This window comes from Myotis yumanensis, unplaced genomic scaffold (genome assembly GCF_028538775.1).
Source record: "Myotis yumanensis isolate MYYU_CA2020_CCGP unplaced genomic scaffold, mMyoYum1.0.hap1 SCAF_37, whole genome shotgun sequence".
Lineage (NCBI taxonomy): Eukaryota > Metazoa > Chordata > Mammalia > Chiroptera > Vespertilionidae > Myotis > Myotis yumanensis.
The window spans coordinates 411,182-477,388 of NW_027223788.1; the positions used below are offsets into that span (position 1 = coordinate 411,182).

The 66,207-nt window shown below is 54.5% G+C and overlaps 4 protein-coding genes across 4 annotated transcripts; 2 read left to right on the plus strand and 2 right to left on the minus strand.

Annotated features, from left to right (window-relative positions):
* The first annotated feature begins 1,670 nt into the window (after positions 1-1,670).
* On the plus strand, positions 1,671-8,332 carry GPR15LG (G protein-coupled receptor 15 ligand). Its single transcript, XM_070402845.1, has 3 exons — positions 1,671-1,886; positions 3,457-3,546; positions 8,057-8,332. The coding sequence occupies exons 1-3, from the start codon at positions 1,817-1,819 to the stop codon at positions 8,140-8,142; spliced, it is 246 nt and encodes an 81-aa protein (XP_070258946.1). The 5' UTR covers positions 1,671-1,816; the 3' UTR covers positions 8,143-8,332.
* A 10,380-nt stretch (positions 8,333-18,712) lies between these two features.
* Positions 18,713-39,797, plus strand: CDHR1 (cadherin related family member 1). Its single transcript, XM_070402846.1, has 17 exons — positions 18,713-18,755; positions 19,123-19,200; positions 20,003-20,148; positions 20,839-20,889; positions 22,001-22,090; positions 23,786-23,872; positions 24,902-25,018; positions 26,331-26,474; positions 27,953-28,031; positions 29,915-30,015; positions 32,467-32,670; positions 33,137-33,289; positions 35,714-35,878; positions 36,326-36,393; positions 36,854-37,082; positions 38,348-38,605; positions 39,264-39,797. Exons 1-17 carry the CDS (start codon positions 18,713-18,715, stop codon positions 39,795-39,797), a joined length of 2,547 nt encoding a protein of 848 aa, XP_070258947.1.
* An 18,319-nt stretch (positions 39,798-58,116) lies between these two features.
* Positions 58,117-58,972, minus strand: LRIT2 (leucine rich repeat, Ig-like and transmembrane domains 2). The gene is given in 8 exon segments (XM_070402847.1): positions 58,117-58,277; positions 58,280-58,342; positions 58,345-58,377; positions 58,380-58,418; positions 58,421-58,543; positions 58,546-58,760; positions 58,762-58,867; positions 58,870-58,972. Coding segments are annotated over 8 exon segments (843 nt in total).
* Positions 58,973-65,179: 6,207 nt separating this feature from the next.
* LRIT1 (leucine rich repeat, Ig-like and transmembrane domains 1) lies at positions 65,180-66,090 on the minus strand (the record flags this gene model as incomplete). The annotated part of the gene is made up of 1 exon (XM_070402848.1): positions 65,180-66,090. A coding segment is annotated over one exon (911 nt), but the record flags the coding sequence as incomplete, so codon positions are not given.
* Positions 66,091-66,207: the final 117 nt, after the last annotated feature.

Sequence of the window (66,207 nt, forward strand, 5' to 3'; positions counted from 1 at the left end):
TCTCTGCCGTGCAAAGCAATTAGAGTTCAAGTCTGAGTTGGACTGCATTGCCGCCCTGGGCCAGGGTGGGCTTCCTCCCCTCTGACGCTGGTTTGCCAGTACAGAGAGTAGCTGTTTCAGCAGGCAATGGGCAAGTGCAGCCAAAGGTATGCCATCTCCCAGAGGACTTGGTGGTGGCACCCAAGTCACCCAATAAAAGTAAATAAAACAGTGGCAATAGTTCTTGATAGGAACCATGGCCCCCCGCCCAGGTCTTCCTGGCCACACCCTCGCTGAGGCCATGCCCACTCTGCATGGCCATCAAGGCTGGAAATCACTTGGAAAGGAAACCAGACGGGCTGGGTGACCATCAGCGGGACATCGGACCTCAAGCCAGTAGCCCTTTTTTGTGGATGGTGAAAGGGTGAGGGCTATGCCCTCCAACTTGCCCCGTATCCTCCATGTTGGGGTAGGAGCCATGTGCTCAGACCCCCTTCTTCCCGGAAGCCCAGGCCTCTGCTGGCCACGCCTGGAATTTCTTTAAACTAACCAATGACAGTCGAGAGATGTGTGCGCCGTAAGAATTACCGCATCCTATGTAACAAGACCCGGCTTGCGCCTGGCCAATGGGCAGGGCCCACAGTCCCCTCACTCCACCCCCTATTAAAACCCTGGTTTTTCTCACTGCGGTCTCTCTCCCCCCTTCTTGCCGTTGGGTCAGAGGGGGCTGGGAGCCAGACCCTGGTCTGTACTACTAATAATGAAGGACTCTCTGCTTTTGCATCGAACATGGCTGGCTCCCTGTTGGCCTGTGGGGATCTTGAAATCTGGGCATAACAGATGGTTTAAAAATATTTTAAACACAAAAGCTTACAGGCTGACTGTCATGACATCCCCTGGGCCTTGACGGGCTCACTGAGCCGACTGACACTCTTGTCTAAATTGTCCCCTGAGCTCCAGGCGGGAGGCTGCGGAGGGCGCGGCCGCCAGTCCCAGGCAGTGTGAGCATCTGGATGGGCTGCTGGGAGCAGCGGACCTGGAGGCTTGAACCAGATGCCGCCGTGTCCCACGCGCCTGTGGGCCGAGCAGAGCCTGCTCTTGGTTAGAAGGGCACACAGGAGGGCGGAGAGAAGGACATGCGAGCACAAGGGGAAGCACTCTGTGGATCTGCACAGCGGCCCCACTAAGAAAGTCCGAGGCCAGCAGGCGCCTTCCGCGCCCCCGGGGCCAAGCACTCAGCCTGGCGCGGGGAGGGGGCCACGAGTCTCGAGTCTCGGACGCCCCGCAGCAGACCCTCCTCACACCCGGTTCCTCACTGGATTGCGAGGAAGGCAGCCCTGTGCCCTCTGCCGCAGGGACGCAGTCAGCACAGGCTCCGCGGCTGCGTGTGGCAGAGCAGAACCCACCCGGCTCTCTGGCTCCCACATTCCCCCAGGGCTCGGCCTCCCAGGCTTTGCCCAGGGCGTTAACGGCCTCCTCGGGCCACAGCTCAACAAAGAGCAGGAAGAGCTGTGCAGATGAAATGATCACGGACACTAAAAGTTAATGTTCAACCCAGGGAAGAGGCTCTTCCTGGCGGTTTCCTGCTCTGGCCACTGAGGCCCCGCTGGGCGCTCCCTGGGCTGGGCCACAGCTCTGCTTCCAGCTCACCAGGCTCTCACCTTCTTGAAAAGCTGGTTTCTTCCTTTTGGGAGGGGCTGGCTCTGCTCTTTATGAGAATTTCAAGGTTGCTGCGGCCCTGCCCATTTGGGAACGCGTCTCCCGGGACTCGGTGTCCTTGGGGAGGATTTCCGGGGCTCAGCTGCCTCCAGGGACAGACAGGAGACCCGGCCGCACCATGCGGGCTCTGGTCCTCTGCAGCCTGCTCTGCACACTGCTCCTCTGCTTCTCCGTCTTCTCCGTGGAAGGTAGGACCGTCCCGGGTGCTGGGCCTGACGGGATGGGATGTCAGCACCGGGAAGGGAAGGCTGGAATCAGGAAACGTTGGAGGGCAGGCCCCTGGCAGGCAGTCCTGGGCCCAAAAGACGGTCTTCCTCCTGAGTCTGTGCAGCCCTTCTACCCGCAGTGTCACACCAAGGCGGCGGGGCACTTTCGCCATCATCTCCTCACAGCTCCGAGCACACACAGGCGGAGGGAGGGCAGGCTCCCCGCAGACTAGACAGGGGCTCCCCGCCAGATCGCTCTGCACCGAGGTCCTGCCTCGCTAGAATTCAAGGGCCACTGTGCTGCCCTGTGTCACGCTCGAAGCACAGTAAATGTTTGTTGAGTGAATGAATAAATTAATTAATAGGTTATCTGAGTCTGAACATCTCCCAGACTCATGCACAGTAGACATTGTGGCAGAAGGCATGAGAGGGCACATGCGCGGGTTTAGAAGTGGGGGCGATTCTGTGCCTCTGTGGATATGAGTATCTATCTCTCCTGCCTCCTTCCATCAGATAGCTGAGTATTTTGAGCTTTTTTTCTTGCCTAACTTCTCTAGAAACTGCTACTTTTACTCTTGTTTCAGTGGTTGCGGTTATTTAACATTTATTGGGGTTGGGGATAAAGAAATATGTATAGGGGTGAAAACACCCATCATTTCATGCTGCAAGAATAGCCATGTTCAACATTTTGATGATTTCTTTTCAGTATTGCATACCAGCATTTTTTGTAGTTGATAAATCCCTGCATGTTTGATGTTGTATCTTTATCTATCCCTGCATGATTACGCTCACCAAACATAGTTATGATTGGAACCCTGGGAGCATTTACACCAAAATGTCAGCAGCAGTGATCTCTGAGCAAGAAGGTGATAGGAAGCATTTGTTTTCTAAAGTGCCTGCAGGGACAGTGCGTGTCTATGACGTGGAGCCAGGGCCTGGAACCCGCATGCACAGGGCCTGGCAGTGCGGACAGACCTCCGTTCGCCATGTGGAGGCTGCCACTGCACCTTCAGGAGGATTTAATGAAGACGAAGCTCTTTCCCCATAGTTTCCCGTCTGTTTAGAAATATCTCTGGCAGATTCTCCAAAGCAGTGCTATTTAACTGCTATGTTTTAGGTATAACTTGCCATCAAGTGAATGTGCATGATGAATTTACATGCTTAGACATTGAGATGGTTGACAACTTTGCACTATTTTAGGTATGTGGCAAAGGCATATGTGTACATAAAACAATTCCTATATTTAGGGCTACTGTCTTAGGCTCAATTGCCATGGTGAGAGCCATGGTGTCAAAAGGCAGAGACACTTTGGAGTGAATGTTTCTCAGACAAGAACATGAGAAACAGATTCTGGGGGCAGAGAATCCCTCCATATCTACTTCATATTCCTAAAAAGTAAATCCCCTCCAGGCCCCTCCTTTACGTGGTCCTCCCAGAGCCCATCCTGAGCTTTCTCAAGCAGCGTGTCTGAGCCCTGAGCCATGAGAACTAAAGCTCATGCCAGTCATTCCTGCACAGACCAAGCCCAGTGCCCCCCTGTGTCCGCCCGCAGGAAGAAGGCACCCCCGGCCTCCTGCCAAGCCCTGGAAAGGCAAGCTCTGCTGTTCCCAAGTTCCGGATCCTGCCCTGAGGACCCAGAAAGGTGAGCACCGCACCCCATGGGGCAGCATCAGCCCCGCCTGAGCCTGGGGTCGACCTGGTATGGAGGGGCCATAGACAGATAGGGTCGCTGCCTCGTGGGGCTTCCCGTCTGTGGGGAAAACTGACCACCCCAGCCCCAAAGTCAGTAAATGAATCATTTTGAACTCAGTATGTTCTGTCAAAAGAAAGAACAGGATACAATTATGAAATGGGGAACAGAGGATGGAGAGAGAGGGTGCAAGCTGGGGGTCTGTGATGTGCAAGAGAAAGGCATGGAGGACAGAGGGAGGGTTGAGAGGTGCTCATGGAAGCTACCAACCAAGGCAGGGCTGGTCTTGGAGCTGGCGCAGAGGTCAGGCGGATGAGGCTGCAGGTCAAGAGTCCGGGAAGTACAGGCAGGCAGAAGGCCTGGGCAATGCTGGGTGGCAGGAGGCGTGCAGTGAGGAAGGCTGCAGGCACCCAGGTCCCAGCCACGCCAGGGGCAGACTGACGCATGGGCGTGGGCTGGCGCAGGTGAGAGGTAGGAGTGCTGGGCCTCTGCTGACCTGTGGTAGGCGGGTCCTAGAGCCTGGGACAAGCACAGTCCTTCAGGGGAAGTTGCAGAGCCTGCCATCAGCCAGGCATGACCAGCTCCAAGAGCCTGTGCACCAGAGGGAGCTGAGTGGCTCAGCCTCAGGCCACTCCTCTGAGGAAGGGCACCGCCTCCCGCAGGGGCCAGTAGAAGTACCAGACCTCACACCCTGAGCCCAGGGCGCCCAGCACCCAGGCCAGGTGGAGAGTGAGCTGCTGACGGGCTGCCTGCAGCTCAGCTCCCACCTGAGGCCCAACCAGGCGCAGGAGCCGTGTTTCATGAAAGAAATAAGGCAGAAATCTAGGGAAGAGAAGCAGCATCTACCCCATGCGGAGAGAAGGGCGTGCTCAGACCCTCCCCAGGATGCGCCTGCTTGGAGGCAGGAGGGGAGTTAAGGACGTATGCATAGCACACGCTAGCACACGGCTCCCTCGAAACAGCCAGCTCGTGTTGGACGGGATTCCTTTCAGTGTGTATATTTTTTAAATTCCATTGCAGAAATTTGCAAACAACTTAGAACAAGAAGAGCAAAACAAACATTTCTATTGTGTCCTTATGCAATCTTAGTTAAACCCTGGGAACAACGGGGAAGCATTGTCACTGCTTTACAGATTGGGAAACTGAGCCTGAGGCAGAGCGAGGAGTCCGGTGTGTCCACTCTTCCCACTGCAGCCATGCTTCCCCCAGAGCCGGCTCCCCGCAGCGCATTTATGAAGCCACTTACCCCCAGGGGACCGCGGACTCACCTTCTCAGTCAGCCACCTGCTCCCCCTGCTGGCCACCTCGCTCCTCGCTGGGGTCGGTGTAACAGTTGAAGCGGCCTCACCAGCCACTGCCACGGTGGAGCCAAGGGGACGGCCTGGAGTGCCCTCCACGTGCCTGCTGTTTCTTGGGAGGAAGTGTGAGCGGGCCCAGGACGGCGAGGTCAGGAGGAGCGAGGTGCACGCTGAGAGCAAAAGCCATGTGTTCTCGGCCAGGCATGGGGGTTCGTGCTGTGTGGCCAGCAGCGGGCTGGGTGTGCTGGCTCTGCTCTCTGTACTGACGAAAGAGTGTCCATGCGCCTATCTTTGGAGAGAGAACATAACCAGGTGGCCTGGAGGCGGTCCCTGCACCCAGCGGGCTGTGGCCCATGCATGGACATCAGCTGCTCCTCAGCCTCCAGGCTCTCCTGACCTCTGTTTCCCTGCAGGTGAAACAGATGTTGTATCTTTATCTATCCCTGCATGATTACGCTCACCAAACATAGTTATGATTGGAACCCTGGGAGCATTTACACCAAAATGTCAGCAGCAGTGATCTCTGAGCAAGAAGGTGATAAGAAGCATTTGTTTTCTAAAGTGCCTGCAGGGACAGCGCGTGTCTATGACGTGGAGCCAGGGCCTGGAACCCGCATGCATGGGGCCTGGCAGTGCGGACAGACCTCCGTTTGCCATGTGGAGGCTGCCACTGCGCCTTCAGGAGGATTTAATGAAGATGATGCTCAGGGGAGTAGGGACAGGGACAGGAAGTGCCAGGCATAGGACTCTGGGTCAATCCAACAAAATCATCTTCAAAAATCAATGTGCCAAGTGGCCGATTGCTGGAGTACACTTACCAATTTACTAAAACAGTCTTTTTCTCAAGTGTTAGAAACAGGCAGCAACCTGTACAGCTGCACTGCCATAGCGCAGTTTTTAAAGCAGTGTTCCACCTGCTGGCCGTGAGCAGTGCCGGGGTCAGATGGCAGCTGTTTAAGCCCCACCAGCGGGAAGGCCTCCTTCCCTTCCCCCCGGCACCCGGAGGCCGTCAGTGAGGAAGCTCCTGGGGGCCTCCCTGCGAAGGCCCTCGAGGCTGAGGGCTGGGAGCTCGGGGCCACCGCACTGCTCACAGCCCAGCAAAACCATCACCCTCGGTGGCGCTGGGGTGAAGGGGCACAGAGGAGCTCCTCCCACCATGGGATGGGCCCTGTTTTCAGGGAGGGGCCCAGACTGCCGACACAAAGGGCCATGAGTGTGACAACTTGCAGATTTCGGCAGCTTTGGGTGGTACCGTGGGTATAGGAGGGCTCGGTGCAATGGTCCCTGGAGGGGGAGGTGGAGAGGGTGGCCAGCCCATGCTGCCCAATTAGAGGGTTTGGATTAGTGGCCTTATTCCCTGTGGTTATGTCCATTCGCCAAAGCAACATAGCAAACACTCCCCACTTTGGTGGTCAAACCAGTGTTTACTATTTTCTGTGAGTCCCAGGTCAGCTGGCAGCTCTGCTGTGCTCGCTGTGCTCAGTCACTGCTGATCTTGGCTGGGCTCTCGGTTCTGGGCTCAGAGGTCTCGGATGGTCTCACTCAGGTAACTAGACCTTCCACACAGTCCCTCTCCCTCCAGCAGGCCAGCCCATATGGGGCTGCAGGTCTCACCTCTGTGAGTAGAAGCACTTAAGCCTCTTGAGGCCTCAGAACTGGCCCAGCTTCCTCTCCACGTCATCACTTCATGGTTAGCCGAAGCCCTGCACCAGCACTCAGCCTCAAGGAGCAGGGAAGCAGACCCCATGTCTTGATGGGAAGCTGCACAGCCACATTGCAAAGAAGGGGTGGAGACTTGTGATCATATTGGCAATCAATCAACCACAGCATCTGCTGTGGGAGCCAGAGAAGAGAGTGTAGGGGTTGCAGCGTGGGGATCGGGGGAGGGGAGCAGTGCTCAACCACGGGCCCCCAACAGAAATGCTGGGGGTTCTCACAATGTGAGTCAGCATAGACCTCACCTGTGTGTGGCTGTGATGATCACTGGGAAGACAAGGGCATCTTCACATAGGAACAGATATAGAAGCCATTAGCGCTATTTGTGATTGAGACAGGAGGCGTGGATAAACTATGATAGCTAAATTTACTTTCTATATAGCTAGTAGTCATATAGCAATTGCTGTGCAGCACTTACATCTGCTAACTCATTTAGGTTGGGGTCAGATGCAGCTGTTTAGGCCCCACCTCCTAATAATCCTAAGAGTTAGGTACTATTACTATGGCCATCTTTACACATGAGGAACCAAAGCACAGAGAGGTTAAGTAACTTGTTGAAGGTCACACAGCTAGTAAGTGGTAAAGCTGGCTCTGCCAAATGACCTGGCTCTAGATTCTATGTTCTTAACCCTCTCACTGCCTTGCATAGTAATAGCCTGGAAACAGAAGGAGAAAAAAAAGAATAATCCCATTACCATAACTTAATAACCCTCTCATTCGTGTTTCCTTTGTTTTGTCATGCAAAATGTTTGTCTGGTTTTATTTTTTATTGTATATCATTCTTTAATTTTTAAAATTCACATTACATCATAATCATTTTTTTCATATTACAACATAGTCTTCATAATCATAGTGCTTATTACTATTAAATTTGTCCACTATTGGAAACAAAACTCTGAAGAATACCTTAGTGCATGCAGTTTTTTCTTTTTGTGGATTATTCATCCCATAAATGCGACCCAGCTCTGACACACACTTTGCTGGAAGATGGTCTGAGGGGCGAGGGCCTGCATGTGGGCAGGGCCTCCACCCGGGCCCTCAGCCTCCATGGACTCTGCTCTTGACAGAGCCAACCGAGCAGCTAAGCCACCTTCTCTCCATCTGCTGTGAGGAAATTGGATTTTTCTCTGTGCCTCGGGGAGGAGGGTAGAGTTTGATTCATGCTTTTTTTTTTTTTTAAAATGTCTTTATTGGTTAAGGTATTGCAAATGTGTCCTCATCCCCCCCCATTAACCCCCATCCTCCCCCCTCCATGTGCCCTTGGCCAGAATCGAACCCCAGACCACTCAGTCCTCAGGCTGACGCTCTATCCATTGAGCCAAACCAGCCAGGGCTTGATTCATGCTTTGATTGTTTTTAAAATTGTGTCTAGAAGTGAATCTTAATTGTGTTTCCCCTCTCTCCACCCCTGGCTCTGCCTGCTGTGTCTGCCTATTGCTCCTTCCCAGGACACCGTGTGAGGATCTGCAAACCATGCAAGTTCAAGCCAGAGTCCCCCTTCTGGGTGGTGCCCGGGGCGCTCCCACAGATTTAGTGTCCCCCAGCAAGGCTCAGTTCCTGAGGCACCCCCGGGTCCCCTCTGGAGCTGGGACTGAGGCACAGACCCTGGGAGCCTCTGCCCCCAGCCACTGGTCTCCTTAAAGACACAGCATTCCCCGCGCCACGTTGGATTGTTCTTGTCCTGCCTTTCGGAAAAGCAACAATAAAGAAAGAAGAGCTTGGAATGCTTGTCTTTCTGAGTGTCCTTGGACAAATAACCTAGCACTTCAGGACTCACATCCGCATCAGAGATATAAAAGCTGGTGAGGAAAGCACAAGGCCAGGAAGGCCCCTCATCGCTGTTCTGAAGGCCTCCATTCACCTGCTTCAGCCTTCACTGCTGTGAGCTGGGTGTTGGAAAGCTTCCTCTTGAGCAGCAAGGGCCCTGGAGAAGTTCCAGAATTTCAGATCTTGGTCCCATTGTGCCACCAACCATCAGAGTCACTGTGAACCAGGCTCAGCCCACCCGGCCTCAGCCCCGCTCCGGCCCCTGCAGCGCAGACAGGATTCCCCGAACACATGCAGTGGTGAATCCAGAGCCGTCAGAGCCTGCAGGGTGCAGGGAGCAGGCTCCCCAGGGCAGCTGACTGGCTGCAGAGGCCCCCCATTCCACAGCGTCCAGCCCCTCCATTTGTATCCAAAGGCCTCTGAGGGGTCCTTTCCTATCTTCCCCATGAGAGTCGGCAGGAATCCTATCTAATAATAGAGAAACATGGTAATTAGCCATACCTCTGCTACCCTTCCCATTGGCTAATCAGGGTGATATGCAAATTAACTGCCAACCAAGATGGCGGCCAGCAGCCAGGCAGCTTGAAGCGAACATGAGGCTTGCTTGCTTCAGTGATGGAGGAAGCCAACATTCCCCGCCTGCGGCTGCCGGCCTCTGAGCTTGCAGTTTGAAACATTGTTACAAATATAAAAGCTAAACAAAACCCCGGAAACCTGCTTTCAGCCGTCAGTGAGCAGGACCGCAACAACGTTACAATTATAGAACCCAAACAAACCAGATACCTGCTTTCAGCAGCCGAGGCCTCAGAGTTGGAGCCAAGCCTCAGAGCTAAAGCTGGCCCAGAATAAAAAAAAAGAAAAAAAGGACAGGTTGGGAGCTTCAGTCACCCGCCAGCCTGAAAACAGCCCTGAGGCCCCTCACCCAGACTGGCCAGGCACCCCAGTGGGGACCCCCACCCTGAAGGGGGTGTGACCAGCTGCAAACAGCCATCATCCCCTCACCCAGTCAGGCCAGGCACCCCAGTGGGGACCCCCACCCTGAAGGGGATGTGACCAGCTGCAAAAAGCCATCATCCCCTCACCCAGGCTGGCCAGTCACCCAAGTGGGACCCCCCCACCCTGATCCAGGACACCCTTCAGGGCAAACCAGCCTGCCCCCAGGCCTCTATCCTATATAGTAAAAGGGTAATATGCCTCCCAGCACTAGGATCAGCAGAGCTGCGAGGCCTCCTGGCCTGGGATCAGTGGAGCCACAAGGCCTCCTGGCACTGGGATCAGCGGAGCCATGAGGCCTCCCGGCCTGGGATCAGCGGAGCCACAAGGCCTCCGGAATCTGGGATCAGCAGAGCTGCGAGGCCTCCAGGCACTGGGATCAGTGGAGCCACAAGGCCTCCTGGCACTGGGATCAGCGGAGCCGTGAGGCCTCCCAGCCTGGGATCAGCGGAGCCACAAGGCCTCCGGAATCTGGGATCAGCGGAGCCGCGAGGCCTCACTGCCCCTGTGTCAAGCGGAGCCGCGAGGCCTCCTGGCCCCTGGAGCAGACTGACAGGGGGCAGCACCCAAACCCCCTGATCGCCCTGTGGCTCTGTGTGTGACAGGGGGCAGGTCCACAACCTCCCTATCAGCCCTGCGCTGTTCGTGAAAGGGGAAGGCGCCCCAACCCCCTGATCGGCCCTGTTCTGTGCCTGATAGGGGGGAGCTCCCCAACCCCCTGATCAGCCCTGCTCTGTGTGTGACAGGGTGCGGTACCCCAACCTCCCCATGGGCCCTGCTCTGTGTGTGACGGGGTGGAGCCACAACCTCCCCATCGGCCCTGCCCTGAGTGTGACAGAGGAGAGTGCCCCAACCCCCTGATCGGCCCTGCTCTGTGGGTGACAGGGGGCGGCACCCTAACCTTCCCATCGACCCTGCCTTGAGTGTGACAGGGGGAGGCGCCCCAACCCCCCAATTGGCCCTACCCTGAGCGTGACTGAGGGTGGCATTGCAACCTCCTGATCGTCCCTGCTCTATGCATGACAGGGGGGAGCTCCCCAACCCCCTGATCAGCCCTGCTCTGTGTGTGACAGGGTACAGACCCCCAACCCCCCTGATGGGCCCTGCTCTGTTCGTGACAGGGGGCAGCGCTCCAACCCCCTGATCAGCCAGCTCTGTATGTGACAGGGGTGGCACCACAACCTCCCCATCGACCCTGCCTTGAGTGTGACAGGGGAGGCACCCCAACCCCCCAATCAGCCCTACCCTGAGTGTGACTGAGGGTGGCATCACAACCTCCTGATCCACCCTGCTCTGTGCATGACAGGGTGCGGCGCCCCAACTCCCCAATCAGCCCTGCTCTGAGCTCGACCAAGAGCTGCAGGGCAGGCACCTAGGGATTGGGCCTGCCTTCTACCACCCGGGAGTGGGCCTAAGCCAGCAGATCGTTATCTCCCGAGGGATCCCAGACTGTGAGAGGGCACAAATTTTTGTGCACCGGGCCTCTAGTCTATAATAATAAAAACGTAATATGCTAATTAGATCGGACAGCCGGACAGCCTTCCGGACAACCTTCCGGACAAAGGCTGGGCTGCAAGGGCCGAGCCCCTTGCATGAATTTCATGCATTGGTCCTCTAGTAAATAATAATCAGACAAATAAATAAGCAAAATGCATGGCGCATCCTTGTTTGGGCAAGTCTGTCAGAGGATGTGAGCCTCAAGGTCTGCTGAAGAAAAGCCCTTCATCACAGCACACCCAATGCGGAGCGGGGAGAATGAGAACTAGCGACAGCAGCAAGGCCTTCACCAACACCCCAGGATTCAAGTCCCAGTCCTGCCTAGGATTCCTCTTTTCTGTGAAATGAAGAGCACCAGGACCTACTTAGAGGGCGGACAGGAGGCTCCAACTAGTAGAGGATGTAAAGTGCCCACAAACAAAGGGTTGGCTCGAGGGGGTAGGGATAGGGTGGGGGGGCTTGGTTCAGGGAAGTCGCTGCCTCCCTGCCCCCACCTGGGGGAGTGTTTGTGTCCACTGTGAATGCAGAGCTGCAGGGCTACGGCTCAGAGGGACAGATGGCCCGGGTCTGAGAAGCTCATCTCTCAGTAAAGCTCCCTTTAATCGGATTCTCCCCACAAGGTGAGCCCCACAGACATGTCAGCCTGCCAGGCCGCCAGGTGCAGGGCTGATGGGAAGAGGTGCTCTGCACAGCCTCGGGGACATGGTCCCAGGGCAGCCAGCAGTCCTTGCCTTGCTTTCCAAGCTTCACTCACAGGCGCATGCCTCACGCACTCACTCTCACCCCTCCCGGTCAGCACTGGTCAGACTGGGAGGCTCTGTGGCTGGGGTGCACCACGAGGCTGAGGGCTGAGGAGCCATCACAGTTCCACAGAACTGGGAGCACCACGGGGCGGGGCCGGCGTGGGAGGTTGGGGAAAGGAGGAGCTGGTGCCTGAGCTGAGTTCTGGGGAAGCTCCAGCTGGGAGAGAAGGTGTCTATCTGTCTGTCTGTCTGTCTGTTTGAGGTGAAGTAGGGGTGCAGCAAAGGCCAGGCAGGAAAACTTGAGTATTTGAGGAAAATTCAACTGGACAGCAACACCAAGGGACAAAGAGAAAGGGGGGATTCACTCTGGGGCCCTATGAGCCCCTAGATATGTAGAGTTTATTCTGAGATGAGAAGAGCCAGAGACACTGTGAGCAGAGGAGAATGCAGGCAGGGAGAGGGGCCTGCTGGGACGAAGGCAGGACAGTGGGCCAGGCAGACGGGAGGGGAGACATGGCAGCTTGTGGGCTGTGTGGGCAGGGACCATTCCTGGGCGTGCAGGGCTCCCACTGAGAGCTTCCTCAGCAAGGGGACCCTCACCTTCCAGCAATGCCAAGATCCAGCCCTGCTCCCTCTATTCCCCACTCCTCACACCCTCCAAAACAGGAAAAGAAAAAAATCTCACACAAAATTAAACACTTGTACTCAAGACTCAACCAGGAGGAACAATTCAAAGGCCACGTGCCCGACCACTGAGCCAAGTCCTTCTTTACTCTCAGAAAGCCCCGGGCCTGAGGCCAGCCCTCCGAGGGCGCTGGGAAGGGAAGGTCAGACATTAAATGCACAAATAAAAGTGTAACGGGACAACCAAGCGTCCGCTGACTGTCAGTACTTGAGCCAATTCAGCAGAGACCAGGTTGAATCATATGAGCGTTTAGTTCAGTCCTGCTGGCAGCTGTGTGAGCAGCAGGTCATCCACGAAAATCTGCTCTGCCTGCCCCCACCTCCCCCGCCGCCGCATAAGCCACTGTGTATAGAGGTAGAAGGACAAAGGAAAGTAGGCAAAGGGCAAATGGGCAGTTTACAGACAGGCCAAGGTCTGGGTCCTCAAAGGGCTGAGTGATATGCAAGGGCTGGGGCTACCTGGGGAACAGCCAAAGGGAGTGCCAGCTCCCACACAAACAGGTGCCTGCGGAGCTGCAGGAGCTGGAGCACCCCTCCCCTTCCTCGCCACATGGGTTTTAATTGGTGAGTCTGCGGGCAAACGTGTGCGTAGGGCTTTCAAGGCTCTCAGGGACCCTTTGAGATGACAAGGAAACCCCAAACATCTGAAAGTGACTTTTAGTTAGAAAACTGGACTTCTCAGCACCCTGATTCCTTGAAGAACTCAGCCATGTTTGCAGTGGTGCCATTAGAGAAAGTGTGCCGTCTCCATAGCAACTGAAGGGGCCCACACTCCCTGACTGTGTGGGACCCTGTACTGCTGACAGCTTCAAGCTTCCCAGACAGAGTTGGGTTCAAATGATGGCTCACGTCATGTGCCCACTGTGACGTCAGGGGGCCTCAGGTTCCTGTCTCTGCAGAGAGTAAATCAGATGAGAAATGCCTGGTTCCGCCATAGAAGCCGAATGGTCACAGATCTGCTTCCACCAAACAGGGTCGCCCGCTCCCCCCAGGACCAGGCTTCCTGGAGCAGTTCCATTCCCACCGCTTCAGGGCCTCCTGTTGGCGCCGCACATGTTACAGCCCCATGTGCCCACCCTCTGCTGACTCATCTCCCAGCTTATCTCTGGGCAAACTGTTGAGGGTGCCCTTCCTGGGGCCAGAGAGGCCACGTCTGGTTTGGTCAGTGCTCCGAGGCCCTGCTGTGGCCCCGGGGACCCTGCAGCACTTCCCTGCCCTGAGAACAGTAGGAAACTCCTGGGACCAGGTGAGCCAGGCTTCCGTTCAGTCAGGGGCTGGCCCTGTGCTTACTAACAGCCTGGTAGCCTGCGCCAGCTCCAGAGGCAACTGGGAGGCTTGCTATCAGCGGCTCCATCCCTGGAAAAGGTCACTGGCTCATCTGCTGTTTAACGTGTCAAGCCACACTGCCCCCTTCGGACCTGCAGAGTGTGAACCAGAGGTGGGAGGTGTCAGGTTATAAGATGCCAGAACTGAAAATGTCCTTTTCTACATCAAAATGCACCTTTCTGCTCAATTCAGTGATTAAATATGCTGTGGATCTGAACAGAGGTCGTGAGCAGGGGTCTCCACCCCTTGCTATTGGGTGGAGTCAGAGAGACATGCCCTAGACCTGTGGGTCATGAACAATGAAAATACATCCTGCAGATCAGATATTTACATTACGATTCATAACAGTAGCAAAATTACAGTTATGAAGTACCAACGAAAATAATTTTATGGTTGGGGGTCACCAAAACATGAGGATCTGTATTAAAGGGTCATGGCATTAGGAAGGTTGAGAACCACTGCACTAGAGGGACCTGTCAAGGGGGGCCTGTCCTAGAGGGACCTGTCAAGGGGGGCCTGTCCTAGAGGGGCCTGTTCTAGAGGGACCTGCCCTAGAGGGACCTGTTCTAGAGGGACCTGCCCTAGAGGGACCTGCCCTAGAGGGACCTGTTCTAGAGGGACCTGTTCCAAAGGGACCTGCCCTAGAGGGACCTGTTCTAGAGGGACCTGCTCTAGAGGGACCTGTCCTAGAGGGACCTACTCTAGAGGGACCTGCTCTAGAGGGACCTGTCCTAGAGGGACCTGCTCTAGAGGGACCTGTCCTAGAGGGACCTGCCCTAGAGGGACCTGTTCTAGAGGGACCTGCTCTAGAGGGACCTGTTCCAGAGGGACCTGCCCTAGAGGGACCTGTTCTAGAGGGACCTGCCCTAGAGGGACCTGCTCTAGAGGGACCTGCTCTAGAGGGACCTGTCCTAGAGGGACCTGCTCTAGAGGAACCTGCTCTAGAGGGACCTGCCCTAGAGGGACCTGTTCTAGAGGGACCTGTTCTAGAGGGACCTGTTCCAGAGGGACCTGCCCTAGAGGGACCTGTTCTAGAGGGACCTGTTCCAAAGGGACCTGCCCTAGAGGGACCTGTTCTAGAGGGACCTGCCCTAGAGGGACCTGCTCTAGAGGGACCTGCTCTAGAGGGACCTGTCCTAGAGGGACCTGCTCTAGAGGGACCTGCTCTAGAGGGCCCTGCCCTAGAGGGACCTGTTCTAGAGGGACCTGTTCTAGACGGACCTGTTCCAGAGGGACCTGCCCTAGAGGGACCTGTTCTAGAGGGACCTGCCCTAGAGGGACCTGCTCTAGAGGGACCTGCTCTAGAGGGACCTGTCCTAGAGGGACCTGCTCTAGAGGGACCTGCCCTAGAGAAACCTGTTCTAGAGGGACCTGTTCTAGACGGACCTGTTCCAGAGGGACCTGCCCTAGAGGGACCTGTTCCAAAGGGACCTGCCCTAGAGGGACCTGTTCTAGAGGGACCTGCCCTAGAGGGACCTGCTCTAGAGGGACCTGCCCTAGAGAAACCTGTTCTAGAGGGACCTGTTCTAGACGGACCTGTTCCAGAGGGACCTGCCCTAGAGGGACCTGTTCTAGAGGGACCTGTTCCAAAGGGACCTGCCCTAGAGGGACCTGTCCTAGAGGGCCCTGCTCTAGAGGGACCTGTCCTAGAGGGACCAGCTCTGAGGGACCTGTCCTAGAGGGACTAGCTCTGAGGGACCTGTTCTAGAGAGACCTGACCTAGAGGGACCTGCCCTAGAGGGACCTGCTCTAGAGGGACCTGCCCTAGAGGGACCTGCTCTAGAGGGACCTGCCCTAGAGGGACCTGTCCTAGAGGGACCAGCTCTGAGGGACCTGCCCTAGAGGGACTAGCTCTGAGGGACCTGTTCTAGAGAGACCTGCCCTAGAGGGACCTGCCCTAGAGGGACCTGCTCTAGAGGGGCCTGTTCTAGAGGGACCAGCTCTGAGGGACCTGTTCTAGAGGGACCTGTCCTAGAGGGACCTGCCCTAGAGGGACCTGCTCTAGAGGGACCTGTCCTAGAGGGACCTGCTCTAGAGGGACCTGCTCTAGAGGGACCTGCCCTAGAGGGACCTGCTCTAGAGGGACCTGCCTTAGAGGGACCTGCTCTAGAGGGGCCTGTTCTAGAGGGACCAGCTCTGAGGGACCTGTTCTAGAGGGACCTGTCCTAGAGGGACCTGCCCTAGAGGGACCTGCTCTAGAGGGACCTGTCCTAGAGGGACCTGCTCTAGAGGGACCAGCTCTGAGGGACCTGCCCTAGAGGGACTAGCTCTGAGGGACCTGTTCTAGAGAGACCTGCCCTAGAGGGACCTGCCCTAGAGGGACCTGCTCTAGAGGGGCCTGTTCTAGAGGGACCTGTCCTAGAGGGACCAGCTCTGAGGGACCTGTTCTAGAGGGACCTGCCCTAGAGGGACCTGCCCTAGAGGGACCTGCTCTAGAGGGACCTGCCCTAGAGGGACCTGCCCTAGAGGGACCTGTCCTAGAGGGCCCTGCTCTAGAGGGACCTGTCCTAGAGGGACCAGCTCTGAGGGACCTGCCCTAGAGGGACCTGCCCTAGAAGGACCTGCCCCTGAGGGACCTGCCCTAGAGGGACCTGTTCTAGAGGGACCTGCCCTAGAGGGACCTGTCCTAGAGGGACCAGCTCTGAGGGACCTGCCCTAGAGGGACCAGCTCTGAGGGACCTGCCCTAGAGGGACCTGCTCTAGAGGGGCCTGTTCTAGAGGGACCAGCTCTGAGGGACCTGTTCTAGAGGGGCCTGTTCTAGAGGGACCTGTCCTAGAGGTACCTGTCCTAGAGGGACCAGCTCTGAAGGACCTGTTCTAGAGGGACCTGTTCTAGAGGGACCAGCTCTGAGGGACCTGTTCTAGAGGGACCTGTCCTAGAGGGACCAGCTCTGAGGGACCTGTTCTAGAGGGACCTGCCCTAGAGGGACCAGCTCTGAGGGACCTGTTCTAGAGGGACCTGTCCTAGAGGGACCAGCTCTGAGGGACCTGTCCTAGAGGGACCTGTCCTAGAGGGATCTGCTCTAGAGGGACCTGCTCTAGAGGGGCCTGTTCTAGAGGGACCTGCCCTAGAGGGACCAGCTCTGAGGGACCTGTTCTAGAGGGACCTGTCCTAGAGGGATCTGCTCTAGAGGGGCCTGTTCTAGAGGGACCTGTTCTAGAGGGACCAGCTCTGAGGGACCTGCTCTAGAGGGGCCTGTTCTAGAGGGACCTGTCCTAGAGGTACCTGTCCTAGAGGGACCAGCTCTGAAGGACCTGTTCTAGAGGGACCTGTCCTAGAGGGACCAGCTCTGAGGGACCTGTTCTAGAGAGACCTGTCCTAGAGGGATCTGCTCTAGAGGGGCCTGTTCTAGAGGGACCTGTTCTAGAGGGACCAGCTCTGAGGGACCTGCTCTAGAGGGACCTGCCCTAGAGGGACCTGCTCTAGAGGGACCTGCCCTAGAGGGACCTGTTCTAGAGGGACCTGCCCTAGAGGGACCTGCTGATTGGCCTTTCACCACAGGTCGAGGTGGGAGACTCAAGGAGAGGGAGCTCGAGTTGTGCACGTTGGTCAGCCTGGGGGACCGGTTACCTGGAGACTGAGCAGGGTCTGTCCGGTGGGCCAAGCTCAGGTCCCACAGCACGGAGTCCTTCCTTCCAGCTATGACAGAGCCAGCTCTCAGGCCCTCCTTCCTGTATGGCCAGAATCAGGCCGTGGTGAGGCCTCCACGAAGAGCTGTTTCCCAGGCTCTCGGGGCCTGAGGATGACTGCTCTGTCCGTCCTCCCCAGACCTCTCTGGTTGTGGCATTGAAGGTCCCACATCCTAAAACACCCTCAGTCCCAGGCAAGCTTGGATGGCTAGTCACTCTAGCAGATGTGAGCCTGTGCGATCAAGGGTGCGATCTCTGTAAGAAGACAATATAAACTGCAAATATAAAACTAGTGCTATGGAAGGGATGTGTGAGCTAGGGGCTCAGCTGAAAACTCAGCAGCTTCACAGTCATCTTCTGCCGTGGGAAGAGCTTCAGCTGTTTTTGAACCCGGCTCTGCGCCTCACTGGCTGTGTGAGCCACGGCAAGTGACTTACCCTCTCTGTGCTTTAACTTCTCCCTTTCTACAGCAGGGACAGGCATACCAGGAGAGGCTGTGCTGGTCACATGAGATGATAGAGTGATAGTGACAGGCTGGGCGGGCCCCTTCTCTATCCCTCTCCAGTGCAAGTCTGTTGATTGAATGGATGGAGGGGAGAGAAGCCACTTGGTGAGGGGATGGGCCAGGACACGGAGTGGGCTCTTCTCGCCCCACTGACAGGGCACTTGCCCAGGAGATTCTGGCCCTGCTTCCAGGCACTGGGGGCCTGCAGAAGGCGGCAGTCCTCATCCGGAGACACGAAGCTGCAGCATGTCTGTGCAATTTAAAGTGCACGTTCGGGCCCAGGGGGCTCATGAGGAGTGAGGATGAGTATGAAACTGCCAAGCTCTCTGGGACCCGATGCACCTTCCCGGGCCCCAATCCCGAGCTCTCAGACGGAAGGGCTGGAGTGGCTGCTTCTCCCAGGTGCTGAGAGGACTGGTGGTGAAGCCTCAGGAGAGCGGGCCTAGCTGGGGGGGGGCCGCAGGGCGGGCAGGAGGGGAGCCCCCAGAGGCAGCCCACAGCCCCCACCCTCTGCTCTTCCCCAACACACACCGCACACCCTCCTCTGGGTCTTTAGATCTCACCCGCAGCCCCGGGGACAATCCCCGGGACCCACACGCCTGGCCTGGCTCTCCTGCCTCCTCTGGGGAGGGAGCCGGGAAGGCTGGGCTCCGAGCGCCCCCCTCCTGGCGGCCAGGAAGCTCTGAGAGGGGCCTCCTGCGCCGGGGCGTGGGGACTGAGAGCCAGTTTTCCGCGGCTCCTCAGGCCCCGCAGCGCGCGTCTGTCCCCCAGGAGGCCGGCGGGCTCGGACCGAGCGCAGTCTTCGTCCCCCCACCCCCACCCCCGGCCCCCCTCCCCGCCGCTGCGGCCCCTCGCTAATCGGCCTCCCAGCCGATCACCCGCGCAGCACCCCCGCCCATCCCGCCCGCACCTCTGCTCGTCGCGGGGACACGCGGGGCGCTCGGTGCTGCCGCGGGGACATGCGGGCCGCCCTGGCCCTGGCGCTGCTGCGCCTCTGCCTCGGTGAGCGGGCGGGGTGGGGCCGGGCCGGGGCGGGGAGGGGTGGGGGCGACCCTGCTGCCCGCCTCCAGGACCCTGGGGGGAGGGGTGTTAGGCGGCTGCTCTGCGGGGCGGGGGTGGGGGGTGGAGAGGGGGCAGAGGGCGCCAGGCCCCTTCTGGCTCGGGCTTCCATGGCCCATTGGGGGGTTTTATTTGGCCGCTGCTTGAATTCGAAGCGCCCCAGAGAATGTGTCCCTGACAAGCAGACAGGGGGTGGGGCGAAGAGACCCCCCCAGCGGGTCCCACGGTGCCAGGGGTGGGCCAGACCCCGAGAGCTGGGCGAAGGTGCCCCTCACGCCTGGGAGCCACCTGCTCTGTGTTTTCTTCCCAGCTAAGGTCAACTTCGCCCCCCACTTCTTCGACAACGGAAACCTGGGCCTGTTCAGCCTCCCGGAGGACACCCCTGTCGGTGAGGAGCCCCAGGCCACGGGGCCTCAGGAGGGGTGGCTCTCCTTCCCCGGACATGGCACCCACCAGGAGCCAGTCCTCCAAGCCTGTGGGGACAGGTGCCAGCTGCCCGGCTCCGGTGCTGATTGTGCCCTGAGTTCCCAGGGCTCTTGCTGAGCTCAAGGCTGCCCTGGGGGCCAGAGCCGGGGTCCGGGAGAAGACGGGCACAGACAGACTGGCCCCGGAGGCACTGCTGGGCCCAGCTGTCCAGGGCCCACTGGCGTGACCTTGAGCACCTGTGCTGACTCCCAGATCTTTAGGTCGCAGATCTTTAGGCTTTAAAATGGACCAAGAACACCCACCTGCCTGGGCTACACAGAGAGGAGAGGAGGAGGGAGCCCGGCAGGTCCTCCCTCCATCTGGGCTGGGAAGCCTGAGCAAAAGGACAGCAGAGTGCAAGCCGCCTGCTCGCAGGCCCCGAGGAGCTGACCTGGGCCTGGGGGCTCCGCTGCTGAGAGCCACTCCTCCTGCCTGAATGGTGCACCACCCCCACCCACCCCCAGTCTGGGTTCTTGTCTCAAGAGCGAGGCAAGGGGCCTGCCCGGAGCCCCTCAGCCATCTAGATAGTAGAATGGCTGGTGCTCCACCTTCTTCCTCACATCACAGTGGGAAGCAGCCACGGGGAGGCCGCAGCCCTGCGCCCAGGCTGGGCCTTTGCTCTGAATCGCATATTCACTGTGTAAACGGGGATCCTTGTTCTGAGCTGCTGCCACTGTTAAGAAAAGTTGGGCTCTAGATTCCAGGCCTCCTGTGTCGCCTTCCAGGCTCTCACGTGTACACGCTGAATGGGACAGACCCTGAGGGTGAGCCTGTCTCCTACCACATCAGCTTTGACCCCAGCACTAGAAGCGTCTTTTCTGTTGACCCCAATTTTGGAAACATCACCCTGATCGAAGAGCTGGACCGAGAGGTACGGGAGGTGTGAGGGTGCAGCCTGTTGGCATGGAGACCAGCATCTGTGGGTGAAAGGCCCCCCGAGATGGTCCTTGGAGAGGTCCTATAAGCCACAAAAACTCGGGCTGACCAGGGCTGGTTGCATGGTCTAGGGGTGGGTCTGAGTTTGGTAGAACTCTACCCTCTGCACCCTCGAACCTGCAGTGACAGGGCAGGGCCTCCACACCAGCTAGTGGGCCTGGCTGTCCACAGAACAGGACCTGTCCGTGGGCTCCTGCCAGCTCGGGTCTGATGCAGCCACCACCAGCCCTGGGCCAAGGAGAGAGAGGAAATCTCAACACCCTTCCCCCCTGAAGTCCCACTGAGTCTTGGGGAGTGTGAGACACCACAGACCTGGCCCTCTGCAGCCTGTGGGCTCGGGAGAGGCTCGGGGGAGGCCAGTGGAGTGAAAGGAAAGGGAGAAAGGAATAAAACCTTCTTCCTGGGACCCGGCACTGCGTCTCAGCGCTCTAGCTGGGGGACGTTTTCTGCTGGCTCCTCGGCAGTCCCTCTGGGTTAGGAGAACCCGTATGCAGAGCCCTGAAAGAAAGTATGGCCAGAGGCACCCTGCCCTGCTCCAGCCTCTCTCAGGGGAGCAGGGAGGGTCCCCCCAGTCTCGGTCTCTAGGGTGTGTCTCTCCTGGACACTCAGTCCTTGTGCTTCACAGAGGGAGGACGAGATCGAAGCCATCATCAGCATTTCTGACGGCCTGAACCTGGTGAGCAGACACCGGGGCCAGCCCCTGGCAGCCCGCAGCCTGGGCCTGAGCAGTTTCCCCCTCCCACCTCCCTGAGGGGGGACTCCCTGCAGTCCTGCCCCATGTGCCCCCAGGAGTGGCTGTAGGAGAGGCTGCAGGGAGGGAGGCCGGTGGGAAGGGGCAGGGAGGGAGAGAGCCAGGCTCTTCAGTGTCTCCTGGAGTCTTTCCCATCTGCCTCCTCCACCTGTTCTTGGCTCTGCCACCTGTCACCCATGCAGAATTCCTGGGCCCCCGAGCCTGCTTCTCCCTTCCTCCTTCCCCACAGCCACACTGTCCCAGCCCCCACCACGCTGCTTCCCCCAATCGCAGGGACTTCCTGCCTGCAGGCTCCCAGATGCCCCCCTAGATCCCAGGCCTGGCCAGGACCTGCTCAAGAGCACTAGCAGCTGCCCCCACCCCCAGGAGAAAGCCCAAGCTGCAGCCTGGCGTTCAGGGCCTCCCCGTTGGGCACCCTTGGCCTTGTCCCCCCTTCCACATTCTCCCCATCAACATCAGCCACATCTACTGTGTTCTCTGAGCTCACCAGGTCCCTCCTCCTGCATTGGCATGTGGTGTTCCTTCCCTCTCATCCTCTCACCTGACACACTGCTCCCACTCCGCTGCGAGGCGCCCTGCTGCCCACCCCCAGGCTGGTTAGATGCCTCTCTGGGCCCCTGACCACAGCCTCCTGCACTGTGCACCCGGCCCTCAGGAGGCACTGACCTGGGCAAGGTGAGCGTGGTGTCCGGGGTCAGGCCTGCACTCGGGCAGCACCCGGCATGCCACTGCCATCACCGAGTTTATCACCACCTTCTTTTACATGCTGACCTTTGCCCTGCCATCTCATTTTGCAAAATACACACCATCAGAGTGTATCTTCTGCCTCTGGGACGGAACACAGTGCTTGGCACCAAGTAGTTGCTTAATAATAATGTTGCATGAATGAATAAAAGAAGGAAGGAAGAAGGGAGGGGGAATAGAGGGAGGGAGGGAGATGGGTAGAGACATATACCTGGGGCACTAGGGGCCACTGTCCCTTTATCACCCAGAAGGCCTCACTGCCCCAATTCCTGTCCCATTTGCCCCTCCCTAGGTGTCAGAGAAAGTCGTGATCCTGGTGACTGATGTCAATGACGAGGCACCCAGGTTTCTCCAGGAGCCGTACACGGTCCAGATTCCTGAGGTGAACTTGGGCCCAAGGCAGGGCCCATGCATTCCTGCGCCAGACCCTGCCTGCCCTTTGGGGCTGCCGTGGCCTGGCCCAGGGGCCCTGGCACTGAGTCAGGGGCCTCCCATCACTCACTGCCTCTGGGGCCTCCCTCGCACTCCCCCCGCCCCCACTGCCATTCCTCACACATGCATTCCCCACAAAGGATTGTTCGCTTACCATTTTCCAAATCATAATGTATGTTTATTGTGGAAATGTGAAATATGTAGAAAAGTAAAGAGAAAAAAGTTTCCATTAACACTAGCCAGAAAATAGACACAATGCATTTGTTTTGGTGGGCTAAGAAAAAATGAACTGTAAGTTTCATCGAATCTGAATAAATATTCACTTATGGGATGTTCCAGATGACTTCTCAACCATTCCTACTGGCAAGGTGGCAAGGCATTTCCTTAGACTTTGTTCTTACACGTTTTTACAAAATTCAGAATCAGTTTTTGATCATTCTACATTTAGATATTTTTATCTTTAGAAAGTTTTGTTAGATAATACAAAATTGCTATTCCCACTCTTAAAAAAAAAGAAAAAGTTTCCAGACCAACCCAAACCTCTCCAGGTTGAGACTGCATTGTTAAATTTCAGTGTATTTCTTTCCAGCTGTTTTTGTGATTATTGGATTTATTTTCTGTGTGTTTTAGGTAATTGGGACTACACTAAGCATGCTTTCTGTATACTTTTTTTCCATTTAATTCATAAGCATTCCCCCCCCCCCTTACTTTTAAAGTTTGCATAATTACCATTTTACTAGTGTCTGTTAAGTGAACATTGCACCATTTATGGAACTGTTCCTTTATGTTTAGACTAGAGGCCTGGTGCACGAAATTCGTGCACTGGGGGGGAGGGCGGTCAGTTTGGCCTGCGCCCTCTTGCAATCCGGGAGCCCTCGGGGGATGTCCAACTGCCCTGGAGGTGGGAGAGGCTCCCGCCACCGCCCGGTTTCTGGTGCACTGACCACCAGGGGGCAGCTTCTGCATTGAGCGTCTGCCCCCTGGTGGTCAGTGGGCATCACAGTGACTGGTCATTCTGCCATTCGGTCTATTTGCATATTAGCCTTTTATTATATAGGATATTTAAGATACTTTAAATTTTTGCTGTAAGAAACATCAAATTCTGAACATAACAGTTCTTTTTCTCTAATTAGAATTATTTCCTAAAGATACAGACCAAGATTTGGAATTGTTAGGTTGGAGAGTGAATGCCTGAGGGTTGTTGCTTCTCCAGGGTGCTTTCCTGATGGGGGTGATGTGGGTGAGGTGTCTCCCTAGCCCTGCCACACTCAGATTTTCACATATTTAAGTGTTCGCTTCACTGGGAGGAAGATATTTTATTTTGGTTTTCGATTGTATGGATTTATTCCTGGTTGTGTTGACTATGTCCGTGTTTATCAGCCCTTTTCTCAGTTCATATTGGAGTCTTAGTTTTCCTCTTTCTCAGAGGCTGTGCTGGGGGCTGGAGGGGGATCTGCTTGCTCCTCCTTCTCTCCGCCCCCCACCCCCCCTGATGTGCCGCTGCCCAGGGCTCCTGGGTTCATCACCCCCTTCCCACCTCTTCTTAGCCCTTCACTCTCCTGACCCACTTTTCCATGACCCTCCGCACCCCAGCTCCCTGGCATCCTGCCCCTGTCCCAGGCCTAACCCCTGTGGCACCCCTCAGGACACACCTGCTGGGAGCAGTATCTTTGAGGTCCGTGCTGTGGACGAGGACATGGGCTCTGGAGGAAGTGTCACCTACTCCCTGCAGGTGAGCAGGGCACATGCATGTATGTACCAGGGGCTGGGCTGGCGGGAACCAATGGCTGACCCTCCATCACCAGGCCTTAGGTCAGTGCCTCTACTAGTCCCCAAATTGTCAGAAATGATACATCAGATCCTATGGATTCAGTAAACGCAGAGGGAGAACAGACAGGTGAGCACATGAGGGGCTGGGCGGAGGCTGTCTGCCCCGACTCCCCCCTCCCACCTTACTCTGAGTTGGTTGATCTCCAGGACTCGTCGTTCTCCCCCAAAACCCTTCCCCAGGAGAAGCCTGGGCACTTAATACCCCCTCACCCTGCCCCCCCGGGAGAAAGGGCAGAGGGCAGCTCTCGGCTGTGAACCCCAACCTGTCCGTCCGTCCATCCATCCATCCATCTCTCTACGTTGACTCACTTTCAATTTTCCAGGCAACACAGCTTGGTGGTTAAACACAGGTTAGAGGAAATCTCTTGGGATCAGCAGGTGCTGGAGAAATCTAACCACTTCCCACTCGCGGGTCTTCCAACATCCCCGATGTTCCCAGCTCACCCCTCGCGTGTGAGGTGGGGAGATGGAAGCACCCTCACTGGCTGCTGCTTTATCCTCATAAAGTCCCACAACAGCTCCTGACACGGAGGCCCCTCTCTCAGATGGGATCCTCGCCCACTCCAGGCGCTGCCTGGGACTGGCCCACACGCTCAGCTGGTCGGGTTTGAAGATCCCACCTCTCTAGGGGGGGCTCTGTGCTGACACCCCACCTGCTGGGACCTGCAGGCCAGGTGCACCAGAGCTGGACCCAGCTCTTTCCCAGTTGAGCTAAGGCCTCTGGAAGGGACCCTCTTGGTTCTGACTGAGGGAGGACCAGGGGGAACCCAGAGCCCTAACAAGGGGGACCTGGAGGCCAGAAAGGCTGAACTCCAAGCCGAGGCTGGAGTCTCTGGGACCTAGGACAGTGCAGGTCCCCTTCCTGAAGCAGAACCGGCATCCTAGGCCCGCCGGTCCCTCCCCAAGACCAAGTTGACCCTCACCCCTTCAGAACACGCTGGCCACCCAGTTCACTGTGGACCGCCACAGCGGGGTGCTGTACCTCGGAGCAGGGTCCACCCTGGACTACGAGACGGCCCAGGCCCACTTCGTCACGGTGGTTGCCCAGGTACCAGGGAGGAAGGGGGGCATGCAGCCCTTCCCCAGCCTTTGCCAGGGAAGCTGCACTCGATGGCAGCGGGGTTCATCCTGCAGCAGACAGGGCAATTTGGAGAGCAGGTGACTGGGTTGGGATGGGGGCCGGGCGTAGCTGCAATGTCTGTTGAGTGGACTCCACGCAGACATGGACGTATGCTCCAGGGCTGCTGGAGGCTGTGGGCTGTAGTGCTGTCCCCTCTAGGGGACAGACATGCCAGGTCCCCTCCATAGGCCTGGAGACTCACATCCCAGCACAACCTCAGCCCTGGCCTTTGCTCACCCCCCAGGCCTGCACCCCCCTCCAGGTCCGCACAAACCCCAGGCCCACTCAACTCCCAGGCCCTCACACCTTCCAGGCTCACCCCCCTGGCCATTCACCCCCTAGGCCGGCACACCCTCCAGGCCTGCTTCCCCCCCTCCCAGGCCTGCACCCCCTCAGGCGTTCTCACCCCCCAGGCTGACCCCCCCCAGGCCCACTCACCCCCCAGGCTCATTCCCCCAGGCTCACCTCCCAGGCTCACCTCCCAGGCCCACTCACCCCGCCATGCCACAGCCCCGCCCCCCCCCCAGGCCTGCTCACCCCCCAGTCTCATCCCCCGAGGCCCACTCACCTCCTAGGCCTGCTCACCTCCAAGCCCTCATATCCCCCAGGCCCACTTACCCACCAGGCCACACACCTCCCAGGTGCACTCACCCCCGCCCACCCAGGCTCAGCCCCAGGCCTGCTCACCTGGCCTTCCTCTGTGTGACCAGTTACCTCTTGGGGCCTCGGTGTCCTTGTCAGCCTGTCCCTGAGGCTTCAGTCCTCATGTTCCAATGTGTGGTGTGGGGCCTTCAGCTCCGCAGGTGCTCAGAGCAGCTGCTTTTCCCCAGAGACGACTGGCCTCCCAGGCCCTGCGCTCAGGTCCTCAGGAAGGCCCCCCGCCCGCCTGTGCCGGGGTACGAGAGCAGGCCACTCCGTCAGCTGGGCTCTCCACCCAGCAGGGCCCAGTCAGACTCTAGTGGGTCCAGGAGGGGCTGAGGTTGGTTCCTGGCTGGAGGGGGTGTATGACTCCCTCCTTTGCCACTTGTCCAATGTGACCTCCCTGGAGAGAGAACTCTTTTGAGAGCCAGACACAGCCAGGCCTCAGGCATCGTCTCATCCCCCAGCGCTCTCCGAGAGGGGAACTATCTTGGGGGTGGAGGGTGGGGGCAGGAGCAAACAGCACTCAGAGGGCAGCTCCCCGATGCCACGGAGCCTGTCAGCCCGGAACCCAGCCTCTCTGCTCCCGGTTCCTCCCCAGGACTGCGGCGGGCGGCTGAGGGGTGCAGCTGTGGTGTTCTCAGCCACCACCACGGTCACGGTCAGCGTGGAGGACGTGCAGGATGTGGGCCCTGTGTTTGTGGGCACTCCCTTCCGTGGCTGCGTGTACGAGGACACCATTCCAGTGGGTGACTGCCCCCGCACCCCCCTCCCCCCCCCCCGCCGCTCTGCTCCTGAGGCCCTGGGTCCTGCGGAGGCACTGAGCTCCCCACAGGACTCGCAGGCTCAGGGCAACAGGTGTGTTTGCCTCTGGAAGCCGAAGGGGAGGAAGCAGGGGCTCCTGTGCAGGCACCACGGGGTGCAAGACTGTGCCAGGCATTCTTCCCTCCCTCACACGCAACTCAGACCCGCCCAGAGGTCGGCCCTGCGAGGCCTGCCAGGAGGCTGGGAGGGAGGTGACAGCCTTGGCTGCGTCTCTCCTGCACCTGTGTAGGAGGTGAGGTGCTCCTGTGCCCCCACAGCCCCAGGCCTGGAGCCTGGGCCCCTCAGTTTGCTGCCAAAGCACATGACCCTTGTTGGACATCACACAGGCTCAGCTCCAAGGCCCACCCCAGGCGTCTCCCCACGTGCAGCTCTGACCTCAGTGTTTGGGCTCCTTCTGCCTCTCAGGGGAGGCACCCAAACCCCAGCCTCACAACCGCCCTCCCCAGCCATCACCATCTCTCCCCCCCCCCCCCCCCCCTTGCCCAGCACTGCCTTATCCCTCTGCCTGAAACATGCCCTCGGTCTAAGGCCCTTGCCCCACTCATATCTGGGTTGAGGGGGGAGCCCCCCTCCCTGCTCCCACGCTATGCACCCCATCATGGACATGCCCTCCTTCCAGGGTATGCACCACAGGGTCCCCCAGACCACAGCTCCAGACTTCCAGGGCCGGGCTCGAGGCCTCCTGTGGGATCGAGCTGCATGCCCCATCTTCACTTCCCCAGTTTTGGATGATTCTTGACCTTGTAGAGCAACGGAAACCCTTACTGAGGACCATTCCCATGCCAGGCCCAAGTGAAAATGCCCCCCTCTGGGATGGGCGCTGGCAGGAGGGAGGGAGGGAGGGAGGGGGGGTAGGGAGGAGGGAGGGAGAGGTGCCAGCCTCCTCCCCACTCCTCCCCGCTGGGACTGGCAGGTGTGGGGGCGTCCTCTGTGTTGCTGAGGAGAAAGCACAGAAGGGGTGTCAGGTCAAGGTCAACAGGGCTTGTCTAGCTGTGTGCCCGGGCCACACCCTCAAACAGCACCCCGGGGCCCAGGTAAAAGCCTGATCCTGCCCTTTACTTGGGACCCCTCTGTGCTGGCCGCTCCCACCAGCCTCCTGCCTCCCCTCTGATACCTCCAAAGGCAAAGCATGGGTGAGAAGAGGGGTGAAGCTGGAGGTGGGGACAGGGCTGAGGGCTGAGTGGGGGATGTGAGGAAGGAGGCAAAGTAAGAGACGTGTGGCTGAGAGTCCCTGCAAGGCCAGTGGTCCTGTGAGCTCCCCAGAGAAGAAGGGCCCACGGAGGCCAGAGGCCGGCTCTATTGCTGGGTGAGGCCAGCACCTCCACTGCTTGACGGGGCAACGACTGGGGTGGGGCCCTAGCACCACCCTAGCCTCCAGTCACTGCTCCTGTTCCCAAGGGCTCTGAGGTGCTGACAGTGGTCGCCATGGATGGAGACAGGGGCAAACCCAACCGCCTTCTCTACAGCCTCGTGAATGGTGAGTCGGGGCACCTTTGGGGACGCCACCTCGGCAGCAGCTCTGACCCTGGGCAGCCAGAGCACGTTCCCAGCTCCTGGCTTCCAGTCGCCGCGGGCAGAGCCCACTGCGGAGGGCAGGCCGGCCTCAGTGGGCAGCAGCCCTTGCGCGTGGCCTCGGCCCGCCTGGCATTAGGGCCAGTCGCAGGGAGAGAAGCTTTTGGGTGGGGAACTGAGAACAAAGGGTGGGCAGATTCATGTTCCTTTTGTTCCCAGAAAGGGGCCTGGCCCTGAGCAGTCTGCCTGGGGTCAGCCGGCCGGTAGCATGTGGGTTCTTGACTTCATGCAGGAAAGATTTCACAACACGAGCCCAGGTGACTGTGAGGCAATGTTTATTAAAGCCGGGACGGAAAACAAGAAAGGGTTTCGCATAGAAGCAGCAACAGGAGCGCCCGGCTGGGCCACTAGCTCTCTGGGGAGTCAGAGAAAAGGGGGTCTTGGGGTCAGGTGGAGGGGACTAGCCTGGGAGGAGCTGCCACTGCCCATTGCTCCCCAGGTTGCAAGCCTCGTGGGGTCCCTTAGAGCAGGACTGCTTGGCTGTGGGGAAGGAGAAGGGGCAGCAATGACGGCGGCTCCTGGGGGAGAGCGCTGGGTCCTTTGTCTTGGGGGTTATTTCTCTCGCAGGCGGGAATCTGAGGGGTGGCCTGGGGAGGGTTCCAGCAGAACAGTCACCAGTTTCCAGGTGGGCTCCTCCAGGGCCGTGGTGGCCACCGATGGGTCAGTGCCAGGGCAGGGGTGTCAGGCATCACAGCTGGTCCTGGTGCCGCCCACCTGGTTTTGTGGCTTTTCTGGACCTGGAGCTGAAATACAGCCAAGGTGTCATCTGTGGGACATGTTCTCTGTGGGAGGGGCCTGCTGGGACTGCTCTGCCGGGGGCTCAGCCAGGGCCTCGGCGCCCTGCCCCCCGCCTGGCTGCGGGCCTGCCTCACCCTCACCCTGAGCATACGCTCGACAGAGGGGTGGCGACATTCCTTACACTCTTTCAATGCTGTGTTTTTCTAATACTCTAACAATTTTGGCCTAGAACATATACTTGGATTAATGAGTTAAATGCATGATGACATGGCGTTTTCCTAGTACTAGCCCTGTATATGGATGGGGAAGCTGAGCTCAGAGAGCTAAACAGGCATCCCAAGTTCCCACCAGGTTTGAACCTGAGTCTGTGCTCCTTCTTCAGCGGGGCAGCAGCTGAGCAGGTGGGACAGCTCTGGGGGCCACTGAGCCCTCAGGGGCCGGTCCCAGTGGGCAGCCCTCCGTCGGGTCACCACACCTAAGCCTGAGCCCAGCGGCCACGTCCGCAGCTCTCACTCACCTGCTCCTCCAGCCCCTCCCCAGGATGTATGTGCCCGGACGCACATGCCCCCTCAGGCCCTTCCCAGGCCCACAGGCACGCGACTGCCCACTTCACACCTGCACAACGTGCCATGCTCCCCTCTTTCCTCTCTTCTTGACTCCCTCTCTCTCCCCCCCTCCAGTCTCTTTTCTTTTGTTCTCTCCTCTTTTTCTCCCCTCCCCCTTCTCTCCTACTCTTTATCCCCTCTGAATCTGTCTTTCGATTTCCATTGCACATGCGTGCTCATGCGCACACGCGCAGTGCGCGTACACACATGCAGACACACACGAGTGCACACAAACAGACACGCACATACACACTGTCCCTGAGACAGGCAGAGTGCAAGGCCCTGGGCGCCCAATAGAAGTGAGTTCCAGTCCCCACGGCCCCTGAGACAGCCCCACTCTGTGGAGGAGACTCTGAGCTTGGCCTGAGGAGCACATGGGACCCCGCCTGGCAAGACTCCCGGGCACCGTGCGTGGCCAGCACTGCAGGGGCGTCTCCTCCCACAGGGAGTGACGGTGCCTTTGACATTAACGTGACGTCTGGAGCCATCGTGGTCACCCAGAGCCCTGCCCAGCTCCGGAGAGAGGTGTATGAGCTGCACGTCCAGGTACTGGCCTTCCTTGCTCTCTGGCCCCGGAAGGCACCTGAGACCACCAGCCTGCCTGGGCTGGGAGGGATGCGGAGGAGGAACAGGGAGGCAGAGCCAGCAGCCGGGCCGATGCAGAAGGCCGGCTGGACTGGCAGAAGTGAACCAAGTGCAAACAGGAAGGAGGAGAGTCCACAGAGCATGCGAGGCCCTGGCTGTGAGTGTGGGAGAGGAGAGGAGAGGATGGTGACACCGGGCATGGCCAGCCGGGAGGGGGAGGCCCGACCAGGACAGGCACGAGGAGTTTGCTGCGCAGGGAAAGCCAAGTTGAAACATCCCAACCTGCAGGCAGGTTTAGGATTTAAGGAGCTTGCACAGGAACGGTGGCTGTGAGAGGGAGGGCAGAGATCGCCAGAGGATGGCCTGGGAGGAGCCATGGGTGCAGACACAGCTGAGGGGCACCCCGAGCTCAGAGTGAGGAGGGAGCAAGCGAAGGAGCTGCCAGAGGATGGAGGGGACTGCAGAGCAGGACCTTCAGAGAGGGTGTGGTGGGGGGGGGGGGGGCACAGAGCTTTCCGGAATGGGAGAGTGCGGAGCGCCTCGGCAGTGTGGGGGCAGCGAGTGTCAGGCTGGGATGGTGAGTGGGAGCAGGACATGGAGAGGTGCAGGCGCCGGAGAGAGGAGAGGTAGGAAGTTGCAGGTGGACAGAAGGGTCCCAGGAGGGAAATGTTCGATGGCTAAGACCAGAGCTCATGGAACTAGGGGAAGAGGCTTGAAGGGGCTCACGCGGTGTTTGCCACGCGGTTCACGAGGCGCCTGTGGCCTCAGCCCCGCTTGCAGCCTGTACTAGTATCTACTAGTGCTTCTCCCCTCCCCCAGCAGCTCCCCCTGGCCCAGGGACCCAGGACAGAGCGTGGCAGAGCTGGGGTTCGAACCCTCTGGCTGCAAAGGGGGATTCGTGCAGTGAGGTCGCGAGAACACTGAGGGCAGAGTCCGACACACCTGCTCCTCAGTCGTTGTGACTCCAGGCGCTGCCCCCTCCCCACCCCCACCCCACCTGGTCAGTGGCTTCGTCACAGCACCGTGTGGTGTCTCCTGTGGCCGTTATAATAGAGCAAACATATCAAACTCAAAGGCTAACATGGGCCAAATAAACAAGGTTTAAGTTTATGTGGCCGCAAAAAAAAAGCTTCAATTTTCATAGAACCGTAGGTTTATTTTGACAGAGACAGGCTGAAATACTAGTAAATGAGTAATTGTTAACATAAAATAACAGAACATTTTAATAAAAATTAATATTTTTTCTTGAACATTAACTTGCCAGACACTGAATAAGTGCACAAATTAATAAGCATAACGCAAATAAACCTATTTTTCTTGTTCTCCAAAAGCGAAATATTTCCTGTTGCTCACACCCAACAAGTCAGTCCAAGGCTAATGATGTGACCATCAGCTGCTAAAATATTCGCTGCTAGTGTTAGTGGTGAGAAATAGTGCGCCTTAGCATAAGGCACATAAAGGAAATGAATGCAACACAATTATAGTAATCAGTCATTAGCGAGGGTTGTAGTTTGTTATTAATAATTGTGTATAACAGGATATTGTAAAAATTAAGTTATGAAAATTTTTTAAAAATATATTTTATTGATTTTTTACAGAGAGGAAAGGAGAAGGATAGAGGGTTAGAAACATCGATGAGAGAGAAACATCGATCAGCTGCCTCCTGCACACCCCACACGGGGGATGTGCCCACAACCAAGGTACATGCCCTTGACCGGAATTGAACCTGGGACCCTTCAGTCCCCAGGCCAACACCCTATCCAGTGAGCCAAACCAGTTAGGGCTGAAATTTTTATTAAAATGTTTCTTACATACCGTTATTTTGGCTGGGCTGCAAAAATATTTGTTGTGGGCCGCGTGCAGCTCGCGGGCCACGAGTTTGACATGCTTGGTGTAGATGATCACAAACCTAGAAGCTTTGAAAAACACATACTCCTTGCTCAAAGCTTCTGTGGGTCAGGAGTCCAGGCTCAGCTTAGTGGGTCCTCAACTCCAGGCCTCCTGGGCCGCCATCTAATTGCCAGCCCGGACTTGCTCTCACTGGAGGCTCAGCGAGGAGGGCCCCCTGGGGCTCACATGGCTCTGGGTCGGATTTCCTTCCTTGTGGGTTGATGGGCTCAGAGATTTGCTGCTTTCTAGCTGTTGGCAGAAGTCACCCTTAGTTCCTGAGACACAGGCTTCTCCGTCGTAGCTGCCTGCTGCCCCGAAGCAGCTGGGAGAGTCTGCCAGCAGACGCTGTTATAACCTCTTGTGATCTAGTCACTGAGTGGTATCTCCTCACCCCCGTCACACCCTATCAGCTGGTGAGTCGCTAGCTAAGGAGAGAGTGAGGGATGACCACCGCGAGGTGGGGCCATGCAGCCACCTTGGGGTCAGCCTGTCCCAGCACCAGAACACCTGTCCCCATCCCAGGTGACTGAGGTCAGCGCTGCAGGGAGCCCCGCTGCCCAGGCCACGGTCCCCGTCACCATCAGGCTCGTGGACCTCAACAACCACCCACCTACATTCTATGGAGAGAGTGGACCCCAGACCAGGTTCGAGCTGTCCCTGTCCGAGCACCCGCCCCCGGGGGAGATCCTGCGAGGCCTCAAGGTCACTGTCAAAGACTTGGACCAGGTATGTGGCTCTGCCCTCCACCCTGTCTTCCTGAGAATCGCATGGGGCCAGCGCCCCAAACAGAGTCTGCATCAGCCTTCACTGCTTGTCACAGGGCTTATGGCCACCGTGGGAATGGAACAGGAGAGGGTAACCGAGAGAGCGGTGGGAGAATGGCTAATGAAGACTGATTGGCTAGACATTCATGATCAGTTAAAAAGTTAAAGTCAAACAGAAGCACCGCCTGTCTGCCTGGCTGGGCGGGGTCTGTGAACGTGGCCTGTGGCCTCCTGTGCCAGTGTGGGGTGCGGCCTCGGACCCTTGGGGTACTCACAGCCCTTGACCCTCCAGACAGGTCGCCTCCCCTTCAGGAAGAAGGAAATCTTGCCTCCAAGGCTGAGGGCGGGAGGCTCCCTGGCCCAGGGCTGCTGCGTGTGAGTTCTGTTCTCATTCACCTTCCTTGTTTCCTCTCCAAACCTCCGCCCAGGGCACCAATGCCAAGTTCGCCCTGCGGCTGGTGGGGCTGGAGGACGCCTTCCGTGTGGTCCCGCAGACAGCCCTGAAGGAAGCCCAAGTCACAGTCCTCGCAGAGAACTCAGCCGCCATTGACTTTGAGAAGTTCAGAGTGTTAACCTTCCAGGTATGGGAGGCTCTGCGCCATCCCCACGGAGCAGGCAGCCCTGGGTGCATTTCTGAGGCCCCTGTGGCCCCTGCCCCTCCTCGTCCTACTCTCTCTCTCAGTCCCTCTGCCTGGGCTGCTGACTTGGGAGGGAGAAGAAGGTGACATGAGAGCCTCCTCCTGTGGCCACACAGCTTCTCCGAGTCTCAGGCCTGCACAGAGGGCCAAGGGGAGACTGCAGTGGGATGTGCATGTTACTAGGTGGAGAGCCCCGCTGATGTGGCTCAGTGGATAGAGCATCAGCCTGGGGACTGGAGGATGGTTTGATTCTGGTGGAGAGCACATGCCTGGGTTGCGGGCTCGATCCCCAGTAGGGGGCATGCAGGAGGCAGCCAATCAATGATTCTCTCACACCATTGATATTTTTATCTTTCTATCCCTCTCCCTTCCTCTCTGAAATCAATAAAAATACATTTAAAAAAATAGGTGGAGAAAGAAACACTACTTGTCACAATACATCTTCTTCTCATATACATTTGATATCTGTCATCTATTCTGATAAAACTTTAGCAAAACATAAAACATACTCCTTTGTATTTACAATTATTTAAAACTATAATCATAAACACCTATTATACATAAACACGTAAATAATATATATTAATAAAAATAAAAATACTTTGTTGATATTATTTAAATTATTATAATTACTTATAATTATACATACACATTCAGAGCCGGCATCATTCTTTTTTAAAATATATTTTTATTGATTTCAGAGAGGAAGGAAGAAGGAGAGAGAGATAGAAACATTAATGATGAGTGAGATTCATTGATTGGCTGCCTCCTGCACACCCCACACTGAGGATCAAGTCCACAATTTGGGCATGTGCCCTGACTGGGAATCGAACCATGACCTCCTGGTTCATAAGCCAAGGCTCAACCACTGAGCCATGCCGGCCGGGCGAGCCAGCATCATTCTTAAAAGTGGAATTCTAAAAGCATTCTATGAAGCCAGAAACAAAACATGGATGCCTGCTATAACCACTGTTATTTAATACTATTCCTGGAATAACATTATTCCTGGATAAAGAAGGGAAATAAGAGGTATAAACATTAGAAAGGAAAAGATAATTTTATCATTTTTTAGGTGATATGATTATTTGCTTAGAAAAACATAAGAGGAATTGAAAAATAGTCAGAAACACAGCAAAGCTGTTAACATGATTGGCTACAAAGTTAACACACAAAATTCAATAGTTTTCCTACATACAAAAACTAGCAATGGAAACAATAGAATAAAGGTTTTTCTTTCACAAAAACAACTAGCAGAAAAATTTTCTAGGAATTCCTATAACACGAAATAGGGTACGTCTAAATGACAAAAAAATGCAAAAATTTAACAAACAGATGTAGAAAACCCTGTTAAAAATGCCAATTCTCCTTAATAAAGAATCCAATGCCACCTCAATTAAGTCTTATCTAGAATTTCCTTCAGAGAGGTGGTGAGGGGACTTGACACCATCTGGAGAAATAAATATATAAACACTAGGGGCCCAGTGCACGAATTCGTGCACTTTGAAAGGAACTGTGGGCCTTGGTGGGCACAGGGGCGGGTTTCAGCCCATTCTCCATGGCCCTGCCCAGCCCCAATTGCCCCTCAGGAGCAGGGGGAGGTGGAGAAGCCCTCAGGGGTGATCAGGGCTGGCAGACGCCACTCACACCCACTGATGCTGCCGAGTGATTGGGACCAGTGCTGGGTGCAGGCAGTGGGTGCGAGTGCGAGCTGGGCCGCACCAGCAGCAGGTGCAAGCATTGGGTGGGACCGTGGTGTGTGGGAGCAAAGAATTTTCAGTGACCACTAGAGGCTTGCCCCGATGACAGTGACCAGTGACCCCGCCTTGGTCTGGCGCCCCTGCTCATCTGCTCCACCATCCTGCCTCAGCTGACGCCTGCCATGTTCCGCACTCTGCTGCCTGCTGCTGATGCCCACCATGTTCAGCACATGCCCACCATGTTCCACAAGTGCCCCCTGGTGGTCAGCACATGTCATAGTGACTGGTTGTTCGGTTGTTCCACAGTTCGGTCTCTTTGCATATTAGGGTTTTATATATATAGATAGGTGGGAAAACTCAGAAAGAAAGAATGAGGCAGGAATTTGCTCTAACAAATATTACAACATAAAGCACAATAAATTTTAAAATTGGAACTAAAAAGGGATATGCAAATTAGAGGAACAAAAGAAACTGGCAGAAATACCAGTGGGAACTATAAGAAAGCTGGTGGTGCAAGTTGGTGGAGGAGTGATGGAAGCCTTACAGGTGCCTCCTGCACGTGGTGGCAGGAATAGCGGCCGAGAGTCAGAACTGAGAAGAGGCAGGTGGGCCTGGGCCAGGCTGAGAAGAGGATCAGCACTGACAATCCCTCCCTCCCTCCCCTCCCCAGCTCCTGGCGACTGAGGTGGATACGGCCGAGAAGTTCAGCGCCACCGCGGATGTGGTGGTCCAGCTGCTGGACTCCAACGACAATGCTCCCCAGTTCACCTCTCCCCACTACGTCGCCAGGGTTCCCGAGGACGCCCCAGGGGGCTCCACCGTGGTGGCCGTCAGGGTGGGTTGGGGAATAGTCCCAGGATGGGATCTAGGTGGGACTCCTGGAAGGAGACCTTATGAAGTCCGACAGGCCCAGGCTGCAGCCTGAGTTGCCGTTCTCAAGAGCCTGCCCTTGGACAGGCCTCCGGCCCTCAGGGAGCCTCCAGGTTTCCTTCTTCATGATGGGCTATAGTCCCAGGACTACAAGAGGACATGAGTGTGAGCCCCAAGCTCAGGCACAGGACCCGCCCCCTCCCCTCTCACTGACGAAGAGGGGGAGGGTACACACCTTGCAGATCTATGCCCTTCGGGACCTCACACTGGAGACCCCCTGGGCTCTGGGCAGCCTCTGTCAGTTTCCACCCGAGCCGGGCAAACCTCACCCCCTGCTTTGCCCTTGAAACAACTCAGAGCTGCCAATGTGCCCACACAAAGGGCAGATGCCATGGGGTGCTCTCTCTTCCAGGCTGTGGATCTGGACACAGGCCCCTGGGGGGCAGTCACGTATTCCATCTACGGGCCCGGGGCAGACCTGTACGTAGACCCAACCTCAGGCAGGGCCTTGGGCAGGGCCTGGGAGGCTGAGGGCGGACAGGTCTGTGCCACAGTCAGGAGTGAGTGGGGGAGGACAAGACCTGGTTTCGGAGGTGAGCACACAGCAAGGTTTGGAGGGAAGCAGAGACCTGAGGCAAGGTGTGGAGCCAAAGAGGGGAGGTGCCCTGATGGCCAGGAGCTGAGGCCCTGACCTCAGGAGCCTCCAAGTAACTGACCGGGAAGCTGACAGTGGCAGGAGGGGCATGTCTGCAACTTGGTCCTTCAGTTGGATGTTGGTGGTGGCATAGTGGGTAGACCTGCCTCCCTCAGTGACACTGCAGGGATGGGGAGCCTTAGAGGAGCTGCATGGCCACAGGCACACATGTCCGTGTGTGTGTCCATGTGCCCATGTGTGTGGGCATGTCCTGTGCACACCCTGCCTGTTCTCTGTGCATGGCAGCTTTCAGGTCCACTCCTCCACGGGGGTCATCTGCACGCAGCCCTGGGCCAGCCTGGATGCCGAGGCCACCGCCAGGTACAGCTTCCATGTAAGAGCAGAAGACACAGGGGGCAGGCATGGCCTGGCCAAGGTGACCGTCTTGCTGCTGGATGTCAATGACCACCCCCCCCAGTTTGGACAGAGCATCCAGGAGAAGACGATGGTGCTGGGGACCCCTGTGAGAATCAAGGTGGGCTTCAGGCAGCTCAGTGCCCCTAAAGCCTTGTTTAGCAGCTGCAAGAGACATTGTGGCTAAGAATCTATTTTAAAACTAGAGGCCCAGTGCGTGAAATTCATGCGGGGGGGGGGGGGGGGCGGGGGGTACCTCAGCCCAGCCTGTACCCTCTACAATCCGGGACCCTTCGGGGGATATCCAACTGCCTCTGGCAATCAGGGACCACTGGCTCCTAACCACTCGCCTGCCTATCTGCCTGATCACCCCTAACCCCTCTGCTGCCTGCCTGATAACCCCTAACCACCTCTGCCTGCCTGATTACCCCTAACTGCTCCCCTGCTGGCCTGATCGCCCCTAACTACCTCTGCCTGCCCTGCACCTGGGACCCACCCAGGATTCCCTCCTCCAGCTGGTCTCAGGCACCCGGGACCCGGGCTTCCCTCCCTCTGGCTGGCCACAGGCACCCAGGACCCAGGCCAGCTTCTCCTGGGATGGCTGCAGCCTCAGGTGCCCAGGACCGCGGGGTGGGCTGCTTGTCCCTCTCCTGGGCCGCAGCCTGGCTGGTCCCCATTCCTCTCTCATGAGCTCATTTGTGCCTGGCTGATCCCTATTCCTCTCTCCCCAGTGTTGAGTGTCTGAGCAGTTACAGTGTGATAGTGTGAGGGCGTGATGATGTGAGGGTGTGACGACCATTTGCATATTAGCTCTTTATTATATCGGGTACCATATACTGAGTTCTCGCTCTGGGTGAGGGTTTTTAAAGTACCTGCTAGGTCCCTACCCCCACCTCAACCCGGAAATACCCCCGGGAAACAGATGTTATTGCGGCTCCACCAAAGAAAGGGTGGAGTCTAAAAACAAACAAACAAAGGCTCCTCCAGGGGCTGTGCTGGTGGGGCTGGTCCCACGGCAGGTCTCAAAGCCATGCTTTGCCCCCTGTACAGGCTTCCCCTGAGGAGAAGTGTGGCCTCTGACCCCAAGCCCCGCCTTCAGCTCCCGCCCTCACCGTTCGTCCTCAGACCCGCCACCTTGTATCCCAGCTTTTGTTTTTCAACAGCACCTGCTTCCAATAGCTCTGAGCATGATATGGCAGGCGCAGGTGGGGGCCCTGGCAGGGCACTGGCTCACAGTGGGGCATACACTCAATTTCTCTCCTGGCTCCAGGCCACTCAGTGGGTCAGGACCTGTCCCATCAGCTCAGCAAGCCCCGTGTGACCGGGCAGCTCAGACGGGACACAGCATTGTCCTGGAAGCCCAGCTGCCCCTCTCCCTGTGCTCAGGCCACAGACCTGGATGCAGAGGCGCCCAACAACCTGGTGGACTACTCCATCACGCACGCGGAGCCGGCCAGCGTGTTTGACATTGATGCACGCACGGGAGAAATCCGGCTCAAGAGCTCCATCCGCTCCCTGGACGCCCTGCGCAGCATCACACACAACGGGGACTGCACGTGGGCCCTGGAGGTGCAGGCCAAGGACCGTGGCTCCCCATCCTTCAGCACCATGGCCGTCCTCAGGATTGACATCACAGACGCCGAGGTGGGTGTGAAGCTCGGGTGGGGAAGGCTTTGAGGGCCTCTCAGGCCTTGCTGCAACATGACCCAGGGAGAGACCATCTACAGCTTCTTCCAAAAGACTCAATGCTGAGCCGGCTTCTTTGCCATCAAATACACCGGCTTTGGATCAGGTTGAAGTCCTAGTTTCCAGACTCACTAATGGTGTGACTCTGGACTTTGCCAGGCCTCCACTTCCTTTTCTGTAAAATGGGAATAATGCCTCCTTGTCATGGGTGTTGAAAGCAGAAGTGAAATCATTATGTGTAGTTCTCAGGTCAGTGTCAGAAAAAAGTCATTATTTTAGGCGCTCCTGTCACATTTAGGCAGGTGTGGCCCCCATAATCAAAGGTAAATTATATCCTACTCTCTGGGGAACAGAGTCCAGATAATGAGAAGGTCTAGGTCTGAGAGAGGGTGTTGGCATCATGCTTCCTCTGGGTGCATTTCCTGGTGAGTTGCATGCTTTGTGTGTTGTTCTTTGGGTGCATTTTTCTGGGACGAAACCCACAGTGCTCACCAGACTCTCAAGGGAGACCTGGTGTCAGTGAATTCAAAACCATTGGACTTCCAGGAGCTCGTGACCCCACTCTGTCCTCCAGGGACCAGCCGGGGCCACTGAGTGAGGCGGCTCTCTCTTTCAGACGCTTCCCCGGAGCCCCATCGACGCCTTCCTGATGCAGACCAGAGATGACCCTGCAAAGGCTGTTGGCGTGCTGGCTGGTGCCATGGCCATTACTGTGGCCATCACTGCCCTTGTGTCCACTGCCACCTTCTGGCGCAACAAGAAGTCCAATAAGGTCCTGCCAGTGCGGCGTGTGCTTCGCAGGCGGCCCCGCCCTGCCCCCCGCACTGCCCACATCAAGTGGCTGAAGTGCAATAGGACCAAGGCTGCAGCCAAGTTCGTTCTCAAAGAGGATCCCCCCAGTGAGAACTGCAATGGCAGCCTGGGGAGCCCCCCAACCCCCAGAGCCCCAGTGCCCCCTCCTCTACCCAGGGTGGCACCTGGCCCGGGGGCAGCACCCTGGACTGTGCCCACAGTGTCTGGCTCACTCACCTCTCTGCAACCTCAAGGGTCACCCAAACCCAGCGCCTTGGGAAGCCCCATCCAGTCAGCTCTGGTCTCTGAGCTCAGGCAGCAGTTTGAGAAGCGTAGAGCTGACAAGGTGCACTTTTAGAGTGCGGCCCGGAGCCCCTCTCCCCACCTCCTCTCCCCGCTGCTCCTTAGGGTCACCCAGTTTTGTACGATGGTATAACCCCCATATTCAGGGCTCTGGATAATACCACGGGCAAGGGATTTCCCTGGTTCTGGATGCGATGGGGCAGTACTTCCCATTGCCCTGGCGCTTGGCAGCTGCTCTCCATTCGGCAGAGGCCGGGAATCGACAAGGAGTCGGCTCCCTGTCTCCTACTCACCAGTCCCAGACCCCACAGTCCGTGGTTCTCCTAGGGCCTCTGCATTGTCAGGCGAGGAGCAGGGCCTGGCCACCTGTGACAAGGCCGTCCGGAACCTGATCCTGAAGCTCCAGCTGAGAGCAGGGCAGACACAGGAGGTCCAGTGCTGGCTGAGGGAGAGCAAATGTGTGGGAAAGGGCAGAGATGCACTGGGAGCACAGTCAGCTGACTGCGAGGCCGTGCTGGGGCCACTGGGAAGGTGAGGGAGGGAGGGGCGAAGGTGTTTGGGCAGAGACTGCGGGGCCCTCCTGTGCCCACGGGAACCAGGGACACAGGTGTAAAAAGGGCCTTGCAAGAGGGAGAGTGGGTGCCCAGCCAGGGCTTCCCTGGACCCAGAGTGTTCAAGCCGGAGCCCGAGGGGGTGGGGGGTCCTAGTGGCCGCAGGAAAAGCTTCACGTCCCTCATGAAGGAGCTGCCCCCCAGAAGCCGTGAAGGGAGCAGGCAGGTGTCAGGGCTGAGATCTGGGGAGACCTCGCTTCCAGCCGGCTCTTCTCTTCCCCAGTGTAACCGTCTGGAAGCTCAGCCTCTTCCTCGTTTGTGAAATGAAGACAGTGAGTCCCATGGACCTCACTCAGGTCCAGGGTGAGCATGAAATGAGCAGTGGGGACAGGGCTTCACCAAGTGCAAGCGGCATCCATGGGTTCTCCGCAGGCAGTTCTCGGGGTACAGCTCTTCCAGGAAGTGTCAGGGACCCTTGGCTGCTCTGCCAAGCACCCCAGGAAGAGCTGTGCTGGGCGAGAGTGTTGCCACTGACCCGGCAGCCAGAGCAGGACAGTGGCATTGCCAGATTCCTGCCGCCCATCACCTCCCGGGGCTGCGGCCCAGCCACCACACGGTGCCCCGTGGCAGCACAATCAGTCCAAGCCTCCATCTGCGGCGGTGAGAGGCTGCCGGCTCCAGGTCTCCATGGCGGGAACGAAGAGGCGGTCGGCCCTTTAGAAAGGGGACAGGACTTTGCATGTTGCCCCTCATTAACAACCTCGAGAATCTGCCCGGGATCTTATTCAAGCAGGTGATGTGCACGTGTGGGGTCCTGAGTTCTGAGGAGTTTGGGGCGCTCCTCAGACAGGCCCCTGGCCGGGCTCCTGCAGCCCCTGCTCCCGGAGTAGTGACAGGTGGGCTCTGGGGAGCCAGGGCCCTGACGGACTGACGGTCCTCTGCTGAGTGTCAGGAGGCAGTGGGCCCAGGTTGTCTCCCAGGGAGCACAGCAGCCTCCCAGCTCCCTGTAGCCACCCTCTTTGTGAAGGTAAATACCAGGTACCGGCAGCCACGCCTCTGGCTCCTGCTGAGGCTCCTGCTAGTTACTCCAGAGACCACTTCCCGGTCCACAGCTGAGCGCCTCTGGCCTCCTGCCTCCTCTGGTGGATGGATCCATCCTTCACCCCAGGTCTGACTCTGTGAGTAGCTGCAAAGTTTTGTCCATATTGCCATGCGAACTCCTCAGACAGCAGCACGCCTGCAGGGAGGAATGGAATCTAATTATCCTCAGCCGAGCCCAGCAGGCAGGAGCCAGGAGACCTGGCATGGGCGTGGGAACCTGAGGGCGCTGCTGGCCCTGGGACAGTGGTCATGAAGGCCTCTGGGCTGCGAACTCTGGGAGAGACAGCTCAGAAACTCTTTTACAAAATATATTTTTATTGATTTCAGAGAGGAAGGGACAGGGAGAGAGATAGAATCATCAATGATGAGAGAATCATCTATCAGCTGCCTCCTGCACGCCTCACACTGGGGATCAAGCCCACAACCCGGGCATGTGCCCTGACCGGGAATCGAACTGTGACCTCCTGGTTCATACGTCGACGTTCAACCCCTGAGCCACGTCGGCGGGGCCAGTCCAGAAATGTGAACCAAGGCAGAGCCAGTCTTGAAAACTGGGCATGGTAGCAGCTCTTGCCCTGGGGAGAAGGGAAGTGCCCAATTGCCAGCATGCGCCACCCTGACAAAGAGAAGGATGGCACCAAGCACTGGGCACACAGTGTGTGGAGGAGACCGGCCTGTGAGAGGCAGGCCAGGCTGCTCCCACTGCCACAAGGAATTGTGAGGCCACGGACTGCTCGCTCAGTCACACTAAGAGAGGACTACAAACTGGCACAGTGCCAGGCCTTGCGATGAGCTAGAGGGCAGGGTGATAGGCGTGGCGGGCTCAGCCCTCCTGGCCCTAAGAATGGAGCTTTAGACCCATGGACCATTGGCAGATGTGACTAAGAATCTGCAGAATAGGGTGTGCTTCTTCCTGTGGCTGAGCTCCGACTTCCGAATTCTATAAAAGTCAGGCAGCCCTGGGTCTGAATCCTGATCCTGTCAGGCGTGACTTTGGGCCTCACTTTCCTCGTAAGTACATGGAACAAAGACGTGTTTCCAGGAGGATGACAGGAGCTTCCTACGGAAAGACCGCCTCCAGCTCTGTGCCTGGGGCGCAGCCGGAGACCGCTGCTGTTCTTGGTTTTACAGGAGGGACTGAGCGTGACGGTGGTCCCCACGCTGAGCACCAGGTCCTGGGGGTGAGGGTCCCTCATGCATCCTCATCTCCAGGACATTTCCCTCCACTGTCAGGCCCAGGAGGGTCAGCCCCCCTCACACAGAGGCAGCATCTCTTGGCAGACAATGAGGCTTCCCGGGGTCGAGGAGATCGGAGAGATGCCACGTGGAGACGGGCATGTGCCCATGAGAGACCCTGAGGAGGGCACAGGAATAACAGGGAGGGAGGCGATGCTTTGAAGGGACCAGTTTCCAGCATGAGGTGGTGATGGCCTAAGGGACCCTATTGGTGGTCAACAAAGAAGTGGCTGATTTTGCAGCCACAGGCTGGTGCTGCTGGGTGTCATGAGGCCATGAAATCCTGCAAATGCATCTCTGGCTGAATAAGATCCACTCCCAGCAATTCACCCAGTCAGTCCCTCAATGACCCCACTTCTGAGGTAGTCATCTGTGCCGGGCCTCTTCCGGGCAAGGAGATGGCTCTCGTAAACCAGAGAAAGACAAGAGAAACAGAACTTCTTCCCGCGGGTGCGGGTGCAGAGCCTGGACCAGCAATGCACATTCTAGAGGCGAGGAGACTGCACGCCCTCTCTCCTGGGTCAAAGGCATTGGCTTCAAACTGCATAGTCAGAACTCTGAATATTAATTAGAATCAATTAACCAGAACATGTGAAGGATATTAGCATAGGTAGCATGTCGTCACATATACACTTATACATGTACATACCTATGTGATCCTAATAAGCTCTGATGCTCCAAATGGCCGAGTGTGTATGCTGGGTCACATTCAACACACACACACACACACACACACATACAAACACACACACACAGCCTGACACATCGAAAATGGTGATAACATTTATTGTGGTGACATTTACTGAGGACTTATTATGTGACAGGCATTATTCTGAGAGTTTCACCTGTAAAAACTCATATAATCATCCAGACAACCCCATGAAGTAGGTAGGAACTATTATTACCCCCACTTTACAGATGAGGAAGTTAAGGCACAGAACAATGCTGTAACTTGACTGATGTTCCAAAGCAAGTACAAAGCAAAGCTAACATTTAAGCTCAAGAAACTGGGTTCCAGCGTCTGCTCTCGCTCCCACTGTTATGTTGCCCATCAATCTGAGGAATGCACATCTTCATGCAAGGATTTTTGCAGGGACATCGAGGGTTCTTAAAGAACAAGATACCCAGGAATCCTCCACAGGCCTTCTCCTTCCCTAAGTTTCCACACTCACAGAAGCAGCTGAGCTGCCCAGCACGCAGACATGCTCCTGACCTCAGAGGCAATAGCACAGGTTCTGGTCTTGCTCTAACCATTTTCTTTAAAATTTATCCCAGGAAGTTTCACAGGAACAAATTCTACTACACCGCATGCATGTATGGATATGTGATTTGTTCAGGTATAAGTATATATGTACATAAAATGTAAAAATATGTGTTCTTAGGTGTGAGGATGGCATTGTTTTCTGTTATAAATAAAACTAGAGGCCTGATGCAGGAAATTTGTACAAGAGTAGGACTTCCTTTCCCTAGCTGCCAGCACCGGCTTCCCTCTGGCACCTGCGATCCGGGCTTCCCTCGAAGCCCTGGCTTCATCTGGAAGGTTGTCCAGAAGGACACCTGGTCTAATTAGCATACTATGCTTTTATTATTATAGATAAAATAAAATAAAATAAAATAAAATAAAATAAAATTCAGGTGCTGCAGAGCTTCGTGTTTGCCTTTAAATACTCCAATGTTTGTTGCTTTTTAAAGTTGGGGGTGATGATTAGATGAAAGAAGACTGGAAAATGTTAAAAAATTATTGAAGCTCCCCTGGCCAGTGTTGCTCAGTGATTAGAATGTCAGCCCATGCCCTGAAGGGTCTTGGGTTTGATTCCTGGTCAAGGGCATGTACCTGGGTTGCAGGTTCGATCCCCAGCCCTGGTTGGGGTGTGTGTGAGAGGCAACTAATCAATAGTCTCTCTCTCTCACACCGATGTTTCTCTCTCCCTCCTGCCTTCCACTCTCTCTAAAAATCAATGGAAAGAGACCATGCAGTGCCGGTAAGAGAAGAGCTTACAGAAACTCAGCCTTCCCCGTTTCCGCGGCCAGCGTTTGTTTGTTTGTTTGTTTTCACTGAACCCTGTTCATAAGACATTTCGGATACAGACACTCACCTGTGCTGAAGAGAGGGAGAAGGTGCGGAATCTGGAGAGAGGCTGAGGAGAGAGGCGGGGCCGGGAGAGGTGGCAGCGAATTAAGTGCTGAGACACCCCTGGGCCCAGGATTGGGGCAGCCATTCTCTCCGGAGGGTGGGACTCCTCCACCTAGCCCCCAGGCAAGGAACACAGCCACACCCAGATTCCACCCTGAAGGAAATGAAGGATTAAAATAATCTGATTAGTCCCTGGGAATTAACAGGGTCTGGCCTATAGAGGGATTTTCAATCCCAGCAACAACACAGAGCAGGGTAATGATTATTTAAGAACCAGCTCTGGGCAGTTGACCTCCCCAAACCAGTTTTAAGTGCAATAGAGAAAATAAACACTTGCTATTGGATAGAGAAGCCATATAGCCTCGGAGGCCAACCCCAAAACACTGCCACCCAGAGGCCGAGCCACAAACTGACTCTTAGCTAAACACAAATTAAGGCAGGCTGGGAACAAATACGGCCTGCTTTAAAATCAGGACTGTGGTTTACAACAAGGAGGAACAGTGTATCGCAGGGAAATTCAACACTCTCCTGAATACCTGGCAGGGCTAAGGTGAGCCAGACTGACAAGTAGAAGAACCGAAGGACCTTCACTACTGCAAATTTTTTTTTCTTTTTTCACCTTTTAACTAAGAAACCATTTTTTTTCTTCTTCTTTTTCCATCACCTGATTTTACCCTTTTAATTACTACATTTTTGTTTTTAACCAGTATTATTACTGCTACCATTTTACCATTTTTTAAAGTGCCATTTTATTTTCTCTTTATTTTATTTTGGGATTAGTGTTCTCCATTCTATTTTCATCGTTCCTTTAGCATCAATTTTCCCTACCTCAATTTTACCTCTATGCTAAAACCCTCTCCCTCACTTTTCCCCTTTTGTTGTCCTGTTTCTCTTACCCTATTCCTGCTTTAGATTTTCCCTATTCCTTCTGTTTACCTCCTGTCAAAATTTCACCCTACTTATATATCCTATTTCCAATCCACTGCTCTAAATCCTTATACACATATCCCTTATCTTTCTTCACTATCCAAAATTTTTTTCTCTTCTTTTATTTTTCTATTGTTTTGTTGCTGTTTGCTTGATTGTTGAGTATATTGTTTTTGTTTTTTTTTTCTTTTTCTTTTTTGTGTGTGTCTGTGTGTGTGTGTGTGTGTGTTTTTAGGACTAGTTGTGAAGTTGTTTTGCTTTTTCTTTTTCCTTTTTTCTGCGGGTTTTCCCCCTCCCTCTACCCCCCCCCCCCCCGGTTATTTTTGTGCTTCTATTTTCCCTTGCCTCTCTTGATATTATTGGTTGTTTCTAGTTTGCATTCATCTCCAGGGAGCTGTTGCTGGAATTTGTTGGGATTAGTGGCGGTTCTATCGGAGTTTTCTCCTCATATAAATAGTCTCTTCCCCTCTTCTACTTCATTCTCTCTTTTCGCTCTTTTTTTTTTTCCTCTCTTTATTTTCTCTCTTCCCCCCCCTTTTTCCCAATTTCATTTTTGCACTCCTTTTTTCTCTTTTTTTCCTACTTTTCCTTTCTTTTTTCTCTTTTATCTTTTTCTCTTCTTTCTTCCTTATCCCCTAATTCTCTTAATTCGGGTGGTCACCTATATTTGGGGTTATTAATATCGTGAATATATTTGTGTTCAGTGCCTGGTACCTGGTGCCTTGTTGTGTTGTATTTTGTGCCTTTAAATCAACGCAGCAGATCCAAGCAACAGAAGCCTCCTGAGCACCACACCCTCTGTCTGAGGAACAGCAGCTGTATGTGAAGTCTCCCCCCACCAGCCAGAAGAGCCACCACAGTTGTGAACAGCACCCACCAGAGGAGCTGCTGCCAACTGAGGAGCAGCTGCTACAGCAACCGCCAGAGGAGCAACCACAGCCCAAGGAGCCACTGCCACCCAGGGAGCAGCCACTGAATTACTCAACATCTAGATACGTCAGTGAGATCAAATATGGGTAGACAAAGAAACCCCCAAAGGAAAGAAAAGGAGGACTCGTCAGAAAAGCAGCTAAGTGATACAGAGGCATGCAACATGACAGAAAAAGAATTCAGAATAAGGGTCCTAGAGTGCATAAACCGGATGGAGGAAAAAATCAACAACATATGCAAGAAGCAAGAAGAAACAGATGAAAAAATCAACTACCTATGCAAGAAGCAAGAAGAAACAGATGAAAAAATCAATAACTTACACAAGAAGCCAGAAGAAACAGATGAAAAAATCAATAAATTATGTAAGAACCAAGAAGAAATGAAGAGCGATATAGCTGCAATAAAAAACACCACTGAAAGTATCAACAGTAGACGAGGAGAAGCGGAGGACCGAATTAATGATTTAGAAGACAAGGAAGCAAAACACACCCAAATTGTACTGCAATTGGAGAAAAAAATTAAGAGACAGGAGGAGAGCCTAAGGGAGCTTTGAGACAACATGAAAAGAAACAACATACGAATAATAGGGGTGCCAGAACAACAGAAAGATGAACAAGGATAAGAAAACCTATTTGAAGAAATAATATCAGAAAACTTCCCTGAGGTGGGGAAGAAAAAAGTCACACAAGCCCAGAGAGTCCCAAACAAGGTGAACCTAAAAAGACCCACACCAAGACACATCATAATTACCATGGCAAATGTTCAGGACAAAGAGAGAATCCTACAGGCTGCAAGAGAGAGACAGAAAGTTACATACAATGGATCTCCCATTAGATTATCAAATGATTTCTCAACAGAAACACATCAGGCCAGAAAAGAATGGACAGAAATTTACAAAGTGATGTAAAGCAAAGGACTGAATCGAAGAATACTCCATCCAGCAAGGCTATCATTCAAAATTGAAGGGGAAATAAGAAGCTTCACAGACAAAAAAAGGCTAAGGGAGTTTATCACCACCAAACCAGCAATGCAAGAAATGCTAAAGGGACTGGTGTAAAAAGAAGAAATAAAAAGCTCAGAAAGAAAACAGCCACACAAAAAAGAAATGGCTACAAACAAGTACCTTTCAATAATAACTTTAAATGTAAACGGACTAAATGCTCTAACCAAAAGACATCGAGTGGCTGAATGGATAAAAAAACATGATCCATACATTTGCTGTCTACAAGAGACTCACCTCATTAGAAGGGACTCACACAGACTGAAAGGGAAGGGATGGGAAAATATCTTTCAGGCAAATGGAAAGGAAAAGAAAGCTGGGGTAGCAATACTTATATCGGACAAAATAGACCTCAAAGTGAAGGCCATAACACGAGATAAGGAAGGCCACTTCATAATACTAAAGGGATCAATACAACAAGAAGATATAACCCTGGTAAACATATATGCACCCAATGCAGGAGCACCCAAATACATAAAAAAAACTCCTGGAAGATATCAAAGGAGCGATTGACAACAATACAATCATAGTAGGGGACTTTAATACACCACTGACATCACTGGATAAATCCTCGAAACAATCAGCAAAGAAACAGCATTCCGAAATGACTCACTAGATCAGATGGACTTAATTGACATCTTCAGAACACTTCACCCCAAAGCCAAGGAATATACATTCTACTCAAGTGCTCATGGGACAGATTCAAAAATAGACCACATATTGGGTCACAAACAAAGTCTTCCCAAATTCAAGAAGATTGAAATCATACCAAGCATCTTCTCAGACCACAATGGCATAATATTAGAAATAAACTACAATAAAAACAACCCAAAATACTCAAACACTTGGAAGCTGAATAGCATGTTATTAAATATTGATTGGGTTACCAATGAGATCAAAGAAGAAATTAAAAACATTCTGGAAACTAATAACAATAAAAACACAACAATCCAAAACCTATGGGACGCAATGAAAGCAGTCCTGAGAGGGAAGTTTATAGCGCTACAGGCCTATCTCAAAAAAACAAGAAAAAATGGTAGTAAATCATCTAACTCTACAACTCAAAGAATTAGAAAGAGAGCAACAAGAAAACCCCAGAGTGAGCAGAAGGAAGGAGATAATAAAGATTAGAGCAGAAATAAATGACATAGAGACCAACAAAAACAATACATAAAATCAATGAAACCAAGAGCTGGTTCTTTGAAAGGATAAACAAGATTGACAAACCTCTAGCCAGGCTCACCAAGAAGCAAAGAGAGAGGACCCAAATAAACCAAATCAGAAACTATAGAGGCAAAATAACAACAGACCCCACAGAAATACAAATGATTGTTAAACAATACTACGGACAGCTCTACTCCAACAAACTAGACAACCTGGAGGAAATGGACAAATTCCTAGAAAAATACAACATTCCAAAACTCCATCAGGAAGAATCTAAAAATCTCAATAGACCAATAACTATGGAAGAAATTGAAGCAGTCATCAAAAAGCTTCCAGCAAACAAAAGCCCAGGACCAGACGGCTTAACAGGGGAAGAAAAAAGTCACACAAGCCCAGAGAGTCCCAAACAAGGTGGGGAAGAAAAAAGTCACACAAGTCCTCCATCTGATTTATGCACTCTAGGAACCTTATTCTGAAACATTCAAGGAAGAACTAAAACCTATCTTCCTCAGACTACTACAAAAAATTCAAGAGGAAGGAACACTTCCAAGCTCATTCTATGAAGCCAGCATCACCCTAATACCAAAACCAGGTAAAGACAACACAATGAAAGAGAATTACAGGCCAATATCCCTCATGAACATAGATGCCAAAATCCTCAACAAAATCTTAGCAAATCAGATCCAGCAGTACATCAGAAAGATCATACACCATGACCAAGTAGGATTTATCCCAGGGATGCAAGGATGGTACAATATCTGCAAATCAATAAACGTGATACATCACATAAACAAATTGAAAGAAAAAAACCACATGGACATATCAATTGATGCAGAAAAAGCATTTGACAAAATCCAACACCCATTTTTGATAAAAACTCTCAGCAAGGTGGGAGTAGAAGGATCATACCTCAACATAATAAAAGCCATATATGACAGGCCCACAGCCAACATCATACTCAATGGACAAAAACTAAAACCATTTCCCCTAAGAACAGGAACAAGACAGGGATGCCCACTCTCACCACTCCTGTTCAACATAGTCCTGGAAGTATTAGCCATTGCAATTAGACAAGAAGAAGAAATAAAAGGCATCCAAATTGGAAAAGAGGAAGTAAAACTGCCCTTATTTGCAGACGACCTGATATTATACATACAAAACCCTAGAGACTCCATCAAAAAACTACTAGACTTCATACATGAATTTGGCAATGTAGCAGGATACAAAATTAACCCCAAGAAATATGAGAAATATGAGGCATTTCTATACACCAATAGTGAACTTTCAGAAAGAGAGATTATAAAAACAATCCCATTTATCATCGCACCAAAAAAATTAAGCTAACTAGGAATAAACTTAACTAAAGAGGTAAAAGACCTCTACTCAGAAAACTACAGGACGTTGAAAAAAGAGATAGAGGAAGACATAAACAGATGGAAGAACATACCATGTTCTTGGATTGGTAGAATCAGCATCATTAAAATGTCCATACTACCCAAAGCAATCTATAAATTCAACGCACTTCCCATTAAAATACCAACGACATACTTCACAGATCTAGAACAAACTCTCCAAAAATTCATCTGGAATAAAAAAAGACTCCGAATAGCTGCAGCAATCCTGAGAAAGAACAAAGTAGGTGGGATCTCAATACCAGATATCAATCTGTATTACACAGCCACTGTTCTCAAAACTGCCTGGTACTGGCACAAGAACAGACATATAGATCAGTGGAATAGAATAGAGAGCCCAGAAATCGGCCCAAACCGATATGCTCAATTAATATTTGACAAAGGAGGCAAGAACATACAATGGAGCCAAGATAGTCTCTTCAATAAATGGTGTTGGGAAAATTGGACAGATCTATGCAAGAAAATGAAACTAGACCACCAACTTACACCATACACAAAAATAAACTCAAAATGGATAAAGGACTTAAATGTACGACAGGAAACCATAAAAATTCTAGAAGAATCCAAAGGCAACAAAATCTCAGACATATGCCAAAGCAATCTCTTCACTGATACAGCCCCTAGGGCACTTGAAACTAAAGAGAAAATGAACAAATGGGACTACATCAAAATAAAAAGCTTCTGCACAGCAAAAGAAACCATCAACAAAACAACAAGAAAGACCACTGTGTGAGAAAACATATTTGCCAATGTCATATCTGATAGGGGCCTAATCTCCAAAAATTATAGGGAACTCATACAACTTAACAAAAGGAAGATAAACAATCCAATCAAAAAATGGGCAGAGGACCTAAATAGACACCTTTCAAAAGAGGACATTCAGAAAGCCAAGAGACATATGAAAACATGCTCAAAGTCATTAATCATCTGAGAGATGCAAATCAAAACAACAATGAGGTACCATCTCACACCTGTCAGAATGGCTATCATCAACAAATCAACAAAGGACAAGTGCTGGAGAGGATGTGGAGAAAAAGGAACACTCGTACATTGCTGGTGGGAATGCAGACTGGTGCAGCCACTATGGAAGACAGTATGGAGTTTCCTCAAAAAAACTAAAAATGGAACTCCCATTTGACCCTGTGATCTCACTTCTAGGAATATATCCCAAGAAACCAGAAACACCAATCAGAAAGGATATGTGCACCCATATGTTCATAGCAGCACAATTCACCATAGCTAAAATCTGGAAACAGCCTAAGTGCCCATCAGTAGATGAATGGATTAGAAAACTGTGGTACATCTACACAATGGAATACTATGCTGCTTTAAAAAAGAAGGAACTCTCACCATTTGCAACGGCATGTATGGAACTGGAAAGCATTATGCTAAGTGAAATAAGCCAGTCAATGAAGGAAAAATACCACATGATTTCACTCATTCATGGATAATAGAGACCATTATAAACTTTTGAACAATAATAGATACAGAGGCAGAGCTGCCTCAAACAGATTGTCAAACTGCAGCGGGAAGGCCGGGGAGGGTTGGGGGGCAGCAGGGAGGGGGGTAAGAGATCAACTGAAAGACTTGTATGCATGCATATAAGCATAACCAATGGACATAAGACACTGGGGGGTAGGGGAGGCCAGGGGATTGTCAAGAGCGGGGGGGGGGGGGGCGGAAAGGACACATATGTAACACCCTTTGTAATACTTTAAGCAATAAAAAAAAATAAAAAAATAAAAAAACAAAAGAAGCAAAAAAATAAAAAAATAAAAAAAATATAAAAATCAATGGAAAAAAATCCTTGAGTGAGGATTAGTGTGCGCACGCGCACACCACATACACACACACACACACACACACACACACATTATTGAAGCTGACTAAAGGGGAGGATGAGATTCTCTCTACTTGGTATGTGTCAGAGACAGCAGGAGCCTGCTCAGCACTGCTGCTCTGAGTCCATGTGCTCTCATTTCTTCCTGACTGCACCAGGGCAGGTCCTGCTCGAACCCTACTCACCACACTAACTGTTGGGAACTTAGTCCAAGTTCCTCCTTTGTCCTCTGCTCACTAGCCACAGGTGGTGGGTCTGAGTCCCCCTGCCTGGGCTGGACCTCCTAGGACGCTGGGTTTCAGACGGAGAAGCCATGAGAGGCTGTGGGTGTATAAGGATGAGTCTTTATTGAAGAAGCCAGTGGCCACATCACCATCCGACAGAACAGTCCTCACAGCAATCCCATATAGGCGGCCGAACACCGGCTGGTGAGCACATATCTTTCCTGCACAGTAGTAGAGTCTCTGTACCCACAGCTATTATCTGAGCAGCCGCACACTGCCCCAGACTCACCGCCTTACATTGTAGCAGCACCTGAGCTCCAGCTGAGGAGCTGCTCCTGTCTCCCTGCCCAGCACACTGGCGGGGTAACCTGGCAGCTGTATCTGAGCTCCCTGTGAGCTCTTACCCTCCCATCGGGCAGTGCCAGCTCTCAGCTCCGTCCCAGCTCTCCTCTCTGCTGCACATGTAGGAGCTACATTCTCTGTGCCTACCACCTCTCTTCTCTGAGTTCTCTTGCCTCTGCTGTGCCCGGCTGCTCTCCCTAGCACAGTGATGGTGAACCTTTTGAGCTCAGCGTGTCAGCATTTTGAAAAACCCTAACTTAACTCTGGTGCCGTGTCACATATAGAAATTTTTTGATATTTGCAACCACAGTAAAACAAAGACTTATATTTTACATATTTATTTTATATATTTAAAAGCCATTTAACAAAGAAAAATCAACCAAAAAAATGAGTTCGCGTGTCACCTCTGACACGCGTGTCATAGGTTCGCCATCACTGCTCTAGCAGCTCCTGGTCGGTAGCCTGTACATTACTCCAGAGACAAAGAAGGTTAGCTGCCAACAGTGACATCAATCATTTGAGTTACAGAAGGGCACAGAGTATCGTGTGTCCTTGCACCCACTCATGGTGTCTTGGCCTTGGGCACCCCGATGAGGCTCATGCTCAGAGCAGCCTTGAAGATCCTAGTGTACTGACAACAAGGCCTCAGTGCTCCCATTGGCCTTGACTATCCAGGGACCCTGGTGTGGTTCCCACAGAATGACTGAAAATTTCCATTAAAAATGGTTTTTTCTTCTAATGCTTAGAAAAAAATAAGTGAGAACTTGAAGAAATGAGGGAATTACTCTAAATTACTCTAAATATGAAAGCAGTCTTCAGTTTTTAAAAATTTGTTTCAACCAACATTGATTTTCCAAATAGTCCAGGTCATGGGTGGGCCCAGCAGCTATAGCCAGACGCTGGGTCTCCCCCAGAGGGCTGGCAGCCGATGGAAACATTGCCTATCCTGCCCGGCTCATCGCTTCTTTTCATGGGAGATGTTAATCAGGGAAGGCTAATGGGGGCCGTGGTACTTGAGACGGGCCCAGGAGGATGAGAAGGGATGGGTAAGGAGGGTGGGAGGGGGAAAACATTGGTGGGGATGTCACAGGGGCCAGCTCCTGCTACAGCCTCCAGACCACTTCCCTGTGCCAGTGGGAGACGCTGTGTGGTTAAACCCTGGCCTTTACTGCTGGGCTCCCGGGAGGGACGGTGAGCTGTGTCTGGGAAGGGTAAGGGTTGTATTGCCATTTGTGTGACAGATGTTTGCCGCCTCAGCACTGAGATCTTAGCCAGGGACACAGGGCTGAAAAAAAATTAGCCTGTGGCTCACAATCTCCTGGGACTAGGTGAGCATCAGGGAGTGTGGCTCACGCCTTGAAAAAAAGAGAGAGAGTCATGTGACTTTATACAGCTCCCCTTCTCCTGGCTGTTCTCAGGTTCTGCCTCCACTGCCCCCTGTGCCACCTCCACTGCCCCCTGCACCTGCCTCCACTGTCCCCTGTACCTGCCTCCACTGCCCACTGCGCCGCCTCCACTGCCCCCTGCACCTGCCTCCACTGCCCCCTGCACCTGCCTCCACTGCCCCTGTGCCGCCCCCACTGCCCCTGTGCAGCCCACACTGCCCCTGTGCTGCCTCCACTGCCCCTGTGCAGCCCCCACTGCCCCTGTGCCGCCCCCACTGCCCCTGTGCAGCCCCCACTGCCCCTGTGCCGCCCCCACTGCCCCTGTGCCGCCCCCACTGCCCCTGTGCAGCCCCCACTGCCCCTGTGCTGCCTCCATTGCCCCCTGTGCTGCCTCCACTGTCCCTGCACCTGCCTCCACTGCCCCCTGTGCTGCCTCCACTGCCCCTGTGCTGCCTCCACTGCCCCTGCACCTGCCTCCACTGCCCCCTGTGCTGCCTCCACTGCCCCTGCACCTGCCTCCACTGCCCCCTGTGCTGCCTCCACTGCCCCCTGTGCTGCCTCCACTGCCCCTGCACCTGCCTCCACTGCCCCCTGTGCTGCCTCCACTGCCCCTGCACCTGCCTCCACTGCCCCCTGTGCTGCCTCCACTGCCCCTGCACCTGCCTCCACTGCCCCCTGTGCTGCCTCCACTGCCCCTGCACCTGCCTCCACTGCCCCTGTGCTGCCTCCACTGCCCCCTGTGCTGCCTCCACTGCCCCCTGTGCTGCCTCCACTGCCCCTGCACCTGCCTCCACTGCCCCCTGTGCTGCCTCCACTGCCCCTGCACCTGCCTCCACTGCCCCCTGTGCTGCCTCCACTGCCCCTGCACCTGCCTCCACTGCCCCCTGTGCTGCCTCCACTGCCCCTGCACCTGCCTCCACTGCCCCCTGTGCTGCCTCCACTGCCCCTGCACCTGCCTCCACTGCCCCCTGTGCTGCCTCCACTGCCCCTGCACCTGCCTCCACTGCCCCCTGTGCTGCCTCCACTGCCCCTGCACCTGCCTCCACTGCCCCCTGTGCTGCCTCCACTGCCCCTGTGTTGCCTCCACTGCCCCTGTGCTGCCTCTACTTCCCCTGCACCTGCCTCCACTGCCCCTGTGCTGCCTCCACTGCCCCCTGCACCTGACTCCACTGCCCGCTGCGCTGCAATGCTGAGGAAGTCATTGTCATTCTCTGGCTTCGGTTTCCTCTCCTGTAAAAGGGTAGAATGTTACCTTCTTTAATAGGACAACACACGTGAAATGTCCCATGTGAATGTTGCACGCAGACATGTCAATGTTACAGGGTGATGTATGTGGAAAGAGTAACATGTATGAATTTCCAGACTCCACATGCAATGCAGTGATCAATGGGATAGGACAAGGCTCCGTGGGCATCGGTGCCATGAAAAGAAGAGCAGTGTCTCCTTATTCATCGCACCAAGTTCAGGGCCAGGAACACAGTGGCGCTCAATAAACGCTTGCTGAGTAAATGGGCCCGGCCAAGCGGGGCTGGGAGCCCCCGTTCCACACCCGGCCTGGCTTCCAGCCGCTCCTCCCTCTCCTCCTTCCTCCCCCGTAGGTGCATTCTGCGGACCCGCGCCAGGTCCCTGCGGGGGGCACCTGGGGCCACCCCCCCACAGCCGCAGGGGCCCTGCGCCGCCCAGACAGGGGCACCGAGGGCGGGCGAGCAGCGCGGCGCCCAGGACAACCACGCGGTGCCCGGCGCTCCCGCTCCTCCGCCCGCCCCGCCCGAGCCGCTGCCCCAGACAAGGCCCCACACGCCCGGCCCTGGGGGTCCCCAGGTACCGGGCGCCCGGGAGGAGGTTGCCCACCACCTGCTCCTCCCTGCACCGCCTGGGGCGCTAGTGGAGGGTGAACCCCGTTTCCTTGGGGCCGTCTGCCTGGCACCCGCAGGCCCAGGTGGGCGTCGCCCCGAGGGGAGGGCGGGCAGGGCCGGGATGGGCTGGACGTGCAGGGAGTGACGGCGGGGCTCGGGCCAGGAGGTTGAGGCCGCGCCTCCTGGGGTTCCTCCCTCCCCCCCCCCTCCCAGCTAACCCGGTATCCTCCGGGCGCTGGAGACTCTCCCGGGGGGCCCCCTTCCCTCTTACCAGACGGGGGCGACTTAGATCCTGGAGCCAAAAGCCGGTCCCGCCCCCACTAGCCACATGGTTTGGGGCAAGTTGTTTGGATTCTCTCCGCCTCCATTTCCTCATCAATGAGACGGAGACTGACAGGCAGCGCCCTTAGTGTCGCCTGTTCTGTCGCGGGGAGAACACGACTCGGTGCAGGGAGCATCCTCACTGTCCCGGAGAGGCGACTGGAATAAACCTGTTAAACCTCAAGCCAATAAAGTGTGATCAAAATGACAGGGAAAAGTCCACATTTCAGTTAATTGAGTGTTTCTAATCATTTAGACTAAATCATTTAGACTCGAACGACCCTTTCACAGGCGTCGTCTAAGACCATCGGAAAACACATATATAATTACATATTGTTTTTGTAATTAATCACTATGCTTTAATTATGTTCAATTTGTAACAATGAAAACACATCCTGCATATCAGATATTTACATTACGATTCATAACAGTAGCAAAATTAGTTATGAAGTAGCAACGAAAATAATTTTATGGTTGGGGGGTCACCACAACATGAGGAACTGTATTAAAGGGTCCCGGCATTAGGAAGGTTGAGAACCACTGGTTTAGAGGTTTGTCACCATGGATGCAAATACCGGTGGCTGGTCGATGCCTCAGGTTGCACCCCGATGTTTCCAGTGTCTTCTGGACTTCACCACCCGCCTTGGGAGTCCATCCTGCCCTCAGGTGGCATTGAAGGTGGTTCCAGCCCAGAGCTCCAGGAAAGGAGGCCCATGTGGGTGCATCTGTGGGGCCACCAGCCCCTCCCTGGGTCCTAGTTTACAGCTTCAGCCAATGGGGTCTGCTCAGCAAGTGGGGCAGGGTCTCTCCCATCACATCCAGGACCCCCTAGCCTGGCCTGGGGCTAGGAATTAGGGGGGAGGGAGAAGACTTATTTAAATATATTCTCAGCGCCCCCCCCCCCCTCGACTCACTGAACCCAATCCTCCAGGGTGGGGGCCTGGAAATCTTATTTCAAACAAGCACCCCTGTGAGCCTGCTCAGGCACATGTAGGAAATCCGTAATGGATAATCTTCAGAATTAGTCCTAGTCAGGGATTTTGATGATTTAAAAATACACAGTATAGGTTTTGTATCTAGAAGACCTTCAAAAATCATATTTATTCATATAATTCTCTATTTATACAATATTAGAGGCCCCATGCACAAAATCCGTGCAGGGGGCAGGGAGGTATCCCTCAGCCTGGCCTGCGCCCTCTGGCAATCCGGGACCCCTCGGGTAGGGTCCCTAGCTGCCCTGTCCCCGCTGCTGTCACTGCTTGCCGTTTGTGCAGCGCTGCCCCCCCCCACCCCCCTGCCACCTGTCCCCTTTCTCTGTGGGCGACAGGTGTGGGGTGCAATCACTTGACTGGCCTGGGCCTCCCTCTGTGGGGCAATCGATCTCAGGGCCTCCAGATCAATCTCCCCTCAGAGGGAGGCCCTGCCCACCCACCACAGTGCAGCCAGCCGGGTGGCCTCACCTACCCAGCCAGGGGTCCACAATTGCAGAGCCCCCCCCCCCCAAATTGATTACCCCATGGGCCAGTGGCCTGGGCCTCCCTCTTTGGGCCAATTGATCACGGAGCCCCCCATCGATCGCCCCGCAGAGGGTGGCCTGGGCCTCCTCTGTGGGGTGATCATGGAGTGATGGCAGGCCCCCAACCAATCGCATTGCACCCTCCTTGGCTGGCCTGGCGCCAGTGCGTGTTATAGCGCAGTCGTCCAGAAGGTCGTTCTGCTGTTAGACTGTTCAGTCGATTTGCATATTATGCTTTTATTATTATAGATGTTGTCAACTCCAATATATCTATCTCTTAGAGATCTGTATGCAAACATTTAAAACAATACCGACAGGCCCACTTCCTTCTTGTGGTGTGTGCAGTTCAGGCCTCTCCCAATCTTCCCTGCCCCCAGGTTAGAGCCTCTCTACTGAGGATAGGGTGGCTGCAGACCTCCCCTCCTCCCAGACACATCAAGAGGGCGCATGTGGCTCACCATCAATTTCCCTCCACATGCTCAGGGGCTCCGTCCATGTAATGCTTGGCAAAGGGCTGGCTTGTGCCAGGCATCGTAGGGTTACACTTTGTCCCACCTTGATGGTGACACTGACACTGGCGATTGAGATGTGGGGCTCATGCAGGTGCTGAGCTCAGTTTCATGGAAAAACTGCCCCACCTTGGAGAGAGGGCCTTGGCAATCAGGTAGGCACTCACCAAGACCGCTGGGAGGCAGTGGACTTTACAACCTGGACTAGTCCCCTTAAGCGACAGTTGCCAGCCAGGGTGTATTTTGCAGAGCCAGCCCCATGCCGGAGAGACTCTGGGCCCCACATCCAGCAAGCTGGCAGGGCTGGTAGGTAGGCCAGTTCAAGAAGACACTCCTGGATACCACTGCCAGCTATTGGAAGACAGGTCAAGGTAGACCAGGTGGGCCAATAACTAAAGAGCCAGCCCAGGGTGCATGTCAGTCCTGTTGTGCATGAGACCCAAGACCCTTGGGCCCAGGGTGGCACGGAACACTGTCCATGGTACTGAACAGAGTCTGTTTCCCTCCAGTCTCAGCTCGTTCACTTCTGACTCCAAGACTCCCCGGTGGACCACAGCAACGTTGTTAAATTAGCCCAAGTTATTCCATGGTGCTCGTGCTGACGAAGGACCCTCAGGCCAGCTCGAACAAGGACGCATGTTCAATCCTCATGTGCCTGGACTCTTCAGGGAGGTTCCTGGGATCTCTCCCAAGGAGCTGGGCATGCACTGCAGAGTCCGCATGAGAAACAGACCAGCTTTAAGGTGAACATCAGGGAACTGGGACCAGGCGGATCCTGGCATTAGGTGTGTGAATTAGAAGAAATATTATTCACTTGAAATAAAAGAGTTAGACCTATTTTGGTAAAAGTTCACAGCTCATCAAAGTTCAGTGCCAACTAGAATGGGTCTCCTAGAGATTTTGCTGATTTCCTGAAAATTCTAGGCCCACTCCCACTCCAAGGTATCCCCAGAGGAGCCCCGTCCCCCACAGCCCTCGGCTTCTGGCCAGCACAGCACACCTGCCAAACGTCTCCTCTGTGCTGTCCTGGCACACAGGAGGGCTGAGCTGCATGAGAGTCCAGAAGGACCAGAACTAGCAGTGAACGGAAGCCATATTCCTCTGTAAGGAATTACCTTGGGAATTTTGAATAAGACAGTCCCAGCTTCCGAGGGGCAAATCCTATTATTGGTGACCCTTGGCAATGTAGGTCAGCACAGCCATTGAAAAGACTCTGGACACAATAAGTCTATTGTGGCCCCAACCACAAGCTCAGTAAGAACCTGGTCAGGGAACTAAGGCCAGAAAGCTCACCCTTTGTTTGGGTCTTGAATTCGAAGGCAAACTCCAGGCCAGATGTCCAATTCTGTTCTGATACTGCCTTCCCTCCACTTCTTGCAAAAAGATCTGAGACCCCAGCAGGTGCGCTGTGCTGGAGCGATGCCTCAGGCTTTAAGGAGTGAGCTTTCTTTCAGAATGAGTGGGAGTGGGAGGAGGCCAAGAACTCTGAGCATCATGGATCAGGTGATTTGGCTAAAACTCATCCAGCCCGGCCAGTGTGGCTCAGTGGTTGAGCGTTGGCCTATGAACTAGGAGGTCATGGTTCGATTCCTGTCAGGGCCCCTTCTCCAGGTGGCAGACTCAATCCCCAGTGTGGGGCGTGCAGGAGGCTGCCCATCAGTGATTCTCATCATTGATGTTTCTCTCTCTCTCCCTCTCCCTTCCTCTCTGAAATCAATAAAAATATTTTTTAAAACTCATCTAATACTTTATCAATCACAATTGGTTCCTGAAACCTAGAATTTCCAACCATCCTCTAAAAATGAATACAGGTGATGGGTGACAAGTAATCCTGTGACCACGCCCCGCCCCTGAAAGGTTCCCTCCCACACCTGGCTTGGCTGAGTCCTGCCTCCACTGCACACAGCTGCCTCTGCCCATGGCGACCAGGGTCAGGGAAGCATTGTGGTGCGGAAGGCAGACCAGACCACAGGCTGTGTTTTCTGATCAAACTAAAACGTGTGTGTTTTAATCTTGGATCTCACAACTTCTCCTGAATGCTATGTATTTCCCATAATAAGAAGGAAAGGCCTACATTTAAAGTGATACATATGTGATTCTTGGGTACTTGCTCTGCCACCCATCACTCAGTCAACAAATATTTATTGGTCATCTGCTCCAAACTACACACCTGCTGGGGCAGGGACGCAGTGGTGAGCAGCCCTGTGCAGACGCTGCCCCATGGCCTTCTTTCCAGCTCAGCCTCCCGTCACAACGCCTTGGGAAAGTCCTTTAACCTCTGTGAGCCTCGATCTTTCCTCTGCAAAGTGAGGGAATTAATACACATTCATAGTGCTTCTAGGCAACTCTGCGATTATGTAGAATAGAGTACCCAGAATGCAGCACTCCATCACCTGTGTTGTGTGTTCACCACCCTTGAGTAATAAATTTCAGTTCCCCTCCCACACCAACAGACTCTCCTTCCCTGTTACCTGGGGCACTTCCTGATGAATATTGAGGTCCCATGGTTCCCCTAGGACTCAGGACACACACACAGCTCCCTGCCAATGCCTCAGTGAGCAGCCAGTGAGGGGAGCAGTGGGTCCTTACTAAGCTGCTTCCACCCCAGCTTTCCATCCAAGCAGACACACCTGCCGGGTTCACAGTCTAACCCTGTGAGCTGCTAGGTCTCCAAGTCCCTCATGAGGTAAGAATTAAAGCAGGATGTGCTGTGGGCACAGAGCTGGGGTGAATGGACCCCTCCAGGAGTGAGTGGGTACTCACTGGCCAGGAGTGTGTGCAGAAGTCATTCCTGCCGAATGTGCCCCAGGCAGGGACTGAGGTGGTGCGGGCAGCGGCACGGGCAGTGTGACCCGACAAGGACAACACTGATGGGCGACTCGCATTCCAGAGCCCCCACCAGGTTGGCCAAGGTTTTGTCAGGTTTGCTTCCTGGAAAAAAATGTGTTTTACTCTGTGGGTATCAGAAACCACTATGAATTCTGTTCTCACCCCAAAATATAAGGGCCTAAAGAGCTCTCCACCCCCACAATTTTTTCTCTGTTCATCCCGTATTAGTCTCTTCAAATGAGTCTAGCTCAGCACACCCGCTGGTGAGAAATGTCTGGAACCACTGGCACTTCCGCTTTCTCCTCTGCTGGCCCCTCGCCCTCCGCAGGGCCTCGGAGGAGCTGTGTTGTCAGTTAAGGCAGGAGACTAGGACAAGGAAAGTTACTTGGGTTATATTATTTTTCTTAAATAACGAGTGGTTAAGTGGTGTCTCTAAACTCAATAGATTCAACAACAAAGGGAAGGAGTCTGAGTACCTTAGTCCCCACCTCTCTCCCTGCAAGATGCCTTTAGGAATTGGGCTCTTATCATGGTAGAGACAGAGTATAAGAAAGAACTTACTCCGTGTTTATGAAATAATTAGATAGAAATGGCTTCTGGGTATCAGCTCCCTGGCTTGTCTTAATAGAATATTAATCAGAAAGTTTCTGATCTAGTCAATTGGCAGGATGTTGGGACATCTTGGACAGAGACTAAGTGACGTGTAAGAAATGACATGCTGCCCTTGATCTCCCTCAAGCTGATGCCCTTCCCTCCCCGACACTGGCCATCGTGTCGGAGATGGTACCCAGGCTCTGTGGTGTGCCTGTGCCTGGATGGACCCACAGAAGACTATGTTCCCAACGCCTGAAACAGGGAGGTTATGGGACTAATATTCTTGCTGATGAAATGTTAGAGCAAATAATGTTAAAAGCCCCAACATGCTCCTCCAGTTTCTCCTTTCCCTGTTGCAGCCATAGCTGACATTCCAGGTGGTGGGGTCATCGGCCTGGGCCCCTGCGTGAGTGGGTGGAGCAGAGCCCTCCCCTCGTGCACTTTCCCTCCTGACTTAGGTAGATCTGTGAGAGCAAAAACACATATTTCTATGTTAAACCACTGAAATTTGGGAATTGTTAGCACAGCATAAGCATAACCTATACTGGCTTTTAAAAAGCCCTTGCAATCAAATAAAATATGCTCAAATACTTGTAAGTTGATTTTTTGTCTCTACTGGCTTATATGATAGTCAAAACAAAAATTTTCTGCTCTGACCCTGGCTGGTGCGGCTCAGTTGGTTGGAACGTCGTTCCACACATCAGAGGCTGGTGGGTTCAGTTCCTGGTCAGGGCACACACCTAGGTTGCAGGGTTCGATCCCTTGTCAGGGTGTGTGCAGGAGGCAACTGATTGATGTTTCTTACATTGATGTTTCTCTCTCTCTCTCATCAATAAAAAAAAAATTTCCCAGCTCTAGTTCTCTTAACACACTGCTCTCTGGGTCCCTTGACTGAAAAACTAGTTTTAATAGCCCACATCTACTTCCAGGATAGAATTTCTTTTATTTGCCTCCCATACCCTTCAACTTAGACTGCAATTACAGATAAGTAACATGAGACACAGCTTCTCCTGGGCAAAGGAGAGCATGGCCACACACCACTCAGAAAAGGCATGTCGAGGGGCTGCAATTCCAGCCCTCCAAAGAAGGCAGCGTGCTATGGGACCCTGTGCAGGCGGACTCTCCACATGGGCGGCCAGAACTGCTTTTCACAGGACTCAAAGAACTTCAGGTTTTCAGGAACTGACTCAGACTAACCAGACTCATACACCAAAGGCTAATATATAAACAAGACATCATTTTATTTTTTTACAACAGGAATTTGTTTTTCCCAATTACTTGAATATTCATGAGCACAATCCAGCCTGAGTATCCTCTGTAAGAGCAAATCAAAGAAGACAGAACACATAAGGGGAAGATGGTTACGGGGATTGGGGGCTGACCATCTGGGGGTTATTTTGTCCAGATGACCAAGTTTGAACTCTCTCTTTCTCTCTCTCTCTCTCTCTCTCTCACACACACACACACACACACATATACACACACACATACACACACACACACACAAGTACAATGCTGGATAAATACTAACATACTAAGAAGTGCTTGCTTTTAAGTCCTAGGTGATGGGCAAAAGTTATCTATGTATGGACATTCTGTGTTCACGGGCACCGCTGCTCTCCTGGTTCTGACTCCGGGTTCCAGTGGCACCAAAAATCCACTCATGTAGTGAGCCTACCATGGATTGCATTGCAGAGATCCACACTGAATATAGACCCTCAGCTGGCCAGAAAGTCATCAAAGACTTGGATCCTCCGAGAAAATCCACCACAACCCCTGTAAGTCATTCCGCTCTCGGACTCCAGTGTTCTCATCTGTACAGTCAAGTAGCCCAGCCTCTATAATAAACTGCTGTGAGGGTCAAAGGAGAGAAAACAGGAAAATATGTTGTAAGGTCATATGTTGTAAGGTCTTTTGTAAATGTGAGAGGAAATGAGCTTAGAAATCCCAGCATCACACTGGGTTATACCAAGCGAGTGTTCAACACCACGTGGAGTCTTGCAGGTGATGTTAGTCAGGTAGTTTCCGCGGATCACTTGCCGTCCCAAATCTTCTCAGGTGTTGTTACCCGAAGGTTTTGACACCAAATACCCCGATGCTCATTTGGTGGAGCTCAGAGCTGCAGAGGAGACACACGGAAACTTCTGCGGACGCCCGCACTCAGGCCCTCAGTGAGCTGAGGAGGCTTCCTTTCCAGTGGCCCCTGAGCGACTGGGGACATGGAGATGCCCCCAGGAGCCAAGGTAAGTTTAGGAAGCACCACAGACACTGCTGCACGGGCAGAGTGAGCTGAGCTCGGCCCCTCCAGGCTGACATTCATGAGTAAATGAACACCATTCAAATCTCTAGAACTCACTGAAAATCAATTATTCTCTCCAGGCAGAATGGCGCCCAGAGGAAAAATGTTAGAATCTGTCAATGTCCACAGTGAGGCGTGGTGTGTCTGCGAGTCTGTGTGTGACGGCACAAAAGCGGCTGCTGCACACGGAGGCGTGTGTGAGGCCTCTGTGCGCGTCACCGCCACCACGCCACACAGATGCCAGCAGGAAGGCCTTGACTCTGGGACCCACTGCCAGGCCAACTTCCACGCGGCCACGTCCTGCCTGCGGGTTGTGGGCAACACAGTAGATGAGATCACGGCTCAGCCGATAGTGCTGCCACCATGACTTCCAAGGGAGAACGTCCTCCACCCCTGTAAGTGGGGTTTGGCCATGGCACTGGCTTTGGCAGATGGAATATGGGCAGTGTGCCCGTTCTAAGCCAAGAGTTTGAGAGGCATCACATTCCTCTGATGTCATCTGACCCCCGGGAAAGGAGCCTGCCCCAGGTGGCCACCGGCTCTCCATGTTGGGCCCCAAATAAGACACACGGGGCAGAGCCACCTGCCCCTCCCAGACCTGTGGGCTGTGCAAACGTAAGTGCGCTGCTTGGGGCCTGCGCTGCTGCTTCATTCATGTGCAGCGAATAGGGCCGCACAGGCGTGGGGGCACAGGCCCTTGGACCGGCCTCAGCCGGAGAAGACATGAGAAGTCGTGGGCGAACAGGAGGGTCTTTATTGCTGACAAGGAGCCATTAAACAGAGTAGTTCTTCAAAGTAGCCCACAAAGCAGCCGCACAGACCCGGGCCAGCCACCTGCTGATGGCAACACACTCTTCCAGGAGCTCAGACAACGAGGCTTCTTGCCAAACAGTGACGTCAGCATCCGGGTTGCAGAGGCGCCTGCGCAGTGCATGCAGGGCCATTGCTGAGTCCTGCCTTTGCACCTGCGCGTGGCAACTTGGCCTTGAACCTCTGTTGTCCTCTGATGAGGGTCCCCACAGCAGGTTACTTCATTCCCCTGCTTCTGCTCCAGGAAGATGGGGAGAGAATTGCAGGGGTGTCTTCTGCAAAGATTGTTGTAAGAATTAAATGAGTTAATGCATATAAAGCACTTAGAACACTTCCTAGCACATAGTAAGCGCTTTAATAGGTGTTAGTTCTTGTCGTTGTGTGTAGTGGAGGAGCAGATGAGCACGTGGGGGGAAGGGTCGGAGCAGGTGTGTGGGCGCCGTGCACCAGGGGAGCCTCAGCAGAAGTACTCGTCCACCCGCACGCCCCGCCTGGCGCCCCCAGTCGCAGATTCCAGGCTGGAGCTGGAGCGGGCGGACAGGAGCCCCTCAGCCTCGCCGAGGCTGGGCTGGGGCCGTGGCCCTGAGTCCTCGCGGAGGCTGAGGCTCAGCCCATCCAGGCTGAAGTAGGTGCTGGTGGCCTCGGGGGAGCGCCCGGCACGGCACTGGCGGCAGCGCCTGCGGAGGGCCCCGCAGCCCACGAGCAGCGTGAGGGGCAGCGCGATGACCGCGGCCACGCTGGCCACAACTGCGTTGATGAGCCGCTGCGTGGCCTCGGCGTCCGCCACCTCGTCAGGGGAGAAGACGACGCACTGCTCCTTCCGGGGCGCCAGGCCTCGCGCGCAGACACAGGCCACGTACTTGGTCTCCGGCACCAGCCCCCGGAGGGTGACCCTGGTCCTCCCAGGCGGCACGGCCACCCGTCGCATGGTCCGCTGCCCGAGAACAGCGTACAGGACACTGAGGGCCACGCTGCCGGCCCGGGGCGCCTTCCACACCAGCGTCACACTCTGGTGTGTGTCCCCCACCACCTTGAGCGCCGTCACCGTCCGGGCCTCCTGGGGTCCCGTCGTCCCACCCTCCTCCATGCTGGGCCCTGCAGGCCAGGGTGTGGGGGGCATACGCCTGGCCACCAGCCTGTCGTACGCAGCTGCTTCTGGCCCCTCGCCAGTCCCTGCCCCTGGGGCCTCTGGGCTCCTGCTGCACTCGGTGGAAGCCTGGGGCTCGGTGACGACCAGGGAGGTGAGGGTCTCGGAGGTGCCCAGGAAGTTGCTGGCCTGGCAGATGTAGTCCCCGGCATCGAGGTGGGACACGGCAGGCAAGCCCAGCAGCGCCCAGCTGGTGCCGTCCCTGGAGACCTGCTGGTGCACTGGGGGGAGGGGGAGGCACGGATGAGGAGGGTGCCTGTGCCTTGGCTCCCTCCAAGGGCCACACTCGAAGCCCAGACTGTGTACACGCCACTGAAAGCCTTGTCACCCCAAGAAAA

Coding starts and splice junctions, on each gene's coding strand:
- GPR15LG (XM_070402845.1), top strand. CDS start 1,817: ATGCGGGCTCTGGTCCTCTGCAGCCTGCTCTGCACACTGCTCCTCTGC. Junction 1,887..3,456: donor CTCCGTCTTCTCCGTGGAAG/GTAGGACCGTCC, acceptor GTCCGCCCGCAG/GAAGAAGGCACCCCCGGCCT. Junction 3,547..8,056: donor TGCCCTGAGGACCCAGAAAG/GTGAGCACCGCA, acceptor GCTCCTTCCCAG/GACACCGTGTGAGGATCTGC.
- CDHR1 (XM_070402846.1), top strand. CDS start 18,713: ATGCGGGCCGCCCTGGCCCTGGCGCTGCTGCGCCTCTGCCTCG. Junction 19,201..20,002: donor CCCGGAGGACACCCCTGTCG/GTGAGGAGCCCC, acceptor GTCGCCTTCCAG/GCTCTCACGTGTACACGCTG. Junction 32,671..33,136: donor CTGTCAAAGACTTGGACCAG/GTATGTGGCTCT, acceptor ACCTCCGCCCAG/GGCACCAATGCCAAGTTCGC.